Source organism: Phalacrocorax carbo, chromosome 1 (assembly GCF_963921805.1).
Source record: "Phalacrocorax carbo chromosome 1, bPhaCar2.1, whole genome shotgun sequence".
Taxonomy (NCBI): domain Eukaryota; kingdom Metazoa; phylum Chordata; class Aves; order Suliformes; family Phalacrocoracidae; genus Phalacrocorax; species Phalacrocorax carbo.
Genome location: NC_087513.1, coordinates 29054258 through 29126346, shown reverse-complemented (window position 1 = coordinate 29126346; position 72089 = coordinate 29054258). Strand labels below are relative to the sequence as shown.

Below are 72089 nucleotides of genomic sequence, written 5' to 3'. Positions count from 1 at the left end.
CTAGGATGCTGTTAAAAAAGATGTTCAGAAATTTGGATTTCCTCCCTTTTATCTCTGTGAATCATCGCTAGTGGATATGAAGTAAGAAAGTAAAAAAAACCTGAAGACAGAAAACTGTTGGGGCAAATGAGGCCTTCTTTTCCTTTTCTCCATAAGGGTCAGTGAGAAGGACAAACACTGTTTCTTTACTGACTAACAGTTAAGGAAGTGCCGCCTTGCCACTGCAAGCAGTGTTGCCTGCTTTCTGTGTAGTCTTCTTGGACAGACACTCCAAACCTGCCTGCCCAACTCTCCAGCATCTTCCTTCCACCTTTCTTCTTTATTTCCACTAAATGAAAAGAGGGTTGAATTTTATACTGCTTTAGACTGACGCATATGAGTTCAAAGGAATAGGATGAAGGAGAATGATGATCAGAAATATCACTGGGCGTGTACAAATGGTTGACCCAGTTCGGGAAGTCATCAGGTTACAGCCTAACATTTTGGGGTTTAGTAGTTCAGCTGTAAAAAACGATACCTTGTTTTTACATGAGTACCTGTAACGCCTTCTTTGTAAAAAAATAAAATAACCAAGCATTGCTATTTTGTGTATAGCAGACTACTGTATGGGATCTTTGAATGATTTGAGTCTCTTGGTATTCACTGTCTAAATAAATATGGAGTAGTATCCCTGCATTGGCCTTTTACTTGTGACTCACGGCATTAACTACAAACGAAAATAAAAAAATCCCCCAAATCCTCAACTCCAACTTCCCTTCCAAGCTCTTATGAGGGTTTTCCACCAGAGCCTCCCTTCTCCTAATTCCATAGTGGCCTCTTCCTAAGGCGTCATTCCTTACTTCATTTATATTTTTGGAGGTATAAATGAAACAGGCCTGTTCCAATGAGACTGGAGAATTGCAGCCGCTTTGGACTGGTTTCCAACATGTGCTAACAGGCCAGTTTGGCAGATGATAATTGTTACTCATTTACAGTAGCAATATGAAAAGGAGTCATAAATCCTAACTCAAATCATGTATGTTCACACTTCAGTCTCAGCCCTCAGTTTTTACACAGGTAACTCCCTCATGTAATTATTTGTTCTTAGCCCTGCTCTTAGGGAGAGGAATATATTCCTTCTGAATTCTATATATGCTTTACCTATACCTGCCCTTCATGGGACATGAGTGGGTGCTCTCAACTGCAGTTAGATCACAAAATTTCAAACCTGCATTTACCTAGAAAAATCTGACTTCTTAATGTCGTTTGTTAAATGTACTTCTTTTACTGGCTGATGGGAAAAACCTTCATGTGGCTGGAATATTCCAGCAATAAATAGCTCTTGTGATTATCAAATGCCTCAGCTCCACTTCAGCATTTAATCACCCTCAAAAGCCATAAATTGCCTCATATACTCCTCCACTATGAACATTGTCTCTTAATCAAACTGGATTAATAAGTTTAAGAGACGTTACCCATTTATATGTGAATTTTGGTAGGTCAAGAGAATAATGAGCCAGATGTACAGGAGATGTAAAGAGCAATATAAGTTGCAAGTCCATAACTTGAAGCTTATACAACATGCAGAGAGCAGAAATGTGTGATATTTGCAGAGAAAGCTACGATCAGTTTCATGGTCATTTACACTTGACATAATATATTTATTTACATTCAACATGAAAAAGTTTACATTATTTCTTGTCCCTAATGGTGTCAAAGACATGCTGAAGCCTGTTGACAGTGGTAGTTTTCAGTACTGATACTCAGTGCTGTCTGTATTTTTACTTGGAAAGGGTTTTGTAACCCAAACCAGAGCTACGGCTTTGCTCCAGAAGCCCTTCACATACTGATTTTGTAGTACTGTTAAGGAGATGGCTTAAATAGTTTAATTATTGCCATTTTTAAAGTTTAATTTTACATATAAATTACTGTATATATGTTATTTAACCATATTTAAAGAAAAAACGTCCAAATACATGCTTATTCTAAGTGCTGCAAGCATTCTTGCTGATAGCTGTCCATAAGCATCTACTGTACACACACCTTACCCCTGCTCATTAAATGTATTAGGAATTAAAGTTTTTAGCTGCTTGCTTATCCCAAAGCACTAAAATTCAACTATGTGGGCTATCACAAAGTACAACATAAGCAAACCCCATCTGTGCACGGCAGCAAGGAGTGTGTGTTTGTTTTGAATCATAAAATTGTAATGAAAATGTTTTATGGCAGGATCCTCTCAGTCTCAGTACAAGAGCTTCAGATCTGTGATGCTATGATACAGGCTGTGTTAATCAAAATATAACACTGACTTGCTACAGTTGTGTATGTGTTCACAATTGGAAATAAAAAAGCTAGGTTTTACCGGGGGACTGCAGGTGTAGCCTGTGGTTTGCAAAGATAAGTGAGATACCATAAACTGAAGAAATTTAAGTCTTCTGCTGTTGCACAGGTGACAATAGTACAACTTCTCCTGTCTTAATAGAACCATGTTCCCTTTAATTGATTTAGTTATATTATCAATCTCTCAAATTGTAAATGGCATGCAGAAAACTGATTCTTTCCCAACAGTGATATTTTATGAGATTGCCCTTTGATTTATAAATAGCCAGATTGTTTTAAAATGAAAACAAAATCCAAAGACTGAAAGGAAGACTTAAGTAGAAAGAACCTAGTCATAAATTAATGAAATGAAACATTCTTCACACATTATAAAATAAATTGTAGTATTGATTAATGCAGAGAGAAGCACAATTCCATCCCATTGCTATTGCATTATTGTCACTTCAACTTGAACTTGCAATTTTCACAAGTTTCAGCATTTATCTTTGGAACTGTCACCTGTCATGCTTAATGAAAGTAAGTGACAATTGTATTTCTTTTAGTACATTAATAAAATTAGGGGTTTTTTAAACCCACTTCAGGGTTAAAATAAATTATAGAACTTCATTAACTATTGCCAGATAAGAAATCCAGCTTGCTGCTTTCTTTCTAAAGTACTGTAGGTCTGCCTTACTGTTACTTTGTCTCCTTTAATAAATATTGATTAGGATTAAATACTTCATAATATATCTTTTTCCATTCATGAGTTCTAGGCAACCACCTTCACAAATGAGGATAAATGTATAATCTCATGGTCTACTGTAGCATATCCTTTATGCATGCACATTGTGGGTGTAGTTAACTGTGGGTATCTAGACAGATACTTAGACAAACATGAACGTATATGTACAGAAATCTGCTGTCTATTTCTAAAACCTTCACTTTATTTTACCAAATTCCCAAATTGTGTATTTCCCTGCAAATTGTGGAGTGAATTAATGCAATATTTTACAGATTGCTATATCCATGGGTCAAGATTCCGATGTTGTTTGCAGCGATGTGAGGCCAAAGTCACTCCATTGTTTCCAAGTTCACTCATTTTCATTGAAAAAATGAGATCAAATATCTCCTGCTTTATTTTAAAAAGTATTATACCGTCTCCTTTATCACGGGACCTTGTTGGTGCTATTCACCGCTTCTCATTCCATAACAAATCCCATAAAGAAGGATTTGAAGTGTGGCGAGATATTAGAAGCTGTGGATGTCATAAGAGAAACTTCTTTTTTGGTATTATAAAGGGAAAAAAAAAGATACCTTTGTGTTTTTCTTACCCTCACATTTTGTCTTTTCCAGCTACAGTTTATGAAATAAAATTCAATGGCTGATAACTTAGATGTTTCTGAAGACTTGTCCAGCGGAGAGCTATGAAGACGATCAGGGGACTGGAGCATTTCCCTTATGAGGAAAGGCTGAGAGACCTGGGTTTGTTCAGCCTGGAGAAGAGAAAACTGAGGGGGGACCTTATCAATGCCTATAAATATCTAAAGGGTGGGTGTCAGGGTGATGGGACCTGCTGTTTACGAACAGAGAAGGCCTGGTGGGTGATGTGGTGGCCGGAGGCTGACTTTGGCTCAGCAACCATGACATGATAGAGTTCTCTATTCTTGGAGAAGTAAGGAAGAAGGTCAGCAAAACTGCTACCCTGAACTTCAGAAGGGCAGGCTTTGGATTGTTAAGGAGTCTGGTTAACAGAGTCCCCTGGGAGGCAGTCCTGAAGGGGAAGAGTCCAGGAAGGCTGGATGTTATTAAAGAAGGAAGTCTCAAAGGCGCAGGAGCAGGCCGCCCCCATATGCCATAAGTCAAGCAGGCAGGGGAGAAGACCAGCTTGGCTGAATAGTGATCTTTGGCTGGAACACAAGAAAAAAAGGAGAGCTTACCGCCTTTGGAAGAAGGGGCAGGTGACTCAGGAGGACTACAAGGACGTTGTGAGGTTATGCAGGGAAAAGATTAGAAAGGCAAAGGCCCAGTTGGAACTTAAACTGCCACCACCATTAAAGATAACAAAAAATGTTTTTATAAATACATCAGTGACAAAAGGAGCGCCAGAGAGAATCTCCCTCCTTTGTTGCATGTGGAAGGTAACCTTGCCACAAAAGATGAGGAGAAGGCTGAGGTACTTAATGCTTTCTTTGCCTCAGTCTTTAATAGTCAGACTGGTCATCCTCAGGGTCGTCAGGCCCCTGTGCTGGGAGATGGAGATGGTATGCAGAATGAAGTCCCAGTTGTTGAAGAGGTGGCAGTCACCAACCTGCTCCTTCACCTGGATGTTCACAAGTCCATGGGGCTGGATGGGATCCACCCGAGGATACTGAGGGAGCTGGCAGAGGAGCTCGCCAAGCCACTCTCCATCATTTATCAGCAGTCCTGGTCAACCAGGGAGGTCCCAGATGACTAGAAACTAGCGAATGTGACGGCCCTCTACAAGAAGGGTTGGACGGAGGATCCAGGGAACTATAGGCCTGTCAGCCTGACCTCTGCGCCAGGAAAGGTCATGGAGTAGATCATCCTGAATGCCATTACGCAGCACATGCGGGACAACCAGGTGATCGGGCTCAGCCAGCATGGGTTTATGAAAGGGAGGTCCTGCCTCACTAACCTGGTCTCCTTCTATGATAAGGTGACCCACTTAGTGGATGAGGGGAAGGCTGTGGATGTTTTCTACTTGGACTTTAGTATGGCCTTTGACACTGTCTCCCACAGCATTCTCCTGGAGAAGCTGGCTGCTCACGGCTTGGACAAGCGCATTCTGTGCTGGGTTAAAAACTGGCTGGATGGCTGAGCCCAGAGAGTGGTGGTGAATGGAATCAAAGCCAGTTGGTGGGCAGTCATGAGTGGTGTTCCCCAGGGCTCAGTGCTGGGGCCGTTCCTGTTCAATATCTTCACTGATGATCTGGATGAGGGGAATGAGTGCACCCTCAGTAAGTTTGCACGTGACACCAAGCTGGGTGGAAGTGCTGATCTGTTGGAGGGCAGGAAGGCCCTACAGAGGGACCTGGACAGGCTGGATCGTTGGGCTGGAGCCAACGGTATGAGATTCAACAAGGCTGAGTGCCAGGTCCTGCACTTGGGTCACAACAGCCCCATGCAACGCTACAGGCTTGGGGAGGAGTGGCTGGAAAGCTGCCTGGAAGAAAAGGACCTGAGGGTGTTGGCTGACAGCTGGCTGAACGTGAGCTGGCAGCGTGCCCAGGTGGCCAAGAAGGCCAATGGCATCCGGGCTTGTATCAGGAATAGTGTGGCCAGCAGAAGTAGGGAAGTGATTGATTCTGTGTACTCGGCACTGGTGAGGCTGCACCTCAAATACTGTGTTCAGTTTTGGGCCCCTCAGTACAAGAAGGACACTGAGGTGCTGGAGTGTGTCCAAAGAAGGGCAACAAAGTTGGTGAAGGGTCTAGAGAACAAGTCTGATGAGGAGCACCTGAGGGAGATGGGGTTGTTTAGTCTGGAGAAGAGGAGGCTGAGGGGAGACCTTATCGCTCTCTACAACTACCTGAAAGGAGGTTGCAGCGAGGTGGGTGTCGGTCTCTTCTCCCAAGTAACAAGCAATAGGATGAGAGGAAATGGCCTCAAGCTGTGCCAGGGGAAGTTTAGGTTGGACATTAGAAAAAAATTCTTCACCAAAAGGGTTGCCAGGCATGGGAACAGGCTGCCCAGGGAGGTGGCTGAGTCTCCATCCCTGGAGGTATTTAAAAGAAGGGTAGATGTGGTGCTTGAGGATATGGTTTCGTGGTGGACTTGGAAGTGATAGGTTAGCGGTTGGACTTGATGATCTTAAGGGTCTTTTCCAACCTTAACAATGCTATGATTCTATGATTCTATGACTCTTTTCAGTCATGCCCAATGACAGGACAAGGGGCAATGGGCTTAAGTTGGAACATAGAAGTTCTGGCTCAATATGAGAAAAAACTTCTTTCCTGTGAGGGTGACAGAGCAGTGGAACAGGCTGCCCAGGGAGGTTGTGGAGTCTTCTTCCCTGGGGACATTCAAAACCCGCCTGGACGTGTTCCTGTGCTCCCTGCTCTAGGTGTGCCTGCTCAAGCAGGGGGTTGGTCAAGATGATCTCCAGAGGTCCCTTCCAACCCCTGCCATTCTGTGATTCTGATTTGGAATTCCTCATATATGGCACCAAGCTTTTACGGTATGACTTGCATAATTTTCACATTCTCACAGGTTATTTAAGGTGTTTTTTTTTAAATTCTTGGCATAGTTGATCCCATTACAATGACAGGCAGAAGGAGATACTTACTGAATACAGGCCCTGAGTGCTTCTTCACATAAATTTCCAGATGTAATTTGTATTCTTTTCCTCAAGAAAATAAGGCCTTGGTGATGCTACGGTGTTTTAAGAGAGCACTTCAATAACACTTTTCTAAATTTTATGTGATTCTTTTTCAGAATTACTCACAAATGGTAATACAAGGAGGCAAGATACAATTCTGGTGAGAAGTATTTGTTTTGGGCTGACAGTGTGCTGTGACCATAGGAGGAGTGTTCCCATCCCCAGCCTCAGACTGATGCTGAGGTAGAGAAAAACGGAATGGGCTGGAACATCTCATGTCCCCACTGCAGGTGACAAATGCCTGAAAAAAAAATGGCAGTAGCGTTTGTGCTACTCCCTTGATTTACTCCTTAATTATATTTATGGTGTAAACTAATTAAAAGTATAGCTTTTACCCTAAAAAACAGGTGTCAAATCTTCTTGAAGCCCACAGTAAAAGTGTGCTTGAAAGTTTTACTAGCCTCTGGAGAGTATTGGATCAAGCTTAGGATTGGTTTACCACTATTACATTAAAAAATCTGACTTTTTAGAAAAAAAGCTGTTTTACTAACATAACAAAATTGGGAACTGGTCAGAGATCCAGGACTGGAACACCAGAGATTTTACAGTGAAAGCTCTCATGCCACAATTGCTTAAATTTTAGCTGGCTGTACATCATGGGTTATCAGAACTTTGCTTTTATTATAATAAAGCATATTAAGCTGAAAATCCAAATAATTTATTGAGAAAATGTAAAGCTCACTTTGGAAAACCACAAAAAGTATTTAACTTGTTTTTGTTGATCATTGATGATCAAGGTAATTTACAGACTGCTGGCATTTATATCTTGAAACAGTCTCTGAGAGCGAGCAGCTAGTATGTTAGAATTATAAAATAATTGAGTACAAACTATCTTACTTTTATTTATAATCATAAAAGAAAAAGCCCCCTCTCAGACCTCAAAATAACTGCTTGTTTAAGTTTACAGGAGCCTGTTTATAGCTCCTATAATGTAAAACAATGTTAAATAAAATTATAATTTAACATTATGACTTTTACAGCATTTTCATTAATACTTTAAAATGTTTGAAATAAACCACAGAAAAAGGAAAAGAGAAATGAAGGCATTTGTAGAGTGTAATAGGCTTCCTTACTGAACTAAAATGTAACCATTTCTTTTAAAGGGAAAACACTAAAATTCCAGTGACTTTACGTCCACATACACATGCAGGCTCTCTCTCTGATATGTGGCAGGTATTATACACACCATAATGGGGAGTATAAATGTGTCCATCATTCAGTGGGCAGGACTCCATCCCCATATATGTCATCCAAAAGTACCAGCTATATGGGGGACCCCTTGAATCTAATTTGTGTTTTCTGTTTTTATTAATGTTCTAGCTATTATTATATTAATGCATAAATATTTGGTTCTTGTATGGTTGCTAGTTTATACTTGCCATTAATTGCCAGAATACTTCTCTGTATGCTTTTTGAAGTTAATGTCCCTGTGGTGATATCAGAACTACAAAATACCTTTCAGTACTGCTTATTAAAATAATACAGCTGAAGGTATTTTAAAACTAATAGTCAGTATGATTACTATGCAGTACTTGAGATGGTATAGATTATTTCTTCTTGTGTCTTTCTAGCTAGTCCAGCAAGTCTAAAGGATGAGGAAGGGAATTGGGCAAAAGCCAAGTTGGCCTTAGCTTTTCTTTTGCTTCTTGGGGAAAATACCCATCCTGTGAGCATAGACACCAAATTAGATGAGACCTGGACACAAGATTTGCATTACTTTCATTTAGCTAAGCATGAAACTGAGCCAGAAGACTATTTTTCTTTAATTCCCTGTTTTAGGCAAGTAAGGGTGCCTTTTTCCGTCTTTACTTGCATGGGTTGCCAGGATGCTTATCTGTCAATGTAGAAAAACAATAACTTTTTGATCCAAATGAAGTTTTGTAATCATGTTATTTTGTAATGTTATTTTGTAATGCTATTTTGTAATTTTAGTTCTGCCCAATCTCGGGTTTTGTAAATTCCTGACTGGCAAAAAACCCCGTTATTTTAGGCAAATATACAAACAAACAAAATCATCATAGTTAAAAATACTAGTAGAACTGTCTGAGGTTTATTTTTATGTTTGGTTTTCCTATGACCTGTATTTTACATGCAATATCCAAATGAGCATTTGATGTTAAGACCCTAGTCCAGTCTTATATGAACGCCAAAATGAAAAACAAGGAGGATATATTCAGGCAATTAAAGAAAATATTATCAGATAGAACAAAGAGAGGAAAAAAAGACTTCATGAAGTATTTTACTTAAAGAAAACTGTAATTCATAGAATTGTTGCCGCACTGGATTTTTTTCCTTTGTGAGTTCTAAAGATATGGGTGAGAAATGACTGTGCAAGATGGCACAGTTGTGAGTGAGAAGCATGAGAATATAACTTCTGCTTATATGTATAGCAATGACTTTCTATCAAAGATTTGATTGTGCATTCAGTATTATGGACTCATAATATGCAAATGCATTCTGCTGTTAATACACATTCGCAGCATACATGTTAGTGGTTCCAAAGGAGCTGTTACAGTATAAGCTCTGAATATGTATTAGGAATAATACACAATATGTAAGTAAGAGCATTCTAGATTATGAAAATATAACACAGAATGCACAATGTTTTTAATACTCATTCATGGTGTACTCTCTGGCAGCTCAAAAGGAGCAACTGTACGGTATATTATGAACTCATACTGAAGATGCACAAAATTAAATAAATTTTTATAGATCTCTGGGTACGATACCACGATCCCACACAGCAATATAACATAGAGTCTTCTGGTCCACTGCATTATTTATTCTGTTTGTAAAATATACTTGTTTTAGTATTTTTCATTTTAATATTTTTGGGAAGGATTGACTAGGTATTCTTTTCATATGGAAATATTTTTATTTTTGTGGAATTCTAGATATGGTATTTTTGCAAACGTCATTTGATATTGGCAATTAGTTTGATACTGCTGAGAAAAGGTAATGTAAATTTCATGAATACTTACAACTGTAAGGAATGTGCATAAAATACTAATGTAGAAAAATGCAGAACCAGATACTGCTCAGGCTGCAGAAGCAAAAGGAGCCTTGTTAACCTGAAAAGCAACAGAAATATTTGGCTTAGGTTTTTTTTACTTGCTATAAACACAGCCTCTAGGATTATTATGACTAACTGGTTCAGGTAAATTCATAAGGTTATTCTAAATTTACTGTATAGTTAATATAACACTATTCTGTGTTCAGTTAGCCACGCTTTTTAATCAATACTTCTTAAACTTCCTGTCCTGCTAGCTCAAAATAAGTTGCTGTCCATCATTTGTCTTTGCCAAGATTATCTTTAATTCCAAGACAAGTTCCAAATAATCTTGAATGTATTAAAAAATCAGTACAGAGTTTGAAACATTCACTTTTGCTGAATTCCAAGTTTCTTCTGAAGTCCTAAGTAAGTTTTTTTTATTAAGGTGCAACATTAACTGCAAAGTGGAAAGCTGAATAACTGAAGGGAATATATGCAAATAAATTAACTCTTGCAATCCAGCACACTTAGATGTAATTGAATACAGAATATTTCTTCTTGACTTATTTGTAGGAATGTAATGAATTACTACTTGACATTTTGTTGTGATGAAACGTCACTTTGCATGCCTCAATATATGATCTGTTACTTTTTCACGTGAGATCTATTACCTGCTTGAGTGAACTACTTGCTTGAGCTTGCTAAGGAATAGCTGAAACTACCATAAACCATGCCATGTGATGTGTTTTGCTCTAAGTAGGATAAAGCTTGTTGAGCTGAATTCATCTTCATGCAACTACTTGAACTTCATTGGAGTTACATCAGAAACAATTCAGCTCAGAACATTTTATTTTGTTTTTCTTCATAATTTATCAATTTTAATGAAATCTTTGTCATCTGTGTTAGAAAATATTTTTAAGAAACAAATATATCTTACACTATTATACTTACTATAAACAGGAGAATACAATGGGAAAAAATACCTTTCCATATTTTAAATTCATGTTTACACTGAGTTTAATTCTCAGTTGCCAGCTTGAGTCACAAAGCAGTCATTAAGCCTCATATTCCCTTTCTCCACACCGTGGAGTCCATCCTGTGGCAGAAAACCATCAAACCTGGACAAGAATCATTTACAGTAGAAAGACTTCTTGCTCCCAGGGTAATACATGGCATTACTGGAAGCAACTGCTGCTCTGAAGGAGAATGCATTTCTTTATTCTGTTTCTGGTTATGGAAGGAGTTAAATATGCACATCTCTAATTTCATTTTAGGCATCCTACTGTTTATTTATTTCTATGTTTGCACTATGTGGAGGTGGATTTCCTTGGACTAGAGGGGTTGGTTGCCCTGTTAGGACCAGGTGGTGCCTAAGGCACTGTCAGTCCCACAGCTCTTCAGTGGTAGTGCTGTAGAGGACAAATCCTCAACTACAACACAGCTGCATCCAGCTCTGTTCTGGCACCTGACTATTTACATGACTTTAAACAAGATGTTTTGGAGAAGGGTTATATACAAACTAGGCCATGAACACCAGGAACCAAAAGTACTCCAAACCAGGGATGGTAGTGACCTTCAAATTCCCTCTGACTGTGCTTTTATGCATATACTGCAAATAGTCCTGCTTTTGATCTAAATGAATAAAAAGCAATTTGTAAGCTTCACTTGTAATACTGTTATTTTATAATATAATTTGGCTTTAACTCCAAGTCTTTTCTTTGGCCCTTTTAACTACAACAGTCTTCCCATTTCAGTGTTGCTGCACTACAAATTATTTAGGATAGAGATCCTGCCATGATCCTAACACTGAAAAGAGCTATGAAGTTTAGAGTAATACACGTCTTAAAAATGTATATTACAAAGTTGAAAATCATGTTCTTAGACATAGGAGAAGGATAACTTGAACTCGCAGGTACTAAGGTACACACAATCAATCACATAAAGATTTACTAAATAATATTGTCCATCTTTCAGAAACATCTAAATGATCCAGGATGTTAAGAAGGATGTAGAATCATAGAATCATAGAATAGTTCGGGTTGGAAGGGATGTTTAATGGTCATCTAGTCCAACCCCCCTGCAATAAGCAGGGACAACTTAAACTAGATCAAGTTGCTCAGAGCCCCGTCCAACCTGACCTTGAATGTTTCCAGGGATGGGGCATCTACAGCCTCTCTGGGCAACCTGTTCTGGTGTTTCACCACTCTCATAGTAAAATATTTCCTCTTTATATCTAGCCTGAATCTACCCTCTTTTAGTTTAAAACCATTATCTCTTATCTTATTGCTACAGGCCCTGCTAAAAAGTCTGTCCCCATCTTTCTTATAAGCATTCTTTAAGTACTGAAAGGCTGCAATAAGGCCTCCCCGCAGCCTTCTCTTCTCCAGGCTGAACAATCACAACTCTCTCAGCCTGTCCTCATAGAAGAGGTGTTCCAACCCTCTGATCATTTTTGTGGCCCTTCTCTGAACCCGCTCCAACAGTTCCATGTCCTTCTTGTGTTGAGGGGTTTTGTTTGTTTTGTTTTTTGCTTTCAGGAAATTTTTACTTGCCTACAATCCATACTTATTGCCTATTTACAAGTGTTGAGCTTCTCTTCACATCCATTCCAAAATATGCCATTAATGGTCAAGAAGACCATACCTGAATTTTATGATCTACCAATGGAAGAGTATATTGGAATACATATGTGCAACATCCAATAACTTAGTTGCTCTAGTAAGATACACCATATCTCGTATTTGTAGCCTATTTGAAAGGCTGCTGATGTTAATGTCGGAACTGCACACTTTCTGAGAATTTTCAAAAGCAATTTAGAATGATACATATTTTAAAGGAAAGTAATAAAACAGTTATTTTAGATTAGCTGCATATTAGTTAGAACTATATTGTTCTCTCAGGAAGTGCTTTATGGTCAACTTATGCCAATGAACTCTGCCTATCTGTGGTATCTCATTAACAGTGACCGCATCTGGGCCCATCTCTATAATCACGACAGTCTTTGGTATGTAATGTGTTATGTGTTGCACAATATTTTTGATGTGCTATTTCAGTGAATTGTGGTTTTTGTACATTGAATTCTTTTACCTTTTTTAAATTTGATTTTGCTTACAGTTATCTCCCACTGCGTCAGTTGCAATATGGCAATATCAGTTGAAAATACTCTTCCATTCATTTACTTACTTTAAACTCTACGTAGGCTGCTACACAGTTGAACCTAGGCAGGGTGAGCTCTGAACGCCATGGAGTTCACCATGTGGGTTTCACAGATAAGGTTAAAAAAACCCACCAAACACCAACCCTGGACGGTATCTGCGCTTCATAGGCATTTATTATCCAATGAAATATTTTGAAGGCAGGGTGTGGTTGGCTAAATTATTGCTCCTCCCACTGTTCTCTGCTATGTTTCCAGTTTCAGAGGGAAAAACACAAGCTTGTACGTTGAGTATGAGTCATAACCTCTCTTCTGCTACTGACTCACTTGGGAGTTTGAGGTAAGTCATTCTACCTTATGTCTCAATCACTCTGCCCCCAGGACAGCAAGGAGAGAAGGAACTATGGAAAATGATGCAATGTTTTCGTAGATGAAAAGTGTAGATATTGAGACCAATATTATTATTATTATGTGGTATGATAACAATTCTGTGTGCCAAAATGGATTTTTTTTACAAAGCTTCTTCCCCACATAGAACATTTTTTTCCATTTTGTCATGAAAAAGTTTAAAGAAAGGTTATGTTGTACCAAAGAACATCTTAGGTTACTGAAATACTTAAAAATTATTGTATTCTCAGAGGAAAGTCTATGCATCTTCAATCACACTGTTGTCTTTTGCACCAATAATAACCAATAATAAAGCTATACAGTGGTGCAAATTTATTGATGACTTCTGAAATAAGAGGAGGCCCTGAAGTGTGTGGAGTCTCACACAGAACTGGCTCCTACTCAGCTACTAATGCTCTATCCTGGCCGGTTTGCAAGAACTTTCAATCCTTGAGCATATTCCTTAGCACTTACGATACGAAAATAAATATCCGTCACTTACAGTCTCTTATGTTAGTATGTAGGTGGTCTGTAACTTGGCTTTTTTGTCTTCCTAATTTTGTTTCCAAAAAAAACACCTGGCTGTACACTGTAATGAGACATACTGGTAAAGTATATTTACTAAACCAAGTTTTAAAGAAATTAGAGTTTAAACACGGACACGCTTTGATAGAGAAAGGTGTGATATACTGTGATCGCGTAAGCAAGGTAAAGCATGTAGCTTATGGACACCAGCACATGTGAGCAAGAATTGCAGTACTCCATGGTGTGGGTAAGAAGAGAGTGTGAGGTTGACGCTCAAATCGATCTGTTCCATGGAAGAGAAATGTGTTTCCTATATAGAGAAAGCAGAGGTAGCACCGCTTGGCAGGTGACAGTGGAGGAAGCAGTTTGCTCTCTAGGGTTTAACTTTTCAAAAATTGCTTATTCTACCCTTCGTGTTCCTTCGAATATTTTTGCAAGCCCGCTTTCAAGTCCTTTTTTTCTGGACAAACGCGTGTGTTACCAGTTGAGGTACACGACAGGGCTAGGTTTTGTCAGCACCGACCCTCGAGAGGGGTGGAAAGAGCGGGGGGACCGGCGCGGGGGCCCGCGGCGCTCACGTGCTGCCCGCCCGCCTTCAGAGGCGCAACTGGTTGAAGGCGAACAACAACGGGAGCGAGCAACTTCTGAGCCAGCGGTTGCACCATTGAAAGTGGCCCCGCGCCGCTGCCAAGCGCTACAGCTGCAAACCCTGTCCAGGCATGAAAGCCTCCCTTTCAGATTTCTTTTTTTTTTTTTTTTTTTTTTTTTTTTCCCCTCCCCTGCTTCCCTATTTCTGCTTAACGAGTTTCGGGCTCTTGGGGGAATTTCCGTGGCTGGAGGCCCGGTTGGGGGCAGGGGGCACCCCCACCCACCCCCGCGCCGGCCCCGCGGAGCCCAGCCCAGCCCCGCAGAGCCCAGCGGAGCCCAGGCGGGCGGCCCGTCGCTGGCGGGCGGCAGGACCTGCACAACCGCCGCCCGCAGCCGCGGCCAGCGGCAGTGGGATGTTTCATTGTCCGGAAATGATGGAGAAGGAGTGACCGTGGCGGCGGGGGGGGGCAGCGGGTGTGAGCGCCGGTGTGTGCGCGCCCCTGCCCGGAGAGAAGGCCGGGGGCGGCGGGGGGCGGCGGGAGCGGCGGGGAGCGGGAGCGGCGCGGGGAGCGGCGCGGAGGTTCCCGCCGCCGCCGCCGGGGCGCGGAGGAGGGCCGGACGCCGCGGCGGAGCGGGAGGAAATGCGGAGGTAGGGCGCGCCGCGCTGCCGGCCGGCTCCGCCGCGGCGGACGGGCCCCCCCCCCCCACCGGGCCCCCGGCGCGCCCCCCCCGGCGCCCCCGCCCCGCGGCCGCCGCCCCCCGGCCCCGCGGGTGCTCGCCACGGGGGGCGGGCGGCGCGCCCGCTGCCGCCGCGCCGCAAAGTTGCCGCCGCTTCATTGGTGTCCCTCAATCCCTCGCCCTCGAGCCGTGAGTTTTCTGCATAAAATACATTAACGAGCCCTTTCATTTGCTTGTTCCTTCAGGGTCGCGTGTTAGTTTTGTTGGAGGGGGGTGCAGGCTCTTTATTACTCGGTGAGAGAGCTGGCAGATGTCCCAAGTGGGAGAACCTCTTCCTCCGGGGCCTGAAGGGCCAGAGCAAGCTCCGACTGAAAACAGCTCTTTGATCTCTCTCCCTCGAGGTAAGTTGCTTTAAAGTTTCTCTGTAATTGTTGCGCCTTCTATTTGAATGATACGTTTACTGATTTGTTTTGTGGGTTTTAACCCCTCTTCTCTTTCCCCTCCCCCCGACCTCCCCTCCTTGGTGTAACTCTGTAACGCTTTCATTTCCACCTCTTTATTGTTTTAACCAGAAATTCCTATGTAGAAAATGAAAACAAAAACAAAAAAAAAAAAAAAAAGAAGAAAAAGAAAAAAAAAAAGATGCACTGATGTCAGCACCGGATCTCAGTGCTTGAAAAACTGCAGTCATTCAGAGGCAGATGCCGGTCATTAAAAATCTGTTTCTTGTTTCTCAGCGTTGTGTTTGTGTTTAGAGCTCTTCCCTGTAACGCTCTCTTTTCAGGTGTTGCAGTAAACTGAGAAAGTTGATCCAGGAGCACGAGGGTTTTTCAGGTTGGAGGTCACTTAGCTCTTTTTTCTTAGAGTATTCTGTGATGTTGCAGCTAAAACCAGTTTCTGAGAGTATTAACTTGTTTCGTGTCTGCTGTTCAAAAGGTTGTTTAAAAGTACATTCATCTTAAAGATAAATTCTTTAAGTTACGTCTTATTTGCATTTGCACAAAATACACTGGTATTCTGGTCACCTTCACCTAGGGAAGTTTGACAAGGTGTGTTGTAGGTTATCCTCAAAATAGGGAAATATGTTTTGCCTCTTGAGTCCTGGTCTGTGAAGGTGAGACTTAATTTTTTTTTTTTCATTTGCAGCTACAGCTTTGTTTCCCAGAATTCTGACAGGAGTTTAAAAAGTCTCTGAAGAACAGAAAAATAAGCTTGTTCAAAAACTGTAACTTTATTCATAAGTGGTTAACTGGAGCAGAGCCTGGTAACACAGTTGTGCAACTGTGGATTAAAGATGCAGTCTTGGTTTTGTAACTTGGAAAATCAATAGCTGTGTGAAATCAAAGCTGAAGACTCATTTGAGAAACCAGAAAGCATCCGTAGCTAAGTGAAAAATGTTCTGGCAGGGTAACATATGAAATTGGCTTATACTTATCTTATTGTTGGTTGTTTTTTTTTTGTCCTAGAGAATGACTCATAACTTCTAAACAGTAAAAAATAATAATAAAAAAATATTAGATACAGAAGAGCAAGCGTGCAGAACTGCACTGGTAGAATCTTTTTTTTTTGCCAGAACTGTCAGTGTCTGTGATACATATTTATTTTCAACGTGTTGATTTTATTTATCATGTGATCAAGTGGCCATACTGGTTAAATTCTGCATGTAGGCCATACGTTGCAGTTACTGAAGTTGTAAGTCAGTGAACTAACTAGCCTGGAAAGTGGTCTCATTCTTACAGTGCCACTTTAAATTGAGTTTTCACTATGAAATAAAGTCTTACCTGATTGCATTTTGTAAGATTTTCAATTCATGCTCTTCTTTTTATGAAAAGTAAGGAAACAAATACTGATCCATCCATGGACAAGTTATGTGCAGAAAATCTGAATGACACAATGACAGCTCACAGCTGTTGAGGTGGAGGATTATAAAGTTACTTTCTTAGGGATCAGTGAGGTAAAACCAAGTGTAATATATTGGTTCAGGTTTGCTCACTGGCCACACCTTTCAAGGCACATGCTCAATTTTAAAGCATATATATAGTTAACAGAAAGACAAAGCTGTTTTTTTTTTTTCAGAATTCAGCATTCAAACACACAATTTTTATTCTAATGAACTTAGATTTAAGGATAACTGTGGATATTTGTTGCTTTTTTCTAGCCTAAGTCTGTTGGGGAAATGGGGGTGGAAAGAGGAAGAGGTGAGTTCATAACATTTCCAGTCTATATTCCAGCATTTCTGTTGTCAGCTTTGCAGTGTGTGGTTACAGGGTAAGGTAGTCCAGATATTCCAGGACTGAAGATCTAAGATAATATGCCTGGGACTTTCAACACCCCCTTCTCTTTCTATACTACCCCCAGGACATCCAAAAGAGCACTGACTTCTCTAGAATTTGGCGATAATTTTTAAAGCTGTGGTTGGAATTCATATTATTTCTGGAAATAGGCTAGAGGTATTTGGAAAAATCTGCAATAATTTGAAATAATTACTACTTTACTTAGACTCACCTCATCATATTTATGTGATGACTCCATATATTTACAGGGAGATAGTTGAAATCTGTGTCCACATAGGAGTAAAGATTTCTTAATCAGAAAAAGGTGGCTTATGTTTTATGTATAGTGAAGTATTCAGTGCATTCTAGAGAGAAAGAATTTTTGATTGGTAAGAGCACACTTTACTATGCTCTCTACATTTGTTTAACTGGTCTAGATATCTTATATCCTAGAGAAAAAAACTTCTCTAGCTCTGTGAGGCATAATGAAAAAATCCTTTTGCTCCTTTTGCTTGCTATTGTATACATTCAGATGCTGAAGCTGAATTGTATTTTTCCATGAAAGGAAAAGAGACTTCAGTTGCATTTTAAATATTCAACAGATAGCTATCCCACAATCTAATTAAAAGCCAGACAAAAGTTATAAGGCTTAGGTAGATCGCAGGGATACACATCATCTGTGGATGTGGGTTGAGACACAGTTTGGCCTACAGATGTGGCATGCTCTGGCTTTCGCAACTCAAAAGAGTTTTTGTGAGCACTTTAACCAACATGCTCTCTCAACATCTGCTCTGTCACTGTTCTTCCTTGTTAGTTCATTGCTGAATTAATGCATAAATATTAGTGAGGTTATTGAACTGTGCCCTTCCACAATTAGCGAGCTGTGAGAGAGAGCAAATGAAATCATAGCATCTTTTTTTTTGTGGCAATATCAACACTCAGCTTCAGACTTTAAACCATTATCTGTGCCAACGGAGTCTGCTGCTCTAAGGTATGGGCTACATGATGAGAGGTTTAACCTAATTTCGGCAAACCTCTAGGTAATTTTTGCCACATCCTTCCAAACGTGTACCTCTACTCGTGCACCCTTGTTCAAGATCCCAGTCTTGCCATCTCTCTTCTCCTGTAGCTCCACAGGCCTTGGAATCAAATGATGACTACTACTACCTATGTGCTGTGTAATGTAGTCTGTGACTAGTGTCATATCTATGCTCAGACCACTTCAGTTTGGCTGTGATCAAGTATTTTCTCCACTGGTAGGTCCTGAAATAACGTCCCTAAGCAAGGAGTGGGACAACTAGTGACTGTTAGCCTCTCTGCTTTAAGGAAAATGTTTCATATTTTAGAGGTTATGTTGTAATTATTGCCTGGACTATGGGCTATGGGTAGACTTTTCATTAAATCCTCTGCATTTCAGTAAACCATGGGATGCAAGAGAGAAATTCAATGAACATGGAACTACATTTAGAGAATCAGGCCACACTTTAGAAAACTTAGGACTATCATCTATAAAGTATTTGGAATGCTTTTACCTTTGTGTGTTGGTGACTAAATGTAACTTAGAATAACAAGTGAATAATATTTCGCTGTCTCAGTGTAGAAATAAATAATAATAAAAAAACTATTATGAAATTGAGACTGATAATTGCACTTCAACTATAAGAACTTACTAGTAACTCTTTAGATGATGGAAATCCACTAGAATTTATTCTTTTTTAATGAAGTGAGGGAGGAGGATGGAGAAGTCTAGTAGAAATATTAAGGGTCAAGTTCTGTAAGCGACTGTTCTCTCTGGTGCAAATCATGTCACTGTTGCTGGATGGAGATGCAGTTCTGATCTGGTGTCTGAAGAAACCATGTTCAGCAACTAACACTTCCATTCAGAAAAGTGCAAAAAGCATGTGCTCCTTTTCAAGACTGTGATTCAAATCTCTCAATCTTTTCTGTGGTTAACTGTTTTCATGATGAGGAGCGCTACAGGAACGTGCTACCTAGATGGGATGGGGTGACAGAGGACTTACTGCAGGGAATGTTTGGACATTCTTGAGGCAATGATGATTACTATCACTGTAATTATTGCACTTTACCGGCAGTTCCTCAGTGTTATGAGTAATGGATTTTTATTTTAACGGTTAACCAGTGCACTCAGATTGCTCAAACATACCAAATACTTCTCTATATTTGTGTTCCTACTTGCAATCTGACAGGAGCTGAGTGAACCCGTGTTAATTTGTTTCGTTGCTGTCTGTCAGTACTGAGGCATTTATTGAACGTTACTGACTAAAATAGCTAAAACTTTCAAAAGTGTCTAACTCTAGTTTGTCATAATAATATACTCCTGCTTTCAGTTTCACGTGCATGCTGTTCCAGTAAAGTGACTCATGTCCACATGGGTGTGATAGACTTGTATTTCACAGAGTTAACTATAAAGGTCTTGCATCAAATTTGAAATACTTTTGTGCCATCTCATAGGCTAATTTTATATTAGAATAATTCTTTTCAAATTCCATCCCAGGGCCTCAGAAGTTAGGCTTTGTTTTAAACATTTGTTTTTTTTCCTAATAAGTAGCACCCAGCGATGGGTGTGTTATGGTAGCGTTTTCATTTGGATCAGCAATGCAGTTTTGAAGTGAACCTCCTGTTCGCCCCCACTTTGGTGTGGATTGTGGGGTGATCCTGGGGAGTGACCTGGATGGATTCCCTTTGGGCAAAATAATCTGAAAGATGCACTGCAGGAATGTGCCTAATGCACTCCAGCCACTAATACCTTCACTCTTTGAGATTAAATCTGAGAGCTAGTCCAAACTAGAAAGTCCCTGGAACATGTATAACATGGAATGTGTCCTTCAAATCAACTCCTTCACTGTACAGGCCCACTTCTGTTGGCCCATGCTGTTGCTAATGCAGCCATAGCCACTGAGTATTGCTTAGCACTTACGTGAAACTAGTTTTGTTCATCGTTGGATGAATGACATAAATTTATAACTGACCTCATGACAATTAGTGTGATTATTTGTGAAAAGAAGTTGTCACTTATGTATTTGAACTTTTTAATGCTTTTAATATTGCAGTGTACCTATTTGCATGTTGCTATTAGTTTTTAATTTATCATGACTGAAATTTGTCCAGGGCTGTCAAACTTGTAGTACATTCATAGTTGTTCCATAGCTTCCACCTGGAAAATTCTGTGTAAGAGCTTTCCAAGAAGTTCAGTTGAATTGCTCTAATTTTAAGCGACTGATTTTTTTCAGTGGCATTTTTTAGGCTGTTGAAAGTAGCAATGAGACATTTAAGTGAACGCTACTGAAATAAAATGAAAACAAATTAGTTATTTTAGTTTTAAAACAATCAAACCTCTAAATAGAGGCTTCCAACTCCATAATTTGTGGATTATCAATAATAATTAGATTGTACAACCAGTCATTAATACAATGAGATCTTTTCAGGCAAATCATAAACTGGAGTAGGCATTATGTTACACGAATAGGGCAGTTGAATGTACTTGTTATGTAAAATGCCTAAAAGTTTTAGGCATTTCATGAAGTAGGTGGTGGGTGTTGCTGTTAATGGTTGCATTGTGAAACCTGGTATTATTGCGGTTCCTTTGTGTTATTGTTGTGAACAGTGGAATTTTCGGTAGGAAATAGCATCCTCAGTGGTTCCTTGCCAGCGAGGATATTAACGAACAAAGGAAGTGCTAGAAATGCAGTGTTTGCCACATGCTCTTCAATCCCTCCCAACTGCTGTAGGCTTGGGACAGAGAACTGTTTTGTTATCTTTCCTTTTGGAAACATTCTTCAGCTTTTTGGTTCCTCATAGATCTACTTTTGTGTTTGGGTTGTTTTTTTTTTTTTCTTTTTTGTAACTTCTCTTCGCTTTGAAGGGCAAAATTCCATTTGGGATGGTTGGAGCTTTGCATATGTATGCTTAAATCTGTGTCTGCTTGTTCAGGGACAACTCAGGCCTTCTGAGGGTTTATGTCTACATCCCAGCAGCTGAGTCAAATTTAGGTGACTAAGTAAGCTTTGCTCTGTGCTTCCATCATTCTCTGCCCCTAAACAGTAAATCTGTTGGACTGTTCCTGACTCTGCATTTTTGGAGGTCACAATGACTCCAATGTGCCAGTCCATTTGCTTGTCCCTTGATGAGGGGGATGCACTAAGGTTTCCAGAAGCTTTTTCCAGCAGTTGATTTTGCTTTACTTGTTATTTGGTGCTGTCTACCACATTGCTGGTGAACAGAAAATGAATGCATCGTAGCAACAAAGGCTACGATTGTTGCAGCAACAGGATTTTAAACTCCTTTTACATCCACAGTGTCCCTATGTCAATAGACAAACTCTAAACCTGTTTCTCAAGACCAGTTTGTCATGTTGCTAGTCAAGCACTTTATAGTTCACATGCTTGGAAGAGATGGCTGAGTCAGTATATAGGCTTATGTGTCATCTAATGAATAGAAATCAGCTGGCAATCACGCTCTGAGGACATACAGCCCACTTAATGTGGGCACTTGTTTTCATTTTTTTTTGCGGGTTCAGAGACTATTACGTAGTTACTGGTGCATTAAGGTGTGATGTCACATGTGAACACACCGAGACCCATTTCTGAGTAAACTTGAGATGTAGCAGGGCGCCTGTGGACAGCTGGAGTGCGAATGTACCAATGGACAAGCACTTGGAGAAGGAGAGTTGGTTATCTGTCAAAGACAAGCTCTTTGAGGTGTGTCCTGCAAATGCACATCCAGTACCTGTCTTTTTTGCATTTTGTATCAGTTTTGTGTATTAATTCAATGTCCACTCTATGTTATCATAGAGGACGATAGAATAAATATAGCTCTGAAAATAGGGATACTTCACTGGGGTGAAGAAATTTTTAGGAATTAGTTTGATTGATATCCTAGCACCTTTATAAAGGCATAGAAGACAGGATTGGAAAGGATCTGAAGAGATTCCCTTGTATACTATTCTTGCCTAACTATACATAAGTCTTTCTTGACAATTCTGGCTATTTGTTACATTTTCTTTTTGATAGGGCTGTTGTAATAGTAGCCTTCTTGCTGACTCAGACTGCTGACACTATTCTCTTGGTGGAGTCTTGTAAAATGTATTTGTCATGATACAAAGAAATGTAACCAGAGGCACATATTCCAAAATAAAACAGGAGTTAACAATCAACATTACAGTAGTCTCAATGCTGAAAACAAGTTTTGATGCTATGAAATGCATGTATTGCTGTGTAATTTTAAAAATAAATATAACAAGTTTGTGGTAAAATGAATTTATGTACTATAAAAGTGATTTATATATACTTTAATAATCCCAAATTACAAAAAATTAGGAGTTAACTTTGTTCACTTATTTAATGAAACAGTAATATTGAGAAGTGATTAAAATTATAATTTTTTTCACTAGAAGTGGCTTACCAGTTGTCTGTAATACAGATATGATTTGGGCTGTTAACCATCTCAAGTATATACTTTGCCAGCATGTTGTTTCTCTCCCTTATTTAAACCTTAAAGTTGCATTAACCTCTACACAAATAGTTTGTGCCCATGCTTGCCTTCAGGATAAATCACAGGGTGCTCTGTGTGGGTGTCACGTCCACAGGGCTTTTGGCTAGAAGCTTTTCAGCCTGGGGACTGCTGTTAGTCTAGGAGAGGTACAGAGCCACACAGGTTGCTAGTTTGGGGGCTGAACCATGGTAGGTAAGAAGACTATGTTGCTTTTGTGACATGACCTGGAGTAACTTACTGTGGTTTTGAAGAGAGATTGGATTTCTACCTCAGCACTGCCAGACTCAGAACATAGTGAGTCTTTTCTTTCCATTATTTGAACTGCTAAGATGAGTATCTCTTTTTCTTCTTGGCTGTCAGTTTTGGAGGCTAGTCACATGAGTGTACTAAAGAAAGGAGAAGCTAAAATACTACGGAAGTATTACATAAATATTCTTAGTTAAGCTTGATTAGAACAGTTTATTCAAATTTATTTGAATATGCAGTAGAAAAGAGCCATACTTGTGTATGGCCAGATCTAGCCATTAGTATTTGTACCAGCTGTAGGCTTTATTAAAGCTGCTCTGCCACTAGCATGGCACATCAGAGAAGATTAAGGTCATTCCATTGATTCTTACTGGACTCATAAATACGTTATCTTTCATAAACTACTCATCACTATTCTTACGCACCTAACACAAAAATAATGGCATCAAAAAACATGGGCTCAAGAAGTTCTTGGGGCTGTCTTCCTGTGTGATTGGGTGTAGTTGGTATGTTGCAGTTGCACTTCTAGAATAAAAAAAGAAGTTATGATCCCATCATCAGCTGTTTGTTATAAGGGAATAATCAAGAACTTCCTTTGTACTAAAACTGAGACCTAGTGCACCTTCAAAAAAAATAATTAATCGGGACACCAGTATTTATCTATATTCAGTGTCCTGATGCATCAGAAGGGATGTATGAAAATAAACGTGGGTTAAGGTCTACTTTTTCTAAAGCCTCATTGTACTAAGTCTGGCTAGAATGGAGTTAATTTGCTTCATGGCAGCCCCTGTGGTGCTGTGTTTGGGATTTGTGACTAAAACAAGGTTGACAGCACACCAGTGGTTTGGCTGTTGCTGAGCAGCACTTGTGCGGTGTCAAGGTTTACCCTGTTCCCATGCTGCCCCCACAGCGAGTGGGCTGGGGGTGGGCAGGGGACTGGGAGGGGACACAACCCAGACAGATGGCTCAGGGTGACCAGAGGGATATTCCATGCCATATAATGCCACACTCAGCAATAAAAACTGAGGGGAGGAGGTTTTGGGGGAAGTAGCCATTGCTTAGAGACAGGCCTGGGCATTGGTCTACTTGTGGGAGGTGGTGAGTGACTGCCTTTGCATCACTTGTTTTGTTTTTTCTTCCTTTTTCCTTCATTTATTAAACTATATCTTGACCCAGAAGTTTCCTCACTTGTGCCCTTTTTGTTCTCTCCTCTTGTCCTGCTGGGGGCTGGGGAGGGAAGGAGTGGCCGTGTGGTTCTTAGCCGCTGCCCGGCGTCAGCCCACCACACCCACAGAGCAGCACCTGCCAGGAGATTAGCTGCTCCGGTGGGTAATTCTGGAGTGCAAAGAAAGACACCAAATACATGTTTAATGGTATAGGTCTCTGTTATACGCATTCATGGGGAAGTCTTCATGTGAATTAAATGGATCAAAGAACTGAAACTCATTAATGTTAATTGTTGTAAACTTCCTGTCAAAATTGTTTGGGGTTCAACTGCAATATTGTTTTTTTTGTTTGCGTTTTTTTTTAACCTCTTTCTTGTTAACTGTTAATATCGTTTACATAGTTTTGACTGGCCATTTGACATATCCAGCTAAAATAAGAAAAGTAAACGTTAAAAATATACATACAACCTACATAGTAAAAAAATAAAAATCAAGAAAAGATACTGAACTGAAAACAAGGAGAGGAAAACTAAATCTGTGTGAATAATGATGACTGTATTTTGTTGTCCTTCAGATTTCTTGGTTAAAAATATAATCTAGAACACTCAGGTCCCCACAATATTAACGTTAATGTTTCCTTAGAGCTGTTCATTGTTTACTACATGAAATAGTAGGGCTCTGCAAAGTTGTATCCTGTACAGGAAAATTGTACGAATTCTGCAGTTTTGTACTACCACTGCCGGGTAGATATTGTTGCAATCTTGGTGCTGTTACAGCAGAAAAGTAATTTAAGAGCAAAATCTCTTAAAATAGCTCATTTAAGATTACTCTATGTGAAAAGCAGAGTGCTTTTACACTAGCTCTCTCCAGGATACTACTTTTTTTGATTCAGTCTATATCACGGCACTTTTCAAACACTTTTGAAACATAATACCTAACTGCACCGGCAAAATCATCATCCTTCAATACAGTTGGATTTGTATCTGATAGGTATCAGGTAGAAATAATTTGTATCTAATGTCTGTCAAAGGGGTTGAAAAAATCTGGTGGGTTTTTTTTTTTGATAGGATGAGTATCTAGGCGAGATTAAGTCATCAGGGCAAGATGCAAAACTCATTGAAGTCAATGTATATTTTCCCAATCACTTCAGTAACTTTATGGCAATCCCAGTGAAACAGTTTATCTCCGGGTGGGCTTGAGGAAATATTGACAAGTTGTTGTAGAAATGGTGGTGGGAGGGAGGGCTGAGAGATAAGTACCAGGGAGGTAGCCGGGTCAGACATTTCAGAGGTAGAAATTAATACAAGGGGAGCAGCAGTGCTTGAAGGCACATGCTACTATACATACAATATGGCATATATTATTTTGAGTGATGTTCAGTGCCTCAGTTTAATAGGGTGGATAACAAAGGCAGAAAGTTAGGATTTAAAATCAAACTGCTCTTGGTTACATAAAGAAACTAACCTTTAATATGTCGCAGTAGCAGTAAGTGATTTTTCTGTGTCTCAGGGCCGGAATCATTGGTTTACTAGAGGATACGGTATTGTTACATTGTGATAAGTGGTTCAAAAAACATTCTTGTTTGAAACAAATAAACAGAGCTAACAGGCTTTTCAACAGTTGCTCGTTTAGATTTACTGTAAATATTAAATGATGTACGTATACTCAGAAATGCTCGATACTGAGAATATTTAGTGTTCTACAGATCCCTAGAGTAAGAGATATAAACTGATAATCTGTCACTGTGAATAATGAACACAGCAATTCCAGATTTGGAAATGTTTCCTTGAATGCCGGTAGGAAAACCTGTAGCAATCAAGAACAGAAAGATTTTTGTGTGTGAATTTGAAAGCTGTCACTTACCTCGGTTTGAGCAAATGCAGGTGTGTGTGTGTTAACTGGTGAAATCATCAAAGCAACAAGACCTGCTATCTCGTGAAATAAACTTAAGAATCCCTCAGCTAACCTTACCATGGACATTTCCCTGCATCTTGCATATACTTGGAGAGAAGAAATAATTTGTCCTTTCATCATAGGCTAAACATTGACTTTTATTCAGGAATGGCTTTTAAAAGGGTGTTTTTTTGGATGAAAAATAGGTAATTGTGTTATAATAAATTTTCTGAATTTCTGTATTAATGAATTTTGAAGTTTCAATATTTGTCTTTAATTATACATTCAGTTGTAAATGGAAGAGACTTCTGTGGAATTTTTGTGGCTTTTATATGCCAGAGCTACATGTACGTGGTCAAAAATGTTTTTTCTTGTGTGACAAAGCAATTCATATTTTTATCTGAACATTTTGTGGAAGGTAACTAAATATAAACAAACTCAGCCATAACTTGTTGTTACAAAACCTGGTCCATATTATTTTGCATGATTAAACACAGTATGACTGAAAGACTTTCTTAAAGAGGAATTATTTTGATCTGGACAAGAAAAATTAAAAATAAACTTTATCAGGAATTATTTCTAAGGAAACTACATGAGATGCTAAGACAAGTTCTATTTTATGCTGTCTTGTTTTTAATTTTCTAAGATGAGTTTTGCTTACATAGAGGAAAAATACCATAGAAAATAATATCTTAAAATTTCTTTTGACTTAGAAAAAACTGACCAAGAGAATATTGCGGCAGGAGATAAAGACATAAAACAGCCTTCCAGTAACCAAAGTATACAACCAGAGATACAAGACCAGTCCGTCTGGGGAAATTGCACTGATGGTGACCTCATCAGAAGTAAGTATTTCCAGAACAAATTGCTGCCATTTAGGCTTGCTTTCGCAGTGTAACGGGATAGTGCCTGTTGACTCAGTTAAATGTGTGTCAAATGCAATTGTGTTGCAACTATAATGCATGCCTACCGAATTTATTTCCCAGAATGACTTGTGTCAGCATGCATAAGCAACGAGTTCAAAGACAGGTGTGATTTGAGTGGTGCAGTATAATATAGACCTCTGTAGCACCTACATGTTAAAGCCTTAATGTTACATTCTTCTCTTATCATTCATAATGGGATCTGTATATTTAGTCAGCATGACTGCAGTATGCAACTGTGCTAGGTGTCATTGCCTTTGATTTCACAGGTTATACATTTAAGAGGCAGAGTAAACTATGCTGAGAGCAGTTGCTTCCAGATACACTGAGTACTGGTCAGAGGTTTGAAACCTAAAGTAGCTAGTCCTTTCAAAACTAGAAGAATGCTGTAAGACAAGGTTTTAGGCCTTAAGTGCTATGGACTTGTGGGTTTTTTTTAAATTAGTTTTTACAAGTCTACATTCCTAGTGTATGTCTTGGATGCTTTAAAACAAAAAGGTATGCAAGATTATTCCCATATTTCTGTCTTAAATTGAAGATCATATGCTGTCCAAAAGATCATCCACAATTGCACCTTCCTGAGGCGAAAATATTTCTGTTAACTGCCAGAGCTAATACTCCTTTAAAATTCTGTGAATGCTTGAAGGTTAGTTACTCAAGGGAAGGGCAGCATGAGAAACTGTTCTCTAATTATAGGGTGTATTCAGAAAGCGAATGGACTAAATGCTGAGTGGTGCTCCAGGTCTCTCAGATCGTTGTCTGACCGCACACTTCAGGGTCAGTCTGTCTTTACATTGCACATGTGCTACGCGATACACAGTGGGGTAAATTCATATCTCTGAACCTGCTGTTGCTATAACTGGTGATTTTCTCTGGAGCTATCTGTGTTTTTTTAGTTTTGTTTGTTTGTTTGTTTGTTTGCTTTTTAAACCTTATCTATACAACCAACTTCTCCTGAACTTTGTGTTAGCGTTTTAAGTTCTTTTCAAACCTTTGTTAATACTCTTTTGTCTAAATAATGAATCCCAGGAAATATGTAAATCCTTATTGCATTGAACAGTTGTCTAGATCCTTTACAAGAAAACTTGAATTTAGCATGTCAGATATTTATCTAACAATTTAAAAATAACTGTTGGGGGCTATAAAGAGGAAGAATTTTCCTTCACAGTTTGAGAGTTTACCTAATTCCAAAAGATCATTATTTTAGACCTAACTATCCCTGGACCAGCAATTGCTATGTGCTTGTGTTGAGGACATGGGAAGGTGCATATGACATCTGCCGCTTTTGGAGTGGCCTACTTCTCATTCCCTCTTCCTAGAGGCTTCCTTATTGCCAGACCCATGGGAAAGCAGATTTATTTGGTAGCAGTTAGCAGCCTGCATGAACTATGGAGGAAAGGGCCAAGGACAGCAGGGTAGTGCTGTGCTTCCTCTCAGCCATTAACCGCAAGGGCATACTGTAGTCGCCCCACTGGGGAAGTGGGAGAGGAGAAGGTATGTTTTTCAAATTATAGTAGAAATTGCAGCAGAAGGTGCAAGTCCCTGGCAAAGTGACTTGACCGTTATATACAGTTGTATGTCTCTGTGATGAGAGTGTTATCTGTTGCTAAATTAAAAATGTAAAAGGAAAAAGGGAAAAAGATAGGATACAATTCTGAGGTATAATGTACTTCTCCAATATGCATAACTGTGCTCCTCCTGGAGTCACTAGTAGTTTTACTTTTGACTTTGTGAAAAGCAAGTTTAGGTGAAAGCTAGAACTTTCTGAGACTCCTAGTCTTAATGATTATTGAGTTTTGTGTAGTAGTGGCTCTATTATGAGACATGTTTGAGTAGCTGCTATGATGCAGTCCTCTCTCTGTTTCAAATTAATGCTTTTTTAAACCTTTAAGGTCTTCTAGATAGAAGAAACAAAAATGATGAAATTGAAGCAGCTTCTTTTTCTTCTTTTCTTTGGGCTGTGGCTGTAAGTAGGGAAGTTTGTTCTACTTAAAAGAATTGAGGAACAGTATTTGACTCAGTTACAAGTACTTCTTGTAGTTTGCAGAAATCTTACAACTTGATCTACGTTGTAACCAGAGTTTGAAAAATAGAACAAGTAGAGCAAAGAGAAGCTTGTTTATCACAAACATTACTTAGGTATTTCATCTTACATAACAAGTATGATACCTCCGAATGGCTGTGATTCAACCTGATCTATTACCCCACTAAACTAAAGTTTGCAGAATATTGTATATTAAAAGAAGCTTGAGGCTGGAAATAAACAGTGTTTTGATCATTACAGTCTATTTTAAAATGATTTCTTTTAATTTTTTTAGAGAGGGCATACTTCTGTTTTCTCAGGCATAACAACCATTTACCACTATCCTAATGATTGATTCAGTTTCTTTTTTTCCCATACAGATTGTTTTCCACCCCCACAGCTGATACATACTCTATTTGTGTTAGCCTTAGTTTTCACTTTATAAATATTTCCAGTGTTTAATTTCCAAGGTTTTCCTTGTTTGCAGCTGTTTATCCTGCTATTCTATGGAAGTAGATTAATCAGTTTTATTGGCATACCAACAATGAAGTCCAGTGTTAGAGACTCTGTAATGACTTCACTATGTATGATTTCTCTTTTGCACTTGTGAACTCAGTTTACCAGGTGTCGTGGTTTAGCCCCAGTCAGCAACCAAGCACCACGCAGCCGCTCGCTCACTCCTCCCTGGTGGGACGGGGGAGAGAATCGTAAGAGTAAAAGTGAGGTAACTCATGGTTTGAGATAAAGACAGTTTAATAGGTAAAGCAGAAACTGCACGCGGAAGCAAAGCAAAACATGGAATTCATTCACTCCTTCCCATGGGCAGGCAGCAGGTGCTCAGCCATCTCCAGAAAAGCAGGGCTCCATCACATGTAACGGTTACTTGGGAAGACAAACACCATCACTCCAAATGTCCCCCCTCCCTTCTTCTTCCCCAGCTGTATATGCTGAGCATGACATCATATGGTGTGGGATATCCCATTGGTCAGTTGGGGTCAGCTGTCCCGGCTGTGTCCCCTCCCAGCTTCTTGTGCACCCAGCAGAGCACGGGGAGCTGAAAAAGTCCTCGACCAGTGTAAGAGCTACTTAACAACAACTAAAACATCTCCACATTATCACCGCTGTTTCCAGCAAAAATCCAAAACACAGCCCCATACTAGCTACTACAAAGAAATTTAACTCTATCCCAGCTGAAACCAGGACACCAGGCAACATCAATAAACTAAAATGCTGCCCCTGCTTTCCACAGTAAGACATTTTCAGTTCACCTTGCCCTGCCTTTGCAGTCCTTTTCTCAAGCCCCCTTTTTTTAATCTCTAGATTATGAGTTTCCCCCAGATTAGCCTTTTCCCCACCTCCTTTGGAGCATCCCTTCTCCCCCCATATGAAAATGTTCATAATATCCTAGGTAAATGGGTAATCTTATGGGAAGCTTCAGCCAATGAATTAATCGTTTTTGAAAAGAGCTTGACAGTCACGGTAGAGGAATATTAGCTTCCAGTGCACCACTGCTTCAAAAGGTTACTGTATACTGAAATATAAACAGGGGAGAGCTAAATAGGAAGCAAATGGTTATATTACCTTTCTGTATTAATTGTTAATGCACTTGCATAACTGTTACTGGAATACTGTGTTCAGTTGGAGAAGGGTCAGGGGAGAACCACAAATATCTCAGGAATGACTGGAGCAGTTGAAAACATGCCTTATTGTGGAAAAACTCCTGGAGTTCAATCTGTTTAATGTTAACAAGGAGGATAAAGAGGGGCTTGCCGAGTTCCTAAGAAGCATGATACAGCAACAAACAGAAATTTGGTAAGACAATTCTTCAACTGTAGCAGGCAAAGGGAGAACTAGATGTAAGGTCTGGAAGTTCAGTTAGACTAGAAATAGGGTGTACATTTTTTAAGGGAGTATTTGAGAACAGGAAGAACTGCCAAATAGTTGGTGGTTTTAGGTGTGTTAAATTGGCTTTACTCTTCACAAGGTGGCCGTTGCTATCCATATCCTCAGTTTTGAACCTGAGTAAGGGAGAGTCTCTTTCCCATAGTGATTCCCCCAAACTGGGATAAGCTTAGGTTTTTCATCTCGTTTATTCTTCAAGGCAATGTTGAGACCTATTCCTTTCCCTTCACAGACACACAGGTATTTTGCATTTCATTTCAGTCTGCAGAGGTTCTCTTTTTCAAGAGAACCTTAGAATGCTTTCCCTTCTTCTTCAGCAGTGCATTTTTAATATCTGCAGACAAATTCTGCCTATTTTCACTGTATGATGGTGGCCTGTAATGGAGATGTTCTGCTTCTGTTATCACTCACCTTTGGTAAGTGAGGAAGAACGAGGTTAAAACACGCAGCAGGGCTATAGTAATGAAGCCATAGAAGTTTTTGCTGCTCCACATTACCACAATGCCCTGCTTTGTGCTTTGAGAAAGGTTGGGTGTTTTTTTTTCCCCCCACTTAGAAAAAAAAGGCTATAAAGGTGGATTTCAGAATATTTAGCCAGAATTTTTACAGAGGGTACTAGGTTATTGTCAGTGTGTGCTGTTATGCAGGGGAAGGAATGTTTAGGAGGAAGAAAATGCCAGTCTCAAACACTATTTGCTTGTGAGGATTTAATCTCCTTTCCAGTTCTCAAGCAGGACCTTAGCTATGTGATATTTAAGAAAACAAAAAACATCTACCATAGATTCAAATTTTCATGAATAATTGATTAATAATAATCCAATTCTCAAGATTAAATACCTAAAATATGCCCGTGTTTTACAGATAGAAAGGTCATTGCTATCCATCATTTCCTAGCTTCAATTGCCTCTTTCTCCTCCATGAAACACCCTCCTGATAAGAGTGGTTCTTCAGAGAAAGGGATGCTTCATTCAGCTTTGTAGGGATTAAACAATTTTTCATGTTCTTGTGCCCACTAATTTATTTACTGCATTCTTCTTTATCGTGTTTTGTTTTATTGAAATACAAACCTAGATTTTTTTATACTTTTGTTTTATATATTTTTATGTTGACATTTTTACTTTACGTGACTATTTAATTTTAACATCTGGAGATTCCCTTTTCCTACTGGCTAAGTGAATGATTTCCATGGTTTAAAATACGCAGTTTGGGTTTGGGACTTTTTTCCCAACAAGAAGATGATAATCTGCTGTTAGAACTGTTCTTTTTGTTTGATATTAATCCATATATCTTTTCTTAGCTAATTTATAGTGCACAGTCATCTTACAATTACTGTGATTTCAGATGACTGTTTATTCTGTCTAAAAATAGTGCAAAGTGCTTGAGATAAGTGGTTCTCTTCAAAGCTAGAAAGTATGACAGATACACTCTTCTTGCAGTGTAACTGAGTGTGAGTACAAAAATCGCACAGAGTAGATTAATGGAAATGATTAAAAATATATTGCTGAGTCTGAAAGATGTATTCTTCTAGTTACAGAAGTGATTTCTGTACAATGTTCCAAATATACCAGGTATTCACTTCATGTGGCTGTGAAAAAATTGTAAGCCTATGAATGAACAAAACCTTAATCAGTTCAATACTTAAATACGGGAATGCAGTATTTGATATTTAGATCCTTCTTTAAAAAAGATAAATCTTTGAGGAACTGGGCAGTAGAAGTAATGGAGGTGTGAAGGACCTCCCTGAGAACCTCTTTGCTGGAGAGATTCTAATCCTTTCCCCAGCAGCCTGTGTTATTTCTGTTTCTTCCCCGGACCTGGCAGATCTCCCACTACTTCAGTTCCAAAAGTCCTCAAAAAACTCCTTTCATGCCTATTGAGGAGTCTGATGGGTTTGTAACTTCTTCCCAACCAGTTGTAAGATGGCTGACAACACATGCATTTTTGAAAATATTCTCTAAAAATACTGCTCATCAGCTAGTTCCCTTAGCACAATACAGGAGATAAAATGTGATATAAAATGTGATTATTATAAAAGTTTTTTACTGGTTTTGACTGGAAAAGAGTTAATGTTCTCATAGCTGCCTATCAGGGTTACACCAAGGCAAATTTCCGGCTACTAAGTAGTGAAATACCACTTTGATTCTATAAACTAGAAAAAAGCTAACTAAGTATGTTGTACAAGCATATTTGGAGTATTCATGCCAGTTGAGATAAAACGTTTCATAAAGGTGGTAGTGAAAATTATACTGTTTAACAAAATTTTGCAATTTAGTTGGCTTGAAGGCAGGCCAGTGTGTTGTGCATCAGAAGAACTAGGGCCTGTGAAAGACCCATGGATTTACTCCTACTGATGGTGCACCTGGTAAAGCTGAGGAGAAGAATGAATAACAGTGCTCTTGTAGTAGGCTGAAATACAAATGAGAAATCAGAAGTTCCTTCTATCAGGATACGAAGAGACCAAATGCCTTCAGTATTCCAAATGAACTAACCAGAATGGGCAGCTGGTGCACACGTATGCAACTGGAGCTCATGTTCGCTACTGTTTATCTGAGTCTTGATGATTCAGCTGGGGTTGTTTAGATTTCCCTCCCCCTTTTTAATGGGGAATGATGATGAACTCTTTCCAGTCTCTGCCTGGAAGACTTGTGAAGAAAGATAGGCCTTTTCTTGCTGGAAGTGTATCCATCTTCTTGCCATTTTGATTTCCCTTGGGAATTTCTGGGATCAAACCTCTCAGCTGAGACAATTTTACATCCAAGGAATTTCATACCTCATTGTTGCACAACCATAGCATTTTCATTTAATTTTCATTTAATCCTCTCCAGGGAAGAGAGGCATTTTCACAGCTAGCTGTATCCTTACAGTTACAGTCTCTTCAGAGTTTAAGACTGGGTCTTTGGCATTTACAGAAGTTGTCTGTGGAATGACCCGAGAGTCACTACAGTTAGTAGTCCCTTACTTGTAAACAGAGCTGCTGTGGGGTGCAGATATTATCTATGTAGCCTCCCCCCTTCCACTTGGTTGAATGTTTTGAAGCAATGCAGTTAATGATGGACTGCGATAGGTGAGGAATTTGTATACTCTGTGGTGACTCCATGTGGAGAAATAAACTTCTTGCTGTTGTTGATCCACTTAGAGAACCGCAGTCAAACTTCAGTGAGAACTTTAAACTGCAGCAGATGACCATAAGATAGATGCGTGTATTCTGCATATCACTAGTAGCCAGAATTACCTGGAGCCTTTCATTTTCTGTTTTACCTTACTTCTGACTCTCAGAACATCATCTGAATTTATGGTCTGAGGCTGAGCAAGCTTGGATGGCAGTAATCATCAGTACCAGACAAAGGTGAAATTCTTCCAGTAACGTGAAGATTACTGTGCTTGCTGTGTTTGAGCCTGAAGTAAATTGTATCTTAATTTAAGAATATTTTCCTTTGTTGTATTCATACTGTCTCAGAATTAATGTGCTGTTTTGCCTAGATGGGAAAGACTATTTATATTCTTTTCCTCATCAGTTCCTCGTATAGGGTAAAAAGTCCAATATATTTGTAGTGGTTCCTTAAAGAGAAAGAGTAATAAAACTCTGACCACATTCTACGTGAAATATTATACTACAAGACCAATGAGTCAGTGTGGTTTCAGTCTGCTATTTTCAGTACTAACGGTATTCAGGTAGCCATTTTTAGCAAAGAAAACACCAAATTACAAAGTGCATGAAAGTATCGTCATACAAGTTGTACTTTTAGGAACCTGTTTTCTGGCAAAAATGTCTTGAACTTAAACCATGGCAAAAATTCTCTTAGATTTTCTCTTTTTGAATTTTATTTATATTTGGTGTTATGTGTGTGGAATGCTTAGAGTAAGTTTTTACAGCTGAATAGTAGTACTGTATGTTGTGTGTATGTCAAAATAATGAAATTCTTCAAAATTTAGAGAGCCAAAATAGTTTTTATTCTTTTGAATTTTGTATTTACTGATTAAAAAAGTGAAAGATGAAGAGACGCTCATGGTCACAGCAGAAGGCTTAGTTAAGTAATTATGGTTAAACATTTTTCTTCTTTAAATAGCTATCCAGAGGAAAGGTCTGAATACTACTTACTTGTTCTGCATTCTGGTGATATCTGCAATGCAAAAGTACCCACAGGTACCTTTCCCTGAAGGTATTTTTGTAAAGGACAAGGTAAAACAGGAGCCTATGACTTATTTGTGTGTTTTTGTGATGGTGGTGGTTTTTTGTTTCCCCTTAAAAAAAATTCTTCACAATCGAAATGCAAAGGATCCCTTTGAAAAACATTCAAATGTCAAACATCTGTGGTCACTCAGGCTATTTCTAATAATGGTTTGTTAACTCATTATACTGATGAGGTAGGCCTCCAGAAATATTGTGGCTTGATTTAAGAGAATGATGAATTATTTGCCATGTGAACATTAACTATTTTTAAATGAACTGTAGTTTTCTGCAATGTGAGAAACCTGTTTTTGTATGGAGACTGCACTTGAAATTTGTGATAATGAAGTGCAAACCCATGACATTCTAACACAAGAGCTTTCAAATTCTGAGTTTTATGTCCGGACCCATGAAAATTAGAGGCTTAAATTTTACTTTTAAACTTGTTTCCCTCAAATTCTATGTAGTATCTCAATTATCATGTTTTTACTTCAGTCTGAAGCTGTAAATATTATGACACTTGTTTAGAGAAAATGGTAAGGTTTAGCAATGTTAATTACAGCAGAGTTTTAACTAAGAGACTATTTCCTGTGGCAGAGGTTCCTCAGGTTTAAGTGAGTTTTACTGATTTACAGCTCAGACTTCAGGTTGTATAATGTTTGCATAAAATGTTATGAAGTTTGCTTTTGAGACTAGTCAAGTAGAGCAAACTGTTAGGCAAGCCTATAAAATATGTGTCCTATGAGTCAGATTTGACCTTCAGGGCAAGTTTTTGCCCCTGAGAGACAGCACAAGCCGTTTGCCCGTTCCTTGGCGGCGAATTCCTCATCCTTCTTCAAAAATAAAACCTCTTAGCCAGTTAGAAGGCATGTGCCTTTTCCCATCTCCCTTCAGTAGACGCATATTTTAGCTGCATTCTATAAAGTTGCAAGTTGAAATAAATTTCACATTTTAACAGAAAAGCAATGGAAGATTCTTACACTGTCCAAAATTGGCGGTAAGAGCAGTGTCAAACCAGAGTGAACATCTTTTAGGTCTGTACATTTCAGAAATACAAGAGATTAGTGAACAATGCTCCTTTTGCTTGAATTTCTAAGAGAAGGAAACATTAAGTCTTGGTGAGAAGATTTGGGATCGGCTTGCAGGGAAAGGTTTATTTGACTGATTGAACTGAGTTTTTCATAGAAGTGATATAAAAAGATAGTTGGATGGTGAAGCAGGATATGGAGCTAACTTTGGGTACCACACATGTAGTTTTCATATATATAATTCTATTAAATGACATCAGCTCATTTAACAATTTAGTATTTCCTAGCTATTTGCTATGTGACTATGACCTTATAAAGTATTTCCCTACCTCAATATATATTCTTTTCACTGTGTGCTGATGTTTTAGCAATAATAGTCACTATCATATTTATAATGTAAAATCAATATTGAGAAATATTTTTATATGGGAATAGCTCTCTCAGCGGACTATACACTAACCACTCTATAAAGTAGCTGGCAGTATATGTTCATGCATCTGAAGGAGTTATAAAGACCTTTCCTTAAAGATGAAACATCTTAAAGATGTTTCATAAGAGTCTTCATCACCCATTCTGTAAACTGTTTTGTGCTGGATCAAGACTCAGAAATTGGAAAGTAGTGTGAATTTTATATTTACAGCTAATAAGACAGTGTTTAGCTTTTAAAAGATATGGAAGGGAAAAAACCAACACACAATACCATTTTAAAGGAGGAATTCTAATAGAAGTTATATTTTTTTCTCCCTTGATCTTCCTCATTTCCTTCAACTGTTTTATACTTCTCTGTCCACTTGATTTTCTGTTTCCCATCTGTAGGGTAGTGTTACACCTGAGGAATCTTTTCCCTACCATTTAATTGATAAGCTCAGTTTTAATTTTAAATATATCACTGTTTGGTTTTGACTGTTGTGTATTACAGAGAATCAGCTACTCTAGCTCTGTGAGAACAGCCTAATGGAGAGACCTCATTTGCTGTGCTGTGCTGCCTCCTTGAACAGCAGAAGCTGGCAAAAGCTTTCTTTCATTAGCATGTCTACATCCACAACAGGGATTCTGCTGGGGTAGCTGGAACAGGGCAAGAAGTTTAGCCCTCATTATCAATATTTTGTTGGATATTTGTGGAACAGGTCTTTATGGAAAAGGAGAGAAGGCTTGTTTCATTAGCACAGGGAAGGTTCCTGTAGAATGATCCACTTTGCTCTCAAAATTTAAACTTAGAGTTGGCAATCCATTTCATAGTGACTATAATGGAATGGCATTTCAAGGTTTTGATGATGTATAAAAAATCCTCTAGGAATTGTGGTAATTTTGGAAGAAAGTAAAGAATATGGATTGGTGATACAGTAGGAAGAGAAGTGGTGTCTGTCGTGGTGGGGTCAAAGTTGTAGGAGTGCTGAAGGTTTGTTCTCATTCTTAATAAATTGTGCTGTGTCCTCTTTCCCGTATTTATTTTATAAAGTAAAAAGAGAAAAGACTGACCCATCCCTATTATAGTTACTGTCTTTAAGCCATTTTTCTCTTTTTGCGTAACTTTCTTTAGTGTGTGTCCCCCCCCTTGCCCTCTTTTTGTTGTTTGTTTTTTTTTTTAAAAATCCTTTTTCCTGTTCCCCCACCTCTTTATTACAGTTACATATCTCTAAGCAGTGACAGGAAGGTTGTGCTTAGAGGCTGACTGGAAATGTTTTTAAAGGGCTTCGGTATAAAGGCCCGTTCACTTCAGCTTCAGTCTAACATAAACATTTAAGCTATTTTGTAAGTAGCAATGAACCTTCTTATTAGCATTAATATTTTGACTATTGGAGAATTAACAGTAAATTACACATGAAAAGGTACTGTGCATTCAAGAAAAAAACAACCCTGTTAACTATTAAAACAGACTATGAAAATATCAGCTTCTGGAGTCATGTGGTTACATCAGATTTAAATTTTCGTAAAATAAACAACAAATTAACCTGGTCTTAGTTTGTACCTTCTGAAGTTAAAGACTCAAAGCTGAGAATGCTGATAGAAAGGATATACTTAAAAATAAAGTGATTGATGGCTTTTGAGTAGTTTGGCTTGGCAATACTGCACTGTACAGAAACAAGGAATTTTTTCTAAATTAACAGAACACTAATTAAATATCAGGTGTCAGGGAAGTGTTCCTGTTGTGAGTTGTTAATTCCAGCAGCCTAAGAAAATGATATGGCATGATAAAATGTAGCTAGTTATGCTGAAGGAACAGTAAAGAAAAGGGTGCTGGAATTAATTCCAAGTGGCAGGGCTGTGGCAGCAGTGCAAATAAAATGGCAGATGGCATGAATCTTTAGTAGAGTGGTTAAGGATGTATCAAAACCAATGCAGTTCTGTCCTTTTGGCAGTTGTTTGAATGGTTTCCTAAGAGCTTTTCTGTTTGGGGCCAAGAAATGCAAGAAGGGAGGCAGAGATGTTTCCCAAGCACGAAACAGCTGCACAGCACGAAGGGATGGAGGCAGCAGTTTGGCTCACCCATTGCCAGCCTGCTTGAGCTGCTGTTGCTGATGATGATATGGGTGTTTTTGTGGGGCTAAAGGCTTGTGTAACCAGCAAAGGAAGGTCATTTGCATCTGATGTAGTTGCTGTCTTGCTGTCTTTGCTATGAGACAAAGGGTTGCCACTGTATTTTGGGTTTTTTTCAGTAAGAGGGATTGCTGCCTCAGTTGTGATTTTTTTAAAGCTCTTGAATTGTAAAAGGACAAAAAAACCCGAACGTAACTGTAAATTCTAATGCTTTCACTTCAGATGCCGTTTCTTTCCTGTGAAATCCTCCAGCTTATTTGCAAAACCATATAAAAGGTGTTTTAAAATGTAAAATGGACACTTTTCAATTACGTGAATAACGTTGACATAGCACAGATTTCACTGCTGTATCTGCACTCCATTTGAAAAAAAATTAATCGTGATTAGTGTACAGAAGCATTTTCTTTTTCCCCTCAGATAAAGGGAAGTATGTCTTCTAAATAAGACAAAACAAAAGGTTTTCAGAAAAAAGATCCTTGTAGCACTGATTCAAAGCATGAGCCTCATCCAGATTTAAATGCTACTTAGAACTATTTTCAAACAATAGGTGAACTAAATAAACTTCAGTGGGCCAAATTATGTAGTTTTATAAGTTGAAGGAAATTTTTTTGTATTTTTAATAGAGAATGAAAATTATTCCATTGTTATGTTGAAACAAGAATACTCCCTTTCTGTATGTTAAAGATAAAACCCCGTATTCTGCTGCTATTCAGTCAGTTCTGCAGAATAACGACTTGCAGGTGCTACTGGTCTCTACTATACTGAAATAGCTGAAGCATAATAATTCTGCAGGGATTTGTATCTCATTTCATGAACAGAGTGGAGAATCAGAATTTTAGCTCAGTTGTGAGATAAAAGAAAAAATGCTGTGTGGGTAATTTCATCCCATTAAGACAATTTATCTGTTTCTACAGATAATCTAGTACTTTCTCCTTTGTGTTAATGTGTTTGTTTCTCTGAATTTTTGTACTTGTAGCTGTTGGTCACTGATGTGGCACACTATTTTTCTAGCAGGACAGATTTATAACTGTGTGGCTCAGATATCAGAGCTTTCTTGTGGATTGTTTGAGCAGCTTACGCTTTCCTTCCTTTCAGGATACTAAGTGTGTCGTTTTTCCAGGAAGTGTGGTCTTCACCAGGCATGGTCAGCAATCTGACTTTTGCACTACTCTAAGGGATGTTTGCATGAGCAGCAGGCAAAACCTCATTTAGCTTATTTGTTTTACTATATTGAATTCATCTAATGGAGGTCATGTATGAAAGCTTGGCCAGGGTAGGTGGGTTTGTCCAGCTGAGTCAGAAAGAGGACTTCCTAGACAATTTTGTTAGAGTGCAGTAAATAAGAAGTAAGTAAAAACATTTTCCTTTGTACTAACTATTGGTGACAGTGATTACGTGTTAAGCACATTCAGCTTTGAATTGAACACACAAATCTTCACTGATAAATTTTTGCATTCTGAAATACAACATTGCCTTTTCCTTCAGCATCTGAAGCTACTATTTTAGTGTAAAACAAAGTTAAATTGCCTGTGGGGTGGGGACGGAAAGGGCAGTGAGCTCTGATGCAGAGATGCAGGCTTTAGTCCATAGCTGCTTGCAGTTTTGAGTCTGGTTCAGGGTGTGAGGTGGAAGGAAAAAGAGAATTTAGGCTTTCCAATGACTCTTATCAGAGGATTTTCCAAGGTGTATTCTCAAGGACCTGATCTGTACAGCTTGCACAAAAATGTTTTGAGTGAGATTTTGCCATATCTCTTCGAGGCACACCAAAACAATTGTTTAAAAAAAATATAAAAAGAGCTCTCATTTTTGGGTCATCCTGATGCCAAGCTGGTGCGTTTGTGGCATAAAGCAACCCAAGAGCCAGCTTTGGTTATGGCAGCTCTGCCTGAACTTTCTGTGTGTTACTCAAAATCCTTTGGTGCCCTGGAGCCCCTGGAGCTCTTCAGGATGGGCAGGCCCCGCGCACCCTGCCCACGGGCATAGGGGCCACGTGGGGTCCGTGATGGGCCCTCTGCCTGTCTCCTAGACCTTGCTTGCTGTGAGGGAATTCCTGTAGCCCAAGGGCATCCATAGCAGAGACTAACCCTTCTCAGTGTGTTTAATGTTGTCTGTGCAGATACATGTTGCTTCTCTTCTCCTCGCACTTCGTTTTTTCAAGATTGGGAAATAGATGGATAGTTGCTGTGCTCCCTACTACATTTCCACTTCTTTTTTCCCACTGACAGTCACTCTATTAATTGTCCGGTCTGTAGCAAGGACAAGCTGGGTCATGAGGAGTATTGTTGTGGACCTCAAGTGCTCCCTGCTTTCTGACACAGAATTTCCATTTTCCATCATGTTGCTGTTGCTGAATGTGACTGATTTTTGGCTGCAGAAGGGGAACTATTGCTTCAACTCTAGATCATTCTGCAAGTACCATCTGTTTATCTTCATTTTGTTTCCTTGCTTATCAACTAGTGAGTTATTGTTTAATTATTTTCTTACTTGTAAAATTTGTAGCAAATACTTCAGCTCTAGTGGGATTTTACTTGTGAATTTTTTTTTTTCTTCTTCCCTGCTCTTTTCTGCCCTCACAGACTGAAGTGGCTCAGCTCACTATGTATATTTTCCCTTTCTGTCTCCTTCCCCTCCAGTGCTGTCTTCTTCTGGGTGGTTGCTATCTGCTCCTTTTTCTTTTGATGTTTTTGCCCTACTGTTGTTTTAATAATGTAAAATCCCAAGTTTTAGCCTGTTCCTCGTGGTTACTGCCCATTTGCTTCTCCTGTTCCATTTTCCTTGCAGCTGTGCTTTGTCTTTCTTCCTTTGGTTTTCTGGTACTTGGTATTAGCTGATGCCAAACTTAGCGTCAGCTCTACATTGCTAGAAAGAATCGCAGAGGAAAAATAAGTGCAGCAAAGAGGTCAGAAACTCAGATGGCAATGTATATATTACTATTTTTGTACTGATATTCTGTGTGTTTTCATACTACCTTTTTACATTATCCTCTGTCTGTTGCTGTCCTGTTTTTACCCCTGTTTTTTCTTTCTGCATTTTATTAGTTTTGTTAATAGTAGCATTGGGTAATACTTAGAATTGTAGAGGTGGCAAAAGACAGCACTAAGAGCAGGGGGTCAGATTCACAGTGGAGGTGGAGCACTTTTTAGAGTCTTCCAAAATTCTGTCACATGAGTGGAGGACTAGAAATCAAGGGAGCAGTGAACATTAAGGGAATTGCTTATTCCAAGTATTTGCCTTTTTTAAAACCAAGTACAGCCAGTTTTTGTGTATATTTGTATAAATTTAACTGAACACCATAATCTCATAATCTGGAAACTCAGTGGATAATAAACCTCACCTTTGAGTATTTTCTCACTCAAAAGCGAATGGCTAGGGCTAGGCTGAGAAGCTATTTGCCTCACCATCCCATGTTTTTTCTTGCAGTGAAACATTGCCTAGTTTGTCAAAGGTTGTTGGGGTTTTGAGGAAGGGAGCGGGAGGTGGTAGAGCCAAGAGGACCTGTTTGTGCACTTGCCCAGGTTATGACCATTGATGACATTGAGGTTATCTCTCCTGTCTGCTACATCCTGCTGTGCCGCTTATGAGGCAATACCCAGCAAGCGATATCCTGTTGTTTGTAGCTTCTCTTTGATGTTTATTATTTGATTTGGGAACAATGGTGAGGGGCATAAAAACTGTTCCAAATATTTGACTTAATGTCTTAAGTTCCGTGGGACACCAGTGTGTCTTTATGCAGTGGTATATCCATATGTTGTAATAGGTACTAATTGTATAACTGCTGTAATTGTCATGCCAACAACTTGGATTACATTTTTGAGTCTAGTGGTTAATTAACCTTCCTTTTAAAATTAAAGCTGCAGAATCAAAACATTCTGTTCCTTGGTGAGGTGGGATTGTATTGGGTTGGCACCTCTTTGTATCCTTCAGTGTTTTGTGGTCAATGTTCATGCTCATTAAATTACTAATTACTTATGTTTCAGAAATAGATCACTTTCAGCACTTCAGAAATTAACAAAAAGCCTAATTCTCTGATTTTTAAGTTTTGTACTATTTTGTTCTCATATCCAGTTTCTCCAAGTCATGGTGCATTATAAAGAAAGATTTAACAATAACAGGAGAAACAAAAATCAAGTAAATCATTATGCTTCTTATTAAGTTACCTATGTAGGAAACATAGGAAGAAATAACTTGATATTTTGCCTTAAATAAAAATAAATAATCACTTGCATAAGTAGTTGATTAATGTATAAACCACCATGAAACGCTGGGATAGTGACCATGAGTTAATCTGCCATTGCACACATCTGTGCAATGAATGCCACTGCTGTAAGTAGTTGTAATGCTATGAAACATGAGAACAGACTGCAGTTCTCTTCCAGTCCTCTAGCAGAATGTATGAGGAGAAAAATGGATAGATAAATGTTACAAGTGGAAAACTTGGCGTAAAATTTCTCACTTTTGAAAAAGGCTTTATACAGAAAATTATTGCCCAGGTGTCTGAATGCATGTTACCTACAATGTCCTATTTTGTGTTTGGTTCTTCTCTTGGTTTTTTCATGGCGAGCTACTGCTGCTTGTTCTCAAGAAATGAAAAACTGTGTGCAGCTCTAGCAACTGTTATGTCACTTTATGTAGATGAGGCTTAACAATCATTGCATCATGTGGATCATCTTTATTTCTAACTATATTGTGATCTAGCAAGAATTTTCGAATAATCCTTAAAGTTTGTCATAGATGCCAGTATTTTCAGTCTCACAAAAAGCATTGCTAATCGTTGCAAGATTTGTGTATGATAAAGAAGAATTTGCTGATAATCTAATGGTAATTAGAAGACAAAAGGATATTTGGATTTTGAGATAATTGTTAAAAAATAGGTAATTACAAATGTTAAGGATTTACTCAGTTCAACAATGATTAAAAATTTGCCGTTGCTGTCATTAAAAAAAGCAGCAGGCATTTCTTCATTTTGAAAAAAAAAAACACATCAGGGAAGAGGCTTTGTAAATAGAGAAATTCACTCCACATTTTCAGTGGGAATACCTATCAACTTTGTAAACCTCTGGCTACCAGCCCTTTTCATGCTTCCCTGTGGTAACTGCTTCTTTCTGAGTATGTCAAAGACATCTCTATACAATTCCTGCAACCCTTCAAACAGTGTGTAAGGTCCTGCAGTGCCTTCCTTTGGAAGCACTGCAGGTGTCTTTGCACAGATTTAAGAGTACTCTTGGCACCTTCTCGTGCACTTGTGTCGCCTTCTTAACCCATAAACACACATGTGTTTGCCGTTCTCGTCAGCCCTTCACCGACTGAGAGCTGACGGGATAAAATGTCTTTTCCCTTTGTCCCCTGCCAGCCCCATTTCTGTTATACCTGGTGTTCCCTGGATGTGTTCTCAGACGTATTTTAACAAAGTGATCTCAGTGTGGGTCCTGTAAAACTCGTACCAGCAATTTTACTACAGTATTTTCATTACAAAGGACATCCTGTTTCATCATAACATATTGTATTCGTTTTGAAGATGTTCTCATGTCTTACAAGAAGCAATTCTAAAAAGGTGGTTGATGCTGTTAGTTGGTACTTTGTTTTCCTTGTAAAGTCAGCATGGTATAAAAAATTCAGTGTAAAAAATTGATTTTAAAAGATAGATTGTACCTTGATGGAACCTTGTTATTTAGTTAATGTATGCCTTCTGTGATATGGAAGCTGCAGTATATGCTATTTATGTCCTAGAAAATATTCAAAAATAATTGCTGACAAAAGCCACTTCACAGGTTGACTCAGAGGTACGTCTTGTAATCTGAATGTTAATATTCTGGATAGCTAGGCAGAGAAAACTATTGATGTAGTTTGAAGATCTATATAGAGACTAGTCAGGATTTTAGTTAGAAAAGTAGGGAGGGAGGGAGATTGAGATATTTGAGTTCCCCCAGCTTCACTGAAATTTTATGCTTATTGAGGGTATGAATGCATACAATCTGTAATATTTTTGAAAAGGTAAGATTTTTTGCTAGTCAGTTGGAAATGTTGCCTCTTATATCTTAGAAATTTATGTCTTTTCCAGAAGCAATTTGGAATCACCTTAATTTTACTCTAGAATCCAGACAGTCCCTGGTTTTAATGCGCAATCCATTACTATCTGTCATATGCTTTATTTTTCCCCTCAAGCTTAGGTCTGTGTTACAAAGAAGTACTGGCAAAAAACAGAGGCCTGATTCTTACCTCCCTTGCATGTGGTCTCTTCTGTGTGATCCATGCAGAGGGAGTAGGAGCAGCTACCACTGAGATAAAACAATTTCCCCAGCTCAAATTAGCATGTAGATCTTGGCTTTCAACATTAACAGACTCAAGCAGGACCTCTGTATTTCCTAATAATGGGTCATCCCTTTCTGTAGTTGCAACTGTTTTGGGAGGCAGACAAGTGTCAAGGATGTTTTGAACTGAAGTGATACTTTGTATTTCCTCAATATTTGAAAATCCCAAAGGTAATTTTTTTTTTTTTTTTTTTACATCCGGGAGTCGTGCAGTTTTATTCCTCCCTAGTCCACCTGCAAAAATATTGCTTCTGTGGCCTGATATGATATCATAAACTATTGTGTCATAAAAGAGGAAAAACAGTGTTCTTACCTCTCTGGGTAATGCACTCAGATGACCCAGGCTGTAAACTGGAAAGTATTTTTTCATCGGTGGCACTGGCCAGCCTGGCAAACTCCATGGGCATCTGTGTCAGCTGCCTTGGAATTGCTTTTGATGTGATTAGGCTACTAATTAGCCGTCTCAATTCTTCTCTCCCTCCTAATGTTTTATTTTGATTCACTTTGACTCCAAGGAGTCTGTATTCTGTGTATGTTTGGTTTTGTGTTTTGTCTAAAATCCCTAATGATAGCTCAGACTGTCCTCTTTTGGTTGAGAATTTCCCTGTGTTGACATATATTTTTCTGTTAAATGCATACATCAGGGTTTTTCTCCGAAGAATAGCTGTTACTTTGCAAGGTGTAAACAATGTATTGTCAGTGTGCATATGTACGTGCATATTCGTTTAAACTGTGGTAAAGATTTTACAGTTTGAATGAGAATGTGCAGTTACTTCAAAACCATCAAAACCACAGTAAATGTTTAGTACTTGAATATTTATTCACCAGATAGTAACCCCACAATTAAATTATTATGTAAAGTCAGTTAAATAACAGCGGAAGTTATTGTATTAAGGCCCACTTTGCAAGGAAACCAATGACAAGGAAGCAGTGAAACACGCTAATAGATTATATGCTATAGCAATATATTGCCTTTTTATTGCTTTTCCACAGGCAGCAGATTCATGTATAGTTATTACTAGCTACATTATCTGCTAGTTTTCTATCAAAAAGATTCAGTCTATTGAATCATTAATCCAATATTTATCATTCTTATTGAAAATCCACTAGTGTTACCACCGTATAAAATATTGACTTAAATCTACTGGTTTTGCTAAAGATTAAAAACATATTAACCTAAAAAGCACAGTATTTCTTAGGACATTTGAAAGTATTCATTGTGGATGTTTGAAATTACAGTATTTCTATGTTGTGTGAGGAATGATTTTTTTTAAAGAAAACCTTTAACATATAGTAAGTGACCAGTGCCATCCTGATTTGAAGATGCTGAATGTTCATCCAACTCATATTTGAAATTTTGATGTGTATTGCATTAGTTACAGAATATCAAGAATAAAATTTTTGCTCATACATAGAGTGTAAAATGGGATCTTTTGTAGCAGCACACGGCCTGTTTAGAATGATATAACAGGCGCTGAATGTTCACATATCAAACAAAATGCCATCTTTCTGTAGAAAAGAGGTGTCAAAAAGTTTCTTTGTACCTTTAACGCATGTGATTATGTAGTACAAAATGCAGAGTTTGTAAAATTTCTTGAATATACAGGCAAAAAATGAATAATTCAAAACAACTCATAAGTTCTACATTCTATTGTATCTTTTATAACGCAGGCAGAAGATAGCATTGTGTTCCCAGTAGAGCTGAATTTGCACAAGTTACACCTCTGAAAATGCCAGATGGTCTATGGTCTACTTTTGAGAGCTGTCACATATGTAAAGATTTGAAAAAAGAAAGACAGCTGAATGAGAGCAGTGGATCATTAAAGAGAGAGTGAGAGTCCCTGGGTATCACTGTGTTTTAAGAAGCATTGTGTCGTTCCCCATATTACACCTTTTTTTTTAAGATATACACAACCTTTAAAAAATAAGGTAAAAATATTTCTGTTTTAAACTGAATGGTTGTGGCTTAATCTTGGAACTGTCAATTGCTTTTGTTCTTTATGCTAGAATGCGGTCATATGGCTCCTAATTGGTTTCAAGTGTGTTTTAACCATAAGATTCAAGTCTCCCTAGTGCAAAATTACCAATAAAGTTAAAATAAATTTAAATTAAGATAACTAATCCATTTGGGGTTTTATTCCATTTTGATTTGACCTGCATATCACATGTGAATACTGTAAAGCCAGTCAGCTAAAAAGTTGTATGTTAATGCTAAAAGACTTAAGTAAGAGTACTTTGGGAACAGGATGATTAAAAAAACCCCAAACCCCACCCCCTTCCCCCAAAAACCCTTAGTAAAAAAAAAAATAAAAGCAAACAAAAATGACTATTTAGAGTCCCCAAGACTTCCCGTTCACCCAGAGTTTGACAGAAACACACCTAATCTTGAAGATGGAATTTTGGATAATTTGTCAAGTTACTGCATTGTAGCAAAGCACCAAAAATATACAAACAATTGTAAGCTGCCACCACCAATTTAGCTGGCTTGGAAAAGGTCATAACTGTCAGTTTTAGAAACTTGCGTGTCCAGACATACCGAATTCTTAGTATAGTCTGTTGCTTTTATTTATTGAGGAAGGTTAACCCCTCCCCAGTATTTCTAGGTTATTTGTGCAACTGCACTACTGCACAGCTGGGGATTGGACGCAGACGTGCAGTGTGAGGAAACATCATTACATGGATCGTGAAAAGCACTGTTTTTTAATAGTACAATTTACATTTGGGAGGTATAATGAAAATATAGCTATGGGGAGCTATGGGTATGAACAGTGAGCTTTAGAGAGTAAAAATTTTGATTCCTGTTGTTGCTAAAGATATTTTTCTTGACTGTAGTTAAGGTCTACATTGACTGTTTTTAAAATGGGAGGATTTAATTATTTTTTTTAATCAGAATTTGTTTTGTATGTATGTGGAAAGATGTCCCACGCAAAGGGTTCCTCGTAGTACACTTCTAAAGAATCCTGTCTCAGGTAGAGAAAACTCCCTAAAAACTTGGTTTGGGACTTTTATAATAGTCTGGAAATGTTAGCAGAATATATGCTACAAATGGAATTCCAGAGTGCAGAAAGTGCCTTGCTTGTGCTTCTGTTCATAGGTTTTGCAAGCATTAATGCAGAACTGAAAGGAGAAGCAGTTTCTCTATTGCCATCAAAAACTTTTTGGGCAACAATTAGTTGTTCAGGTGTCAGATAGCATTGTGCTCCTGCTCTGTTGGCTTAGAGGTTTGTGAGCAGTTACTCCTGGTAATAGAAGGGAATGATCTTTGTCTGCCCTGCAACATCTTCGGGGAGGCTAAAGCATAGATGTTTCCCCTAGCCCTCCCTTTCCTGCAACACAAAATTATCAGTTTTGTAAAGGAGGTTCAACGAGTGTTACTCTGACCTAGATAGATGTGGATAGTCTAGGGTATCTTCTTAAAATCTTAGTTGCTGTGACTAAACAAATCAAGCAGCAAGAAAAAAAAGAACTAGTTCATATTTAAACAATTTGAAATGTATCTCTTTTTGCCTCTGAATATGCCTAGGAGTTAAAAGTTTAAGATTTATCTGAAGTTTAATCTGGACAAGTTTATGATAGTTGGAGGAAGCAATGTAAGAATGGTATCAGTGTCCTTGTAAAACAGAAGCATTGAAGGTTTGTTAGGCAAATTCAGAACTGAGAGTCTTTTTAAGAGACCATGTTCGTCTGTGTGTCCCAGTAGTATATGTCCGAAAGTTTGGTCGCTTGTACCTGAAGTGATCAGTGGAGATGGTTCTTTTAGAGGAAGCTGACCATTATTATCTATACATATTGTTATCTTGGCCACAGTGTAATCTATACTGTGAAATCATCTGAAAATGGATATGAATCATCTGAATAGTGAATGGATTGCAGCACTATTTTTCTTTACTGCTGGCACAGTCTAATCTCTCTTCAGTTGAGCGTTCAGTAGAATCTGGGCTTTTTCCTTGACATTAGATTTATAAATAGTTGAAGATTGGACTGTCTGAAAACCTATTTATGTCCAAGCATAATACAGTAGTGTTTTGATTAGGAGAGGTGATTGGGCTGATGCTTTTTGATTATGAAATCTTGTTGTGTTACTGTGTTTATAGTTTAATTAGTTTTCAAACGAAGTCTGCATTTTTTTTCTAAATAAGAATCTTTAATTGGAAATGACTTTTTTTTTAATTACAAAGCTTTACATAAAAAAAACCTGCATCTTTTCTTCTCTTTTCTTTAGATACAGACTTTAGCTATATAGACAATGGTTTTTTTCTTGTTATTAAAAATAAGCTCCTTTATGATATCATAGCTCAACAAAGAATGGTCAAGTTTCATGCCTTCTCATTAGAATGTATTTTTGGAGTCTTAACCAGGCCACTGCAGATTGCTGCCTTGACAGGTTATACGTGTTGTTCCTTTGTCCATTTCAGTTTGTTGCGGTTAAAGCCCTAACTGGCCCGTTAAAGCCCTAACTGGCCCATTAAAGCCATTTTTAAAATTGTGATTCTGAACTGAGGATTACGGGTGGGGGGGACTCCAGTTTGCCACAGCTGTGCAGTATTTGAATGCATATTCCTTCTGGTTACTGGATCACCTCCTCCACAAAACCAGATTTTGACTGGGTTTGTTCTTCCCAGCAATCCACAATCCTTATGAATTTAAGCTCAAACTGTTGTTAGTTACCTGGATACTCTTCTTCTCTAGTATACATGTCTGAGATGGCTCATTGTTGGGGGGCCCCTACCTTGTCACTCAGGTTATTTTCTGAAGACTGGCAGGTTGGCCAGCCTGCAAGCTTCACTTCTGTTACTGCAGTCTGTATCTTCTGTCCTGTACCTTTTTCTCTCCTTCTGTTGAATTCCTCCCGTTCTTCCTGGGTCTCTCTTAACCCAAGTTTATCTCAGTTTTGCTACTACTTCTCCCACTCCTGACTTTCTCCTTCCTCAAATTACTTGCCTTTTTCTCTCTGTCTAATTCACAGAGCATTGCAGACGTTTCTGTGCAGTGACAAAGGGGGAATCTAGGCCTCATACAGACATGAGATGCTTTCTGAATACATAGTAATTATTTTTAATCTAGAAATATTTTTTGCTTTCTTTTTTTTGGTGGGGGAATGTTAACTTTTCAGTCTATTCTTTGATCAGTAGGAGCAATGAAAGTTGCCTTCCCAGTCTAGCCTAAAGTATTGTTACCAATTTACAATTTAAATTAACCCTTTCTTTCTTTCTTTCTTTCTTTCATTTTAAGCACAACCTCAACGTTTGCCTCAGCCAAATACTTCAGCACTGGAAAGGTGTGAGGAAGAAAGTGGCAAAATCCAAAATGGCCACGCGGGTCTGAGTAATGGAAGTGGAATTCACAGTGGCGTTAAGCATGCACCTGCAGACAACAGAAAACTTTCGGCTCCTGTTTCAGAAAAAATGCATAGAAAAATTCAGTCCACCTTGTCTGTCAACAGCAACAGCAGCAAGAAGAGTAAAATAAGCTCTGCGTTTTCTCAAAAGCCAGGTACTTCACCTGAAGGTAAGCAGAAATTCTTATTAAAAAAAAACCCCAAACTGAATAAAGAATAGCCAAACCCCATTCTCACTAATAATTACACAGTCAACTGAAAATAATTGAAGAGCATGACTCATGCTCCAGAAGCAAATAGAAATAATTATGATAAAACACAAGTTACTTCCCCAAAGGAAAATATTAAGTATTTGAAGGAAATTGAAGCAATGGGAGATTTCTTGCTTTCGAACATTTGGCCAACATAGTCTGTTAATATTTCAGTCTCCCTAGTTAGTATCCTGAACTGATAGAAACTCCTGTCAACACTGTCACATATACACCAGAAAAAAAAATGTTAAAGCACTAGTTCAAAGCATAGTAAATACTAAAATCTAGTAGTGGCAGGTTCCATGAGGGGACAGTTTGCTTTTGAAAATGTTCTGTTAGCAGATATTCTGACTAGCCATGAGGTCTGAACACTCGCTAATAAAATTTGGACCTGTACTTCAATGTTTAACATGCCTTATGCTATATTTGGGATGTAAATTATTTGCATTAAAAGACTTTGTAGTCCCTATGCACAGCTTAAATAAGCAAAAGTAAATAGTTTCCCTTATGTTTTAGCTATGAGTGTATGTTTTCACTGCTTGCAATTACTCTAATGGTTCCAGAGTTCCCAAGCCTCCCCTCAATCCACTGCCTTCCCATTAGCACTAATGTACTCAACGGGCTTCGCTCCTGCCCCTTCCAAGAGGGGTGCAGAGGCTCTATCAATTTTATTGGTTTGAGGCAGGCATAGATGTGAGTGGTTGAAAAAAACTCTGGGGGGTGGGTACAGACACAGATTCTTAGAGAAATGGGAAACAGTACTGTTCAGTGAAATGGGAAGGATTCTTGGCCTAGGTGAAACTAAGGGATCAGAAGGACTGCATGTAGTGGCCTGAATGAAGCCTACTGATGTCAGTGGAGTGACTTCTCTTGACTTCAACTACTTCAATCAAACCTACTGAGTAAATCTGTGTTTTAATATCATGAACAGCTTCACTCAGACTGTGCCATGGGCTGGTCCTCCTTGCTGTTGTTTATTTTCATATATCTCTTCAAGAACCTACTGTTATTTTCCTGTTGCACTTTCAGTCCTCTAAAATTTCTTTCCAAAATCACAACTTCATACTTGCTGTAGTCCCCTTATCTCTCTCTGCTATGTGAAATCCAGTTCACCCTCCAGCCCAATATTTTTCTTTTATATCAAAAAACTATAAGTCGAGAGACCTAGATCTGTTTGTGTGACTGGTACAAAGTGCAGGCCTCTGAACTTAGGAAATTCAACCCCTGAAAAAGAAATTACAGAGTTCTAAAGAGACGGTGCTTGCTCTGTTCATTCCCTTATTCAATTATTTGTGACAAGCGCTTCCTTTTTTCTTCTAAAATGATATTGGAATGAATACAGTCAGTGTGGTTTTTGTTTGTTTTTAATAACCTTGGCAATGATTATGTCAAATTACTGAATGATTGAGGAAAAAATTAATGGTATCTTCAGATACAGCTGTAAATTCCAATATCTGATTTTAATATCTATCACGATTTTGTTAGTTGCCTGAAACTACCAGTATACAAGTTTTTTACATACAATCAAAGTTGTTGATATTTTTAAGGTATGTCTGATTAGAATATAGACAATTACATTGTGTTGTCACACTAACTTGCATAGTTTCAAAGCAGAGAAATACAGAGTAATCCTTACTGTCACATGTAGTTACTTGAGTCACCTAATAGCTAAAATTAAATATATTCAACGTTATACATCTAACCTTGTAATGTTCTCATTTTGAATGTGGGAACTTGGATATATGCTCTGAATAGCTTGACCTATGCTGCTAATATCTGCTGCTCTAAGTTTTCTGTTAACCAGTCTGAGTGAAGCACAAGTTTTATTATGCAATGATTAAAGTATAACTAGAGGATTTGTATCTACACATCTGCATGCACACATGTACAAGCCTTCTGACAGTTTATTCAGCTTTTCAGTAATTTACCCTGTAGGGCTGCAAAGGGGAACTACACGCTATAAGTAATATTCTTATCAAGCTGTTACCTTGCAGGAAGTATCAATATATATGCAATTTGTTCTGTCATCCATCAGTTTTTTGATAAGATGCATAATCAGAGACTCTGGCAATGGTCAGTTGAAATATCTAAAATAACATAAAAACATCACTATTTAAGGAAAAATGATTTATCCATAACTTAAAAATAATTGTGTTCTTGGATTTAAGAAATGTTAATCCCTTATGACTACTTCTGGAAGGCTACACTTAAAGAACTTGGTATAGTTAGCCAGGTTATTTGTTCAAAGGAGTTTAATTGCATTTAAACCAGCAATACGTATACTTGATGAATAAATCTAACTATACAAAACCAGAAGAGTACACTAGTAAGTCCTGTGACTGAGGATTGCATAGACAGTCTTGCAATGTTTGAACCTAACCTCTACAGATTCTTTGTATTATGAATCATACTTCTGTGGGCAAAGAGGTATTTTTGTGAGCAGTTGACGCTTCTGATCCAATGACATTTCTGTAGAAATTATTGAAAAGGTTTACAGGAAGACGGCAAACATAGAAACTATTGGAAATTATTTGCAATGTTGCTTAACTACTTGGCTTTGCTTTAACTCATAGCATGTTAACCTCATAAGCCATTGATTACTGCTGAAGAACTGCTGGGTTTGAGTTTACTTGAAGGTGTACGTTTGTGTTTGTGCACATCTATACAGTATAATGATATAACTTGTATGCAGTTTCCTAAGTAATCTTATGCAGAAATAGACAGATTCTATTATTTTTTTGTAGTGTGAGTATTGAATAATCGGTCACCCGAATTAACTCAGCTATTTCAATTTACTTCAATAGCGTCCAGATAATTTTAGTAGAACAGGTAATCTTGAATGCTTTCAGATACTCCAGTTCACTTTAATTTTGCTATTCCTTATGTACAAACTTGGATTTTATAATCTAATTTATAGATTACTTCTTTTTTAATAATAAAAAACCTGAAAATACATGCCACATATTTTTACTTCATCAGCCTTGTGTTCCACCTTAAGTGCTCTGCTCTGTTGCCAGTCAGGAGAATAGTGGCCAGAGAAAAGAAATGGAGTATGTCCTCAGAAGGAAGAAAAGTGAAAATTTTGGTCATCAAGGACTATAGAAAAGAGAAAATATTTTTCACTTTTTTTTTATCCCCTCCCAAAAGCTGCAGTCGTCTTCTTTCTTCTTCACAGACAAGATGCGAATATTTCTGGAGCACCACACCTATTTGTAATGCAAAATAAGTCCAGGTGTGGTAGTTATTTTGCTCTAGAACATCTTATCTATTGACAGAACAGAAAACCTGGTAGTGCTTGAAGCAGGGTAGAATCAAGAAACATCCAGGATTGCCACCCACCCTGCGCAGAAACTTATTTGGGCTTATGCTTATTTAAAAGGTTAGCAAATGCCGTGTCATACACTGCAGACTTCAGTGTACATGCCAGAAAGCTAAATGAAGTCTCAGTCTCCCACCCCACCAAAATCCCCCCACTATGGTTAACAACTCTTCTATTAATTGTTTCAGCTGCAGACTCCACTTGCGCTGTAGATGACATCTTGTGAGTTTTTGGAATTGAAGTTGCATTGCAAGTGCTTAAAACATAACAGACTTTTTGGTAGTGGTAGTATAAAAGCTTTAAAAACTGCCTTTTAAAATGAGCCTGTAGCGTATGGAGTCATGTCAGCATCCCAGAATATGCTGCTTAGAAACACTTTCACATACAGTGAGGCTTGGGAGGGTGTGAGTGTATTCACCATCTCTGCTTTTTCTCTGCATCTATTATTAATTCATATTGTCCCTGAAGAAATCTTACTCAGCTTCATAACTTACACTACAAAAAACCAAAGGAATTATGAAATAGTAGGAGTGTCCCTCTTAAAAAGCAATTTTTAAACACTGTTTCAGTTCTAAAGATTTTTCAAAGCGACTGAATAGGTTTCAGTGCATGTTGGGAATAAAAGATTTTTTTTTTTCAAAGAAATTTCAATAATATTTGAAATTATTGATGTCAGAGGTGTCACAGTTCTTTCAAAACTCTGGTTGGTAGACCACTAGCAAAGAAAATTGTCACTCTCTGCACCTGTTGTGTAGTGAAACAAAACACCTTGGAAACCTAAAAAAGCATCTGTAAATAAGTGAAAAGAAGCTAGTCTAGCTGCTGTGTTTGGAAGCAGTGGTACCTGTCCAAAGCAAGGTGAAGAGGTGAGGAGGTCTAAAGGAGACAGGAAGGAGACAGATGAACAGTAAATCCAGATGTTAGGAAAAGAGGAAAAATGGGTAACTGAATGCATACATGTGTGTGTCAGAGTAGTGGAAGGTAAATAATGACATATGCAGAACTGGAGGAGGAAAGGGAAGAAGAAACTGGGCAGTGGGAGGGATGGAAGAGGAATTTAATTAAATGGGCAGAGGGGGCAAAATGAAGTAGGCACTAATTATTTTGTGAAAACCAAACTGAGTTTTCATACCAAAACCTTATGAAGCTTGAAGTTATGCATTTTTTGTAATCAAAGCATTCGCTTATAAAAAGTTAATGGTGGAGAGAGGCAATAGACGTTTTAATTCAGTTTTGAAATGGAGCCCTCACCTCTGGTCAAGTTGCTGCAACCTCACAGTCCTACATTTAGCAGGGTAGCTCCCACAACTTCAGTAACTTGTGATAATTTGTGTTTAGGGTGGTACTTCACATATTCAGAAGGCTGAGGGCATACACGGTTGCTGTAGTCATCTGAAAAGGGTAGCTTGTTAAACTGTGGTGAGCAGATCATGAGTCTGCCTCCTGTATGTACAGTGAGATCTTCACTTTATTCCTTCCCAGGCTTTCTAAACCAGGGAGGCACTAGAAGGCATCTTCTTTTCCAGGATTTTGTTCAAGATAGGTCTTAGGAAGTGTAATAAGGCTAGATGCAGGAGTGAAGTAGATACAGAAAGCTTGCAGCACAGGGGTGAGGCTCTGGGAAGGACAGGCAAGGCAGGCTTGCTGCCAGATTTAAGCTCTCACTTATGCTTTTCCGGGAGCAAGGCCTGAAGCAACATTCCTCAACCTTCTGGACTGTGTATCTTGTGCTACTGAGCTTAAGAGACGCAGTGAACAATCTCACCCAACCTGTGCTTTTTTAAAAAAATCCAATGTTTAAAAGTCAACATTTCACGGTACATTTGAATGAGACTTTTTTCCCCTGTTTAGCATGATGCAATTTAATCTGCTCTAGATGTTGAGCACAAGCATGGGATTGGTGGGCACTATTTAACTGGCGCTGCTTGACTACATTAATTTATTAGAGTATCCCAAGTTATATTGATGGCTTAACTGAAGACAAAGCAAGTTCACCAAATAACCTTTGTGTTAAGCCAGGGTCTTTAGAACCAATAGGTATATACGCATGGAAAGTAGTGAGTAGTTCTCTTGGGAGGGTGGCAGACCTCTGAAGTAGGAGCATCTTACTTTGGTTTATATAACTTCGTATAAACTGAAAAATAGTTTTCAGTCACCTTTCCTTTTGGGCATATGATTTTGAATAGAATTTTAAAAATTATTATTTTATTTTTCTCGAGTGCCACAAAAGCAGCAGTAAGTTTTCTTTTATATACTGTTCTGTCATTGGATTAGTATTATTTACTGAATTTTGGTATGAGTGTGCATTATACCATGAATAGCCTAACACTGTAGAAATATTTGCTGACCATCTCTCTTTTTTTATTTTTTTTAAACAAATACATACTTCTAAAATCTATCCCATAGCATTAAATAGCATTTAGGTAGCTACTTAATATCCTGCAAATCTCTCTACTTGGGCCAAAATTTTCACTGTTATCTTTTAGAATTGCTTCAAATTGATTTGTATCTAAGCACAAAGTGCTAAACCGAGAGTTTTTTTGTTAGGCAAGGTTATTTCGGAACGCAGTTGTCAATCAAGCAATGGGCAAATAACATCATATGATCAAACTTGTGATTTTTATAAGAAGGCATTTTGAAGAGTGATGCATTTTAAGCATGGTTTATATTTTTGTTTGCATAGGAGTCTTGGGAGCTGGTCTCCGTCTTGTGTAACAGGAGTGAGTGGAAAACAAGGCATGTAATGAAAAAAGGTCTTCCTACAGTATCCATTTTATAAGGTCACGGTCTAGCTAGCACCTAACTAGTATCAGCATTTGCAGTGATCAGCAATGGCAATCAAAGCTTCGTGTTCTAAGGAAGCCTTAGATATTGTAAATTGGCATGTTTCTTAGTATATCTGTATGTTGAACTGGATCATTTTACTCCTGAGGTTATATCTGTATCGAGAGTTTAGAATACAAGCTTTGATGAAACTTTTCATGTGTTTTGCAGAGTGATTTGCCTGTTCAGGCAACAATTTAATTTTCTTGACCAATAGAGATGATAGTTTTCTATTTAAAAATGCTGAAATATCACATATGTTATGATTTATAACTGTACTTTCCCACATCTAAATAAATGTAGCTCTGTTACCTAGGGATAACTACACTCCATGCGGCAGGTCAGTTTGTTCTTTCTGCATTTCTTATTTTTCCTTGAGCATTTTTCTGGATGCCGTGAATTTTCTGGAAGGGGATGGATAGCAGTGGCCACACACCACCCTGTACGTTAGAGGAACGGTGGTGTGATGACATGCATGCCGCTGCTCAGTAAGTTTATGCCCCACCTCTGTGTAATACGCACCTTTATGAAACCTTGTGCTGGGTGGTTTCTCTTCGCTCGCAGTGCCACTCTGGCTGTGGGCTGTCTCCGCCATCGGCACCGCATGTTCATCCCCACTGCTGCTGGCTCCGCGCCGCCGGCCGGCAGGATGCCTGTAGCACCTGCTGGGGCTTCTGTTCAGGGCTCTGCGGGGGCCCGGCGTAAACCCCCACTGAGGACCTCAGCTGCCACTTTGATGGAGGTTTTGCCCTTTTTGATTCTCGCTGTGAGACAGCAGAGTGCCTGGAGATTTGTTCTGAGTTGTCTGAACTCGGTGAATATAGTTAGTAAGAAGCTGACCAAGGTCACCATCATGTAAGTGAGCTTATTTACCATTACAGACATGAAAACCTTTTATCATATGTGACCTGCCTGCTTGGTATGAAAGCTTATTGGGTCAGTTTGTGGCAGGTTAGTGTCAAAAATTACAAAAGCAGCGCAGATCAGCCTGCATGTGTGTTTGTACATTTTTCATTTTAACTTCTGTGTTGTTTGTACAGTTTTGATGGTCAATAGTTCTCTTAAAAGTCTGTTTCTTAAGTAGAGCTGCACCTTTTCATAAAAATTAAGAGGTAAAAGGGAAGTTGAAATAAAAGCAGTATACATTTCAGTATTTAAAAGGAACTGGATATCAGGATAATATCTGTACGCAAAGATTTTAGAAATAAAAAGTTGTGTGCGTGCACAAATGTTTAAAGACATGGACAAAAATTAAAGTTGTTTTATTCTTGATATTGCTTCTTTTCCTTAAAAAAACCATAGCTATTACAACTGGGATAAGGTACGTAGTGGGGCCCTCTGGGCTTTGATTAACGGGGTGTAAACAGTAATAAGGGATTTTGGGCTATTTCTTTTCTGGATATTATCTGTGGTAACATTTATAACCCAGTTAAAGTAGATGTTACATGTACTGTATACACTCCTTGTTTAAATCGGCACAGAGTAGCTGGATGTGTGTGATATAAGGAGCAAAAACTTGGGACTAGTTGGTTGAGTTTCTGTTTGCCTTGGCATTGTTTAACAGTTTTGAAGAAGTTCCCTAACAAATCTGTAACTTTTGGGGATGTGCCAAAGGACTAAGGAAACAGCTTTACTTACATTGGGATTTAAAAATGCTGTATGTGCTGAACCTTTTAACTTCAGGTCTAACTTTCATCCCAGGCAAAATGAAAGGATAGTTGAACATGAGCTTTTGTGTCTGAAAGCTCATCTTTTTCCCCCAACCGTGAGTTGATCTAATAAAATATACTACCACTGCCTACAGACCAAGACCTATCGTAATTTACGCCATTCAGCATAGCTTTTGGGAACTTGGGTCAGAGTCAACAAATGTGAGACTATGTTTTGATGAAATTAAATGCATTTGATAAAGGAACTAAGGTAGATGTACTGTTTTGTTTGGGATTTTTGTTTTATAGAGTATACCTGTGCACAGTGTTTGACACCCCACATCCTCACTTTTGTGTAGTGCTGATCTGTTGTGCAGCATTTCTACATTAATTAGAGAGAAGTGTAATAGAAGAACTGAAAAGCAATGGATATTTGAGACTGGTGTGGTATAGTGTGGAAGTCCTAAGGAAAAGCTCATCTTCATTAATGGTGGGCTTACTTAGTGAGACAGACTAATTCTCTGTGAAAGTATTTCATGAAAACTTAAACCCCAAGAAACTTGGGAGTTAACTATTTAACAACAGTGCTGCATCAGGAACATCAAGGCAGACAGAGTTTGATCCTTGGTAAAGACATACCCCTAATTCTTAATTGCATTAGTATATCTAATGGGTAAAAAAGAATGAAAAAACCTCTAATTAAAAAAAGGAAGCTAAAGTAATCATTTTAAGCTAGCCTTTCTTTATGATAATACAGTGTCATAACCGATACTGCTATATCATTTCTTTATCAGAAAAGACTAAAATATATTCAAGGTTTCCAGAAAACATGTTGTCACACATAAGATAATAAAATTTAGGTTTTTTCCCCAAATTCTTCCCGAATCTATAAATTCATCTTAGTTCGAGTTGGATTAATGTGTTCCACTACTCACTCGTCTGTAAAAACTATTAGGATTTTGATGTGGTAAGGTCAAAGAGTGGAAGTATAGTCTTTATTCTTAACATGTTAAAGTAGTTTTGAAATTTAAAATAATCTGTAATTTAAAATAGTCTCTTTGGTCGTGGAAGCAGGAAAGAATTATTAGGGAGACTTGTGCAAGCAGTGAAATATATTTTAGTTGTCTCCAACATGGTAATGAAAAACCTGAGGTCATCACTTCTGGAGTGAGTTTTATATAGCAGCATCTTTGTGGCTGGGTTCCACTGATCATGACACCCTGCAACAGCAACCAAAGAAAGTGGTTTTTAGCTGTATAATTTTTTCTAAGGAGCTGACAGGTTGCTGTAAGAATATGGGTACTAGAGAAGGATGTGTGAGTTTTGTGTAGCATGTAGATTTGTTATTATTGCAAAAAGCCACTGTGACTGTATCTCTTCCTTTTCCTTATAATTACATCTGTAGATAAGCAGCTAAGAAGTAGGAGTCATACATGGAAGAAATTATTCTTCCACCCATTTGATCTGAACGTATTACAGACCCTTAGAGTCATGATTCTGAATTCAAGTTAGGTAGGGCTAGGTAACAGCATGTTTTGTCATGTGTTAAATGATTGCTACCTGGATAGCTATTAAAAGTCAATAACATGAAGAATATAGAAGCGTGATTATTTCAGGTTTGTCCTTGAAATGTGGATCAAAGTTTATGTTCACAGTACAAATGAGTCATTGCAAGAATGAAGAGAGCAGTAAAGGCTATCTCTATGTTAAGTGTTTGTGTAGGTTAAGTAAAATTGTTATATAAAGATTTTCTAAACAGAAAATTAGTTTTGCAATATGGGGAGAGGAAATAAAAATAAACAGTAGGTAAATATATCCTTTTAGTGTTTTAGTCAATGAAGAAGAGATGGAAAGACAGACCCTCCACAGAGTTTCCATCACAACACTAATGGTCAAAATTTCTTTCTGTGTCCTGGAACTTTTTTTTATAGCTTTTACCTCTGAAATATCTTTATTTAAATACACAGCCTCTCCTTGTAAGTGTTGATTTAGCAGTTTTTTAGATTAGGAGGGAAAAGTTCTCTTGTGGGTCCAGAAAGTGCTTTCTGAGTGCAGTCCCTTTTGTTTAGCCTATGAACTCTGTCTCTTGTCCATCAATAAATACTTATAATTTCTGTGAATGTTTATTTCTCTCTCTGCAATTTTACATACCCCTGCATGATGCAGGAAAGATTTCTTTGAACATCTTGTTTTCAATACTGATACACATAAAGTTTTATTCTGGTGTTTTCTTTAAAAAACTGTAGAACAAAATTAGTTGCGGTATTAGCTTCTTTCAGCTGTGTTTCAAAGATGCAAAATAGTGAAAACCTCAGTTCCTCAAATATACAGGCTTCTTGGATAGAACTCTTGGTTTCCTTATCTTTTTCCTTCATATTAAAAGAAAATCTAAATGGAGATTGTACCTGAACAAATTTAACACCATCTCCATGACAACCAGCTAATTAATCGCTATCGGTCTGGCTTTGGTCCTCTTCAGTGAACTGATACTCCCCAGTTTTATTTCACACATCTTCTGGGTTTTCTATGAAGGTTATTTATTTAGCGACGGTATTTCTTGGGAAAAGCAGCCTTTTAATACAAGCAACAACTTTCTTTTAAAACAGCTTAATCTTATCTGTGGTTTCCTCTCAGTTTTGCTTCCTGCACAGTGATAGGGAGTTTCTGATATTGTTTTTTTCCCCTGCTTGCTTCTCCTGATATTTCCATTTTTTCGTTTGCCCATAAGCATTCATTATATATATTATGACTGAGACCACATTGCAATACACGTATTCCCAAGCTAAGTTTGGATCTAAGTAGTATATTAAATAAGAGAAATCAATCCCCAGCAGTGTGATGTTTAGAGTGGGCTAAGAGCTCAGGTAGTTACTATGCTGCTTGGGACAGATTTTGCAGGTCTGAGCCTCTGTTGCTGCATCACTGTAAGTATTCATTCTTGCTAGCGTAAGGTCATCTCTACACTATCCTGCAGTCAAAGTTTCTGCAGTGTTAGAGGTACTTGGAATCAGTCAAGATACTTGCCCCAGTTATTGCGTCATTTTTGACATTATAAATATGTTTAGGAGGTCTGGTAATTGTATGACTGTTGCAAGGAATTGCAAGCTTTCCCCTGTGTTAAGTCTCCAGCCTTTGAAATGTAAGATTGTAATGTCTATAGATGGTGACACCAAATGCTCATGTAGCTCAGTATCCTGTCTTTCCTACCAGCCTCTCATAGCAGACAACCGTGACTGTAGCGACAAGGAAGGGATGAGATGGTACCGAATATTTTTCCCCTGAATATTTTCCCAGTCTTCAGTTGTCTGTGGCTAAAGGAGTTCAAGGCTTGCAAGCAGTAAAAAGAAGAATGAAAGCTGAAGCTAGGAAAGAACAATAATTCTCTATCCTGAACATTTCTTGTGTTTTTAAGTTGTTATTTTCTTTCTGGATGACTGTTCACTGCCTCTTACAAATTAAATATGTTTATACATATAAATTTATACATGTTATGTGCTTACTATGGGAGGAGAGTGAATACAACTGAGTATATCCCTCGTTCCTGCAGCTTCCTTTTCACTGGCGCATGTTTAGTTTCAATCTTTGTGTTTTCCTGTCATGTCTTGTGGATGTATTAATTGTTTGAAGTTATTCCATGTATTTAGTCCTTGGGTGCTGTATCTTTTGCAGACAGTTTGTGGGACACCTTGATTACCGCATGTAATTTAGTAGTACTTAGGAGTTCTACATGTAGTTATGAACTCTGTTGAAGATTAAAGTAGTACATTAAAAGGATTGCCAAGAGTTTTGTGTAGAAAAGCAACAGAAAAATCTGAGTTTTGACAGAATGTTTTGTATATTGTTACAAGTACAGAAATAACATGTAACATGCTGTTATGCTGCATTTAAGGTGTACATAAAACTATAAAGGCAAAAATGTTGTGGCAGCTTCCTTATTTTTCTTTGGAAGTAGCAAGGCAACAAAGCAGATTCAGAAGGGCAAGATGCACTTCTTGCAAGATGCAAGATAGCTTCCTTCACAAGATGATTTTCAAAATCATTTTAAAATCACTTTGTGGGCCTGCTGAAAGAAGATATGACTGAAGATAATAGATACCAATATTTTATATAATAAGTGACTGGATAAATTTATCTAAGTGGGTGTTTAGTACTTGGGATTTGCATGAAGTCCCATGGTGACTGAAGTGGTGAAAGGGAACTTGCACCAAAACTAATACTGAATTGGAAATGAGTTAGGCTGCAAAAGTGACCTTGAAGATTGGAAACATGTTCTTTGTGGTGTTAGATTATGTCTATTCTGAATTAATGAAATTGTGAATGTGAATGAAAAGTGAATGAAAATGAATCATTCATAATGAAAAAACGAAGTAGTCTTTTAGCTACTTATTTGACATTGTGATAAATCTCAATTTGGAATAACATATTAATGATTTCTCTTTTCCTTCTTTTTTGTTTGTTTTGTTTGTTCACACATGTCATGCTACTGAACTGGTGCGTATGAAGATTGCTGTGTTCACTGTATCCTGGCTTGCTTGTTCTGTGAATTTCTCACCCTCTGTAACATTGTTCTGGGACAAGCATCCTGTGGCATCTGCACGTCGGAGGCCTGCTGCTGTTGCTGTGGGGACGAGATGGGGGATGACTGTAACTGCCCGTGTGATATGGACTGTGGCATAATGGACGCATGTTGTGAATCTTCAGATTGCTTGGAGATCTGCATGGAATGCTGTGGGATCTGCTTCCCATCATGAAATATTTATCCCTTTTTATTTTATTCTCTGTAAAACTGGAGAGCTTTTCTTTAAATACATTTGAAGAAAGACAAGGTAAGGTTTTCACACAAACAACTGGTATTGCACTGTTAATACCCTATATATAAATATTTTTTTTAAAAGCAATCCTCAAATCTGTATTCTAACACAAATTGTATAGTTTTGTATGTGAAACTCAAGCTACATTCCAGCTTCCTTTTGGCTTTGCAAATGGAAGACTTTATTGAAACCGAATTATAGGCCTGGATACCACAGGCTGTAAGAAGGCGAAATTGCCATTCAACTTGAGTGACAGGTTTTGGTCAGAGAAAAGACTACAGGGCAAAGCCTTAAGTGTTTGCCTTTACCTACTTTAATGTTTAAGTGTTCAAATGCCTCCATGCATAACACGCCTTTACAGGCATTCTGAAAAGCAAAATGTCTTTATTTCAATCTCTTTGGGTCGAAAGCAACTTTGCTCTGTTATTTTAAACTTAATTCAAAAGTCAGCATCAGGAACCTGGTGTTTTTGCTACAGTGGTCACATTGGCAATATTTGGTTTTTTTTGAATGTCTCATTGGTTTGTGAGAGATGCCTAGTATTTTCCCTTGTCAATATTGATAGTACCGGAAGATCTGGCAAACTAAAGTCAATGTAAGTTTTGCCATGGACTAGAGTACCAAGATTTTGTTGTTATCAATCAAGACAGAATAGAGAATTTATATTTTACTTCAGTACTAATATTACTTGAAATGCTTCTTTTTAGAAAGCGACTTTGGAAATCTGCGTAGACATGAAATGTATCCTTAAACTAACAGACTAATAATAGACTAACAAATCTTAAAAATTTGGCTGTAAAAGGGAAATTATCAGAAGTTAACTCAAGAATCTAAACCTGTACATCAGTGACTTTGTTAGTGTTTGTGGCTTTACAGCCAGTATCACATGACTTAGTATTTATTTCTTCACTGTGTGAGAAAGATCCACAGAGGATGGCAGAATTTGAACAGGGTATAAAGACCAAATTAAAACTGACTTGCGTTCAATGACAAAATTCCTTGATCAAAAAGCAAATGCAAAAATGTTTATTCTCTGATTTTAAGTGTTATTTTAAAATAACTGTGTAAAAAAGGGACATTTAAAAAGTGTATGGTATCCTTTAAAAAATAAAAGGAATATGATTTTAAATGTTTGAAAAGTATGGTTAGGATCCAGTGGGCAACTTTCCCTATTAGACAGTTAAGGTTTTCTGAGAAATATCTTTGTCATTGTAATTGTGAAAAGAATTTGGTCCAGCACTTAGAGGTTTATGGCGTTCCCAGTTTTAGGGAATAATGCTACCCGTTTTCTTTACCATCTGCTATTTTCTCCCATCCATGTCTGTAGCCCATGAACTTTTCAGTGTAAACCACCTATACATCTTGATCTCACATACTTAAACTTTGCTGTTTAGACTCCAGATTTCTCATTTATAGATTGTTGAATCTTGTAAATTTAGGCCTTGCTACAAGAGTCATCGGTAGCCAATAGCACATTTCTATTGAGTGAATTGACCATAAATGTCTCTTTCCACTGTAGTGAATTCAGTTTATGCAAATGTGACAAGCTAAAGATCACAGGAGTGTGAAGCTAAGTCAACAAATGGTCTGATATTAACCAAAGCTTCTCCCTGTGAACACTGATTAGTAGTGCCTACTACTGCAAGTTATCACTGAAGGTAACATAGCCAAATCCTCAACTATACTAGGGAGCTGGGAGGTGTTACGTTTTCCCTTAACATCTGCAATATTGTGGTGTATTCTGATGCAATGCAGATTTACTCAGAGGGTTTCTTACCTGGTTTTTGATAGCTACTACAAGAATTGATTCTTAGCGTGGTTTTTTTTCCATATATTGGGCCAGATTCAGATGTGTTGCATAAATGAAGTGCATTTCCATTAATGTCAGAATATTCCATTGGTTTAGCTCCAGCTAGAGAGCACAAAGATATTATGGTAATAGGCAGGCTAATAAGGAATCATGTAGTTAAACTGATAAATTCCCTAAGCTCAGAATCAGGCCCATGGGGCTCAATTATGACTCCTAAAAGTCTGAACCACATTGGGAAGGGGGAAGAGATGCCTTGGTTGAGTGGCAGTGCCTGGAGGCATTTTGCCTTTGTAAGGCATAATGCCTCTGGGGAAATTGGGGGCATCACAGTGAGCACTGGGACTCGATGCACCTTGGAAACATGTAGACAGTGCTTTGCCCATTGTAGGTCTATGGTTGACACCGTGGTGGTGGTGACATGCTCTCTGGGGCTAGGCAGCACCATTACCTGTCCTTCCTTATGTCCTGGTCACGGAGAGGTGAATTATGGATGTTTCTTGTCTGATTGTCATTCTGGGGACAGTGCAGAGGACTTTCCAGTCTCCTGTCCTGCCCGATATCTGTGCCCTGCTGGAGCAGTTCCAGTTTTGTGCTTGGAAAACTGCACGTTTGCATATCAAGCTTTTAGTGAATACTGGATGTTAGTAAAAATTACTTTTACCACAGGATGGTACAGGTTGGGTTTGTTGGTTGTTTTTTTTTTTTTTTTTTTAATCAATCTAGGGAGTCCCTTCTCTGTGTAAAAGTTTATTTATACAGTTTGCTCTGCACAAACCTTTGTTTCTGCTTACGGGAACTGAGATTATTTTTTTTTTTGTTGATTGGAATTATGAAAACCTGGGAAGTGTATTTACTATTAATCATTTACTTCCAGTACTTTTAAAATACAAATACTAATACAGGAACTCTGTTCATACATATATGCATATGTGTACAGACTCTCTCACATGCACACACATATGCAGACATATTCTTTTCCCACTTCATTTGTGAAATACTAGGAAGTGAAAATAGTGTTTATTAACCCTCATAGTGATTAGAAGTATCAAAGTATTACCAACAATGGAAAAAAATTGTGTGATTTGTTTGACATTTAAATGTAATCTGCTACTATTTGTCATAGAGATATTAGCACTTCTGTAAAATGTATCTTTGTAGCAGAGAATATTAGTGTGTAGTTTAAGGAATTCCTTTCTATATTTATATTTAAATTCTGTTTTGTAATTTTCACTCTATAGGCAATCTATAAGCACCTTGTGTAATTAAAACAAGCAGAATTAGGAGGAGACAAATGTGAAAATATAAATAAAATTGAAACATCAGAACGTAACTGTCTATTTTATAATAGTTCTTGTGAACTTGTACAGTGTTTCAGGATATAGTTCTGCAAAGTGTTCCAATTGAAAAAATGGTTAACTTGCTATTTGTATTTTGTATCAACTGGATGTGCTCTTCTCAAACACTATTTTGAAATAAAGATCTTTATTTTGAAACTTTGGGATATCTTCTTCTTCTAGTATTGCCCTGTTACTCTTCTGAATGATAATTTTGTGTCTTATTTGCGACTTCTCTGTTGTAACACTGAAAGCTTTGGCCTTTGGGTGTTTTGCACAGAGGGTGAGCCAGTGTAGGTGAGTTGTCTTACATATGGAACTAAACCAGCTCAGGCACTGAAGCTGTGCTAGCATGAATCTTCAACAGTAGAAAAAATTTGTCATTAAGAAGGCAAATTAATTCCTTAGTGTAATTGTATTAATGAGGTGGAATTCCTGTAATGATTAAATTTGGTCAAAATGAAAATTATTATAATAGATCTGCTGCAACAGTCTTCAGTTTACTAAAAACAAGCTGAACACAGTGTGTCGTGGGTTCATAGTATTGCGGTGGACATATTAAGGTCAAATGGCCTTTGTGGCCTGTGAAACTGAAGGCTTATACACAGTAAGTTTAAAATCAGTAAGTTTAAACACAGATAGACTGCTTCATCTGTGATTTAAGCAAAGATTTTTTTCATGCTTGCTTAAGCCAAGTGTGAACATGCCTGTGCTACTTTAAAACTGGAGAAACTGCATGTCTACAGTCTTTTGCACTAATTTTTTCTGTGTCTGTTTTTAATTTATCGAACATTCTACCATGTCTGTATATACATGGGCCCTTAGAGGGTCTAAAATAATTGTAATATGTCTCCTCTGGGTGTTACTCGAGTAATACGTTAAAACTGACAGAAATTCTGTGCTTGAATGTGTACCATGAAGTCATGCTGTTGAGACTGTGTGCCAAACTTCTCATAGAAAATAGTTGTTTATGAAAGACAACTAATAAAAGCATAGAGAAATAGCACCATTTGACACTTATTACAGGTATTCTAGCTGGTATCTATAATACATAATATTTCTAGAAAGAAATGGCTTCTGTGAAGAGGAATCATGATCAACATTTGGGAGTTTTGGTTTGAATATTGACTATTTCAGCTATAGTACTTATGTTAACTGTTGAGTTTGGTGAATCATTGCTTTTATAAAGTAACCTTGCAAATGAAAAGTTTTCTAAGCTGTTTGCACATTTTTTAAAAAAATTGTCTTAATGATTGCAATATTTGGTGTATGGTCTTGGAGAGCAATGCCAGTTGTATTGGTGTATTTCCACAGTAAAGCTCCTGTCAGCAGCCTTGTAACTTTCTGAAAGGCAACAGATATATCTGAAATCTAACTCTTAGCCCCAGAATTATATTAAAGGTTAGAGAAATATCTCCCTGGTATCCTCTTTCTGTCTGTCCCTCTCTCTGTCTGGATGTGAGCGTGCACAGCATATCTTGGAAGTGACAGTAGTAGGTCTAGAATCCTACAGGTATGAATCCTACTATTTTTTCTGCCTCCTAACCTTCTGCCAGTTCGACAGTGAAGCTGATTGCTTGCACAAAATTCAACCTCCTCATAAGCACTTCCTTATGCTATTTGCTAGCGATTTGGTGCTAGTCAGATAAAAGGATGGCCTTTTTCTTCATTAGAAGTCTCTGCTATGATGGGCTATTTCTGCTCTAGTTGGAAAGAGAGAAAATTCTCTGAATTAGCATTCTGCAAAACAGGCCGATGTTGAGTTTGGTTAGGTGATCTTAATCTCTATGTGGTTTTTGATGTATCAGTTCACCTCACTTAAAAATTCAGTAAAACACTGCATGCAATCCTGTTTGCCACCTTTATGTATGTATATTATAGCAATCGTTAGTACATTACCATTCAATACCCATAAACATAGGATGTTAGGTGAAAGATTGTATGCCTTTTATACCTTTAATAGTATCTTACTAATTTTTATTCTGATATGGATATGCTATTTTAATTGAAAAAATACTCCGCTATAATTGAGGCTCTTTATATCATCTCAGTAGGTATGTAATTGGTGCCCAAGCACTATACAATTCCTCTTCAATCAGTGGTGTAGGCTCCTGCAATTTGTCTCTGCTCCAAGTTGCACGAAGTGACCACACTGTGAATACGCTGTACTCCGACTGGTATGTGTTTCACATTACAATATTTTTCTACATTATCTACCTTTGTTTCTTTACCTTTATCACAAGGTGGTTTGCTTGGTTTTGTTTTTTTGTAATCTTTGTTTTTCAAAGAGAAGAGAAAGGGCTTTTATTATGGAGGTCTAGGACAATATCGAGATGTATGTTATGTTGTAAATTGTTTCTTCCATCTTTTCTGTGTTCTCTGCTATATGCAACCCCTCGTCAAATAGATTTGTGAAAGCGATATCTTTGGAACTTTGGAATGTATCTAAGTAACTGTGGCTCAACAGTGTTTTATATTTGAATTATGAAGTTCAAAAGATATTGATTGTCTAGCTTATTGAAATAAAGAACTGAAAGTTCAGTCAAGATGGACTCTGCAGAGCCTTGCAAACTTGCAATCTTCAAAATAGTTCTACTTCCAAGAATAAGACCAGTGCATTATTTTAAAATGAATGCCTTTTACAGTGGCATATATATGGTAGCTTTTAGATTCTGTGCTATGTTCAGTTACTGAAGACTAGAAATAACAAGCTTGGAAAAAGAAATGTATTAAACAACGTGTGTTTGCTTTCCTTCCTAGGAAATGCAAGTCCATTTGTCGGTTTCTTCATGTGAGGAGGAGACACCTTGGTTACATATTTAATGTAGACTAACAGCAGTGGTTTAGAATCCACAGTAACTTCAAGGTCATTACAAGTAGCATGTGAAGGATAAAGGGAAGCACAGTTGCAAGGATTCTACTACTGTTGACAACCGCTGTCTCTGCATCAGTAATCCGCTTTGCAACTTCCAAGCTTTCACGGGGTTAAGTTTAAGAAAATTAAGGTATCCATGACTGAAATTGTATATTCAGTCTTGTTTCTTCAGAAAGAATAATTAGACATATTTACACAATTACATTTTAGTAAACTATTATGCCAGCTTAACTGTAACACATTCTGGTACAAGTGCATTAAACAGCAATCCAAAAGCAATTTAGCTGCTGAAGGCATTATTTTCTATCTAATTATTCACAAATTAATGAATAAAATTAAATTCCAATCACTGAAAAAATGGAGCAATGGTGAGAATCAGAACTACAGATTAGTTAAAACTATGCAATGCATAACAGAATTAAAGCTTTCTTTTATTCAAATTCAATGCTTAAAAAAGAACAAATCCATCATCTTGAAATTTGACTTGTAGCTTGACATTAAAAATAATATGAGTAGAATTTTCAGTGGGGTAAGCACAAAACTAGTTCAAGTAGTGTCACTCTCAATTAATGTACTCAGGTGGTGTGCCCATTAAAATTCCCACTTGTGGGTTCAGCTCACTATGCAAATGGGGTCATTACCTGGAGAATTTAATTGGGTATGACACTGGGAGTAGGAGTTTTCCTTTCAAAATAAACCTACTTGCACACATTTTCACTAGAAATTTGATTGTTACATATACTTCATATTGTTTGGCTCTATAAATATTTACCAAAATTGAGAATGTCTTCACTTATTTATTTTTTTACAGGTGATTCATAATGCATCAAAATGATTTTTAGATTGTTCCATGTATTGCATATACAAGTCTTGTTACAAAAACCTGTGGCGAAAATGTACTTTTTGGTGTTAAAATTACATTTTTCAATGTTTCACATCCTTTTAAAGTTAGATTAATTTTTATAGCATCTGAAGACAGAACTGTCATATTTTTGTAGTACGTGTACATGTAAATGACAAAAGGCTATATCATGCTGAACTTGTATCTCAGACATTGGAAAGGACAAAAATATACTGTCTTTCTGAGTAATACTAAATTCCAACTTTTGCTGAAAATTACTTTGCAGAATCATTTGTCTAAATAAGACTAATACTGAAAGATATTAATTCCAAAATGCACACACAAATATTGTGGTAACACGGACGTAGATGGTTGGAAGGAACTTCTAGAGAACCTCTAGTTCAACAGTCTGACCTGAAACTGTGTCTAAAAATATGTTCTTGAAAACCTCTGTTGAAGGCAATGTTGGACACTAGAGGTAGTTGGCACTGGTGCTACAGTAGTCTCACAGATAGAATACTTTTTTCTACCATACCATTTAATCTTATTTTCACTTCTGCACGTAAGACTGATGTATCCATGTTCTATTCCCAGTGGATGTGTAGAACAATCACCATTCTCTTGTCATAACCTTTCATATATTAACCTTTCATATACTTTGTGTACTCCTACCTAGTTTTCTCTTACCTAGTCCAAAGAAATCCAGTCTGGTTTCTTCAACCTGTCTTTTTCAGTAGGGCATTCATTTCAGGCATTATGTGCTGTATGAGCTATGCTTCTCATTTCAAAGTATCACAAGACTGAGGGAATAACTTGTGAAGGGACGTTCTCTGCTTTCTCTGCTAATAAGAACACAGGTGTTGGGTGGTGCATTGAGTTAAGAAATATATTTGTATATACTCAAGAATAATTCAGTATATTAAGAAATATATTCATACATCACGTCTATAACATGCATGGATTGCTGTGGCAAGAAAGTTGACAGTATTTCAGTTGCACCTTAGCTTCTGTAAAGGAAACAGACCAAAGAATCAACATCATAATCTTCTACATACAACTCTTGAAACATTTTCATGGAATTTGTAGAACACTTTGAAATTTCCAAGTGGAGACCTGCAAATGTTGTCTTACCAAACAAATACAGAAAATGAATCTACCATGTCATTGAAGCTTATCTCCTTTTGTTACTTCTGCATTTTTGCTCCATCTCAGCTTTCAGCTTCTTGCCATTTCTGTTCAGCACTCTGTTTACTAATCCAGCATCATCCACGTTTTCACTAAAACTTCCTCTTCAGGCCTTATTGGTTCTTTGATTCCTAATAAATAGTTATCTATAAAAAAAAGCCTGCTACTGAAGAGTGGTATTTTGCTTATTAAACTTACCTGCAACTTTGTGGTAGCCTTACAATATGATTTTAAGACCTTAGCCAAGAGTGCATTTTGACACAATCAAACTGCATTTCAAAAGGTTGATGCTACCTTACTACTCTTCATGTTCAAAAGTCATAATTAGAAGAATTTGGGGAATGCTCATGTTATTCTCGCAGAAAACTGGTGGAGGCTTGATCTGGAAATAATGGCAGATTAAATTATGGAAAAAGTACTAAGGCATGTCAGTATAGTTTTATGGGAAATACCTTGATTATTATTCACTAATAAGAATGAAAGTTTGGCTGATAAAAATAATTGTGTAGCCATAACATACTTAAGTTCTTAACACATTTGACTTAGGATCTATAGAATCATAGAATCATTCTGGTTGGAGAAGACCCTTAAGATCATAGAGTCCAACCATTAACCTCACACTGCCAGGTCCACCACTAAACTATGTCCCTGACACCACATCTGCACATCTTTTAAATACCTCTGAGAATGAGGACTCAACCATTTCCCTGGGCAGCCCATTCTAATGCTGGATAACCCTTTCATGAACAAATTTTCCCTAATATCCAATCTAAACCTCCCCTGGTGCAACTTGAGGCCATTTCCTCTTGTCCTACTGCTTGTTACTTGGGAAGAGATACCAACACCCACTTCA

General features: G+C 38.0%; 1 protein-coding gene across 5 annotated transcripts; it reads left to right on the top strand.

The window, feature by feature from the left end:
• Window positions 1-13100: 13100 nt before the first annotated feature.
• Window positions 13101-66494, top strand: MDFIC (MyoD family inhibitor domain containing). Of its 5 annotated transcripts, none has more exons than XM_064447144.1 (5): window positions 13101-13183; window positions 15267-15422; window positions 26824-26955; window positions 50233-50508; window positions 62884-66494. In XM_064447144.1, exons 2-5 carry the CDS (start codon window positions 15332-15334, stop codon window positions 63129-63131), a joined length of 747 nt encoding a protein of 248 aa, XP_064303214.1. In that variant the 5' UTR covers window positions 13101-13183; window positions 15267-15331; the 3' UTR covers window positions 63132-66494. The 5 variants fall into 5 exon arrangements, with proteins under 5 accessions (XP_064303214.1, XP_064303221.1, XP_064303207.1 ...); XM_064447151.1 differs by lacking the exon at window positions 13101-13183 and adding an exon at window positions 14342-14472; XM_064447137.1 differs by lacking the exon at window positions 13101-13183 and adding an exon at window positions 14736-14829.
• The last annotated feature ends 5595 nt before the right edge of the window (window positions 66495-72089 follow it).

Excerpts from the sequence above, each read along its gene's own strand:
- MDFIC (XM_064447119.1), top strand. The coding sequence starts at position 15,611 with ATGAAAACAAAAACAAAAAAAAAAAAAAAAAGAAGAAAAAGAAAAAAA. Across the intron at positions 15,729-26,823 it reads TCATTCAGAGGCAGATGCCG|AAAAAACTGACCAAGAGAAT; the intron begins GTCATTAAAAAT and ends CTTTTGACTTAG. Across the intron at positions 26,956-50,232 it reads TGATGGTGACCTCATCAGAA|CACAACCTCAACGTTTGCCT; the intron begins GTAAGTATTTCC and ends TTTCATTTTAAG.